Source organism: Oryzias latipes, chromosome 21, assembly GCF_053564925.1.
Source record: "Oryzias latipes strain Hd-rR chromosome 21, Olatipes_Hd-rR_3.1".
Classification (NCBI taxonomy): Eukaryota; Metazoa; Chordata; class Actinopteri; order Beloniformes; family Adrianichthyidae; genus Oryzias; species Oryzias latipes.
This window is the reverse complement of record NC_136257.1, coordinates 2312197-2383940: the sequence shown is the minus strand read 5'-3', so window position 1 is coordinate 2383940 and position 71744 is coordinate 2312197. Positions and strand designations below refer to the sequence as shown.

The 71744-nt window shown below is 42.4% G+C and overlaps 4 protein-coding genes across 18 annotated transcripts in view; 1 reads left to right on the top strand and 3 right to left on the bottom strand.

Annotated features, from left to right (window-relative positions):
- Positions 1 to 58, bottom strand: part of LOC101161763 (ras-associated and pleckstrin homology domains-containing protein 1) — a 48549-nt gene extending 48491 nt beyond the window's left edge. The window contains exon 1 of the mRNA XM_078939076.1: positions 1 to 58. This exon is cut by the window's left edge and continues 122 nt beyond it. The gene's annotated coding sequence lies outside the window, so the exon portion shown is untranslated.
- A 4786-nt stretch (positions 59 to 4844) lies between these two features.
- LOC101161519 (uncharacterized) lies at positions 4845 to 19446 on the bottom strand. Of its 4 annotated transcripts, none has more exons than XM_011489181.4 (10): positions 19137 to 19446; positions 14294 to 14380; positions 13048 to 13074; positions 12849 to 12962; positions 10455 to 10625; positions 8867 to 8959; positions 8691 to 8765; positions 8500 to 8562; positions 7992 to 8103; positions 4845 to 7539 (listed from the first exon to the last, which is right to left on the bottom strand). In XM_011489181.4, the coding sequence occupies exons 1-10, from the start codon at positions 19224 to 19226 to the stop codon at positions 5399 to 5401; spliced, it is 2973 nt and encodes a 990-aa protein (XP_011487483.1). In that variant the 5' UTR covers positions 19227 to 19446; the 3' UTR covers positions 4845 to 5398. The 4 variants fall into 4 exon arrangements, with proteins under 4 accessions (XP_011487483.1, XP_011487484.1, XP_011487485.1 ...); XM_011489182.4 differs by having other exon boundaries at positions 4845 to 7536; XM_011489183.4 differs by having other exon boundaries at positions 8697 to 8765.
- Positions 19447 to 23237: 3791 nt separating this feature from the next.
- On the bottom strand, positions 23238 to 57342 carry mlphb (melanophilin b). 5 transcript variants are annotated; one of them, XM_078939071.1, is made up of 16 exons: positions 56304 to 56547; positions 55982 to 56028; positions 52636 to 52796; positions 47401 to 47622; positions 45552 to 45691; positions 40716 to 40757; positions 38688 to 38740; positions 35069 to 35161; positions 34473 to 34581; positions 32424 to 32650; positions 31550 to 31633; positions 29213 to 29503; positions 28102 to 28251; positions 27949 to 28017; positions 27679 to 27733; positions 23238 to 24173 (listed from the first exon to the last, which is right to left on the bottom strand). In XM_078939071.1, the coding sequence occupies exons 3-16, from the start codon at positions 52758 to 52760 to the stop codon at positions 24124 to 24126; spliced, it is 1710 nt and encodes a 569-aa protein (XP_078795197.1). In that variant the 5' UTR covers positions 52761 to 52796; positions 55982 to 56028; positions 56304 to 56547; the 3' UTR covers positions 23238 to 24123. The 5 variants fall into 5 exon arrangements, with proteins under 5 accessions (XP_078795197.1, XP_078795198.1, XP_004081432.2 ...); XM_078939072.1 differs by having other exon boundaries at positions 27685 to 27733; XM_004081384.5 differs by lacking the exon at positions 55982 to 56028 and having other exon boundaries at positions 56304 to 57342.
- A 13434-nt stretch (positions 57343 to 70776) lies between these two features.
- col6a3 (collagen, type VI, alpha 3) overlaps positions 70777 to 71744 on the top strand; it is a 97877-nt gene continuing 96909 nt past the window's right edge. For 5 of the 8 annotated variants that reach the window (XM_078939066.1, XM_078939065.1, XM_078939060.1 and 2 more), the window contains exon 1: positions 70800 to 71062. The gene's annotated coding sequence lies outside the window, so the exon portion shown is untranslated. Of the gene's footprint in view, positions 71063 to 71744 lie in introns of all 8 variants that reach the window. The other 3 variants (XM_078939064.1, XM_078939061.1, XM_078939063.1) reach the window with 2 other exon arrangements.

Here is a 71744-nt window from a genome sequence, read left to right as displayed (position 1 = left end):
GGCGGCCGGTCTGAATCCCAACGCCGCTGCTGGAGTGGGACGAGAGGGGGGCCACATCCGGTCCAGACTGTCACAATAAGAGCAGGGCTGCTGCTGGAGGAGAAAGGTTTAGTAAAACAGAAAATGATTTTTAAAAATCTATGGACGGTTACCGGTGGGTGGTTTGAGACCCCCCCACCACCACCACCACCACCTCTGTCCGTCACTTTGACAAGTCTCCCTTCCTTTAGTGTGAAATCAGAATAGATCTTCAGGGTTTGTCTGTTGCTGTTGAAATCAACCCCTCCCACACTTTCGTAAAAAAATAATACTGTTCTCTCATTGTTGATAATTTGTTATATTTCAGGGCTGAGCCACAGCAGGTGCTTTCTCACAAAAAACAAAGGTTGTCTGCGACAACAATAGACAAATATTATTTGGTAGCATAGCTGTCCAGACTAAATACTCTCAACCTGAAATCCTGAGCTGATGCTTTTCTCAGAAACCCCCCACCCCCCACTTTAGACTGAAGCAAAAAGAAACACTGAAGACGTTTAGAAAAAGCCCAGCTGCGGTCAAAAGCGCGACGTGCTTCAACCTGCCTTCTTTTATTGTGAAGGTTGCAGCGCTGCGTTTCCGGTATTCCTGCCTCCCGCTTGACGCTCCGCGATGCTCCACCGGATCCCCAAAAAGCTCGGGAGCGCGAATCGATGCCGTGCGCGTTCCCGCGGCGTTTCTTGCTTCCTGTTCGGCCCAACCCAAAAGCGGAGGAAGCGAGCAGAGCATCGTCAGACATTTGGAAACATGAACTCATCCCGTGTCTGCATGTCAAGGAATTAAATTATATTTAACATTTCTAAAGATTGATATATTAGCATTTTCAGTTTATATAATAATGATAATCAGCGCGCCAGTATTTTTATTATTATTTCTTTTTATTTAGTTTTTAGTTTTTAACAAATTTTCTAAAAGACAACAATAACAGATTACAAGAAAAATTCGTGGAAGAAGGAAAGAGAACAAAAAAACGTTTAGCTGTTTTTTGCAGACGCATTAATAATGATTGACCAGACATTGAAAAATGTCTCCTTCAAAACAAGTTTGATGTTTTTCACATAATGCTCACAACGCAAACGAACACAAAACACCTAAAGTACAGTGAATACATGAGATATTTACAGAGGCTGGTCATTCAAAACATCCTATAATTGCTCCATATTTATTGAAATTATATATATATACATATATATATATATATATATATATATATATATATATATATATATATATATATATACATATATATACACATATATATATATATATATATATATATATATATATATATATATATATATATATATATATATATATATATATCTGATAACTGAACTGGCAGTGCGTATCTGTCCTACCAATGGCTAGAAAGGGCTGGCCTACAGGACAGTACTGAGGCACTCATCCTGGCAGCTCAGGAACAAGCCCTGAGCACCAGAGCGATAGAGGCTCAGATCTACCACACCAGACAAGACCCAAGGTGTAGGCTGTGCAAAGAGGCACCTGAAACAATCCAGCACATAACTGCAGGATGTAAGATGCTGGCAGGGAAAGCATACATGGAGCGCCACAATCAAGTGGCTGGAATAATATACAGGAACATGTGTGCAGAATATGGACTTGAAATCCCAAGGTCAAAATGGGAAACACCTCCGAAGGTGGTAGAGAATGAGAGGGCAAAGATCCTGTGGGACTTCCAGATCCAGACTGATAGGATGGTAATGGCAAACCAACCAGACATTGTAGTGGTGGATAAAGAACAGAGGAAAGCCGTTGTGGTGGATGTGGCAGTGCCAAGCGATGGGAACATCAGGAAGAAGGAACATGAGAAACTGGAGAAATACCAGGGACTCAGAGAAGAACTGGAGAAAGCCTGGAAAGTGAAGGTGACAGTGGTACCTGTGGTAATTGGAGCACTCGGGGCAGTAACCCCCAGGCTGGAGGAGTGGCTACAACAGATACCTGGAAAGACCTCAGACCTCTCAGTCCAGAAAAGAACAGGAACAGCTAAGATACTGTGCAGGACCCTCAAGCTCCCAGGCCTCTGGTAGAGGACCAGAGCTTGGAGGAGAAACCACCCGCGGAGGGTGAGAGGGGCGGTTTATATATATATATACATCTTCCATAGCAAATCACACATGTTTTACCTCAAGACAGAAAAAAGGAAGTTATTTTGTTTCTCGTAGGCTGGAATTAGTCGTTTTCACGGATGTCAAATTTTCATGATTTGTCATTTCTTATTGTGTCTCTGATCAGCGGGAAAAAGGTCATTTTCCAACAGAAAGCTTCATGCCAATGGATTTTCATGATGAGGGTTCTCCTCATCTTGGTGAGGGGTCTCCCCATCCTGGTGAGGGGTATCCCCATCCTGGTGAGGGGTCTCCCCATCCTGATGAGGGGTCTCCTCATCCTGATGAGGGTTCTCCCCATCCTGGACATCCATTGCTGCAGTTTTTCTTTGAACCTTGGACACTTCCTCTGGAGCCTGACATCACACAGACATTCAGTTAAAATACAGAGAGGCCAATGAGTGTTTGATCATCCTGTGCTTTTGCAAATCGTCCCAATAAAAAATGGGCTGTAACAATTAATCAATCAATGGATCAATTTTAGACATGTTGTTATTTGATTTGAATCGACCCCAACCTTCTAAAAATGGTTTCAAAATTAAACTTATCTGCGTGAAGATCATCTGCTGGACTATGTAAATATGTAGTTGTAGAGTTAGATAAGTTAATTCTCTCTAAGAGTTCTGGTACACCGCCTGTCCTTCCTGGGGGAGGAGCCGTCCTTCATGTGGACACCCCTGAGGTTTCTGCTTTTTTATTCTGGAATCTGTAAAAAAAATTTTTTAGGAGTTTTTCCTTATTGAGAAGGAGGGTTTAAGGCAGGGGTGTCAAACATACGGCCCCGCTCAGATGGTTTAATCCGGCCCACTCATGAAGAGTAAGAATTATAAGGATGTTTTTAAAAAAAAAAGGGAAATTAGAAGTACGTTTCTAGTCCATTCCTGTGGCAAGTTAGGATTTTTCAAAAGAAATAACCTATATGTTCAACTCCGCCACTAGGGGGAGTAAAGGAAAAGGAAAACAGGTGAAACAGCAAATATTTGGAGCTAAAGCTAAACCTAACAGCTCTGTGACTGGATAAGATGCATTTTGGTTCCCCGTGAGCCTCACCGCTGTTACATTGCCATGAGAATGATCAGTAGTGACACTTTAATTTTGCCTTAAAACAGCATAATCACAATTAAAAGAGCACTGGGAACACATTAAACGAGGATTGCAGTGAGACCTTATGAGGTTAAAGGCAGCTATATTCACATTCCTGTGCAGCAATGGACCTTTTCTGCTAAAGGGACACACAGACACTATGAACATGGATGCTCTAAATCAGGGACAGGCAACTGTACCACTAGAGGGCCACATCCGACTGCACACTTCCAGAAACCACGCCCCCTTATGCCCCAGGCTGTTCCTACAAATTCTGTCCATGAATATTTTGAACAGAACCGGTGATAAAGAGCAGTCCTGCTGGAGTTCAACATGCACCCGGAACGGGTCCGACTTACTGCTGGATAAACGAACCAAGCTCCTGCTCTGGTCATGCAGAGACCGGACAGCTTCCTGGACCCGTACACCCCAGAGCAGCCTCTACAGCACACCATGGAGGACGCAGATGAACGCCTTCTCCAAATTCACAAAACACATGGACTGGGTAAGCGAACGCCCACAAACCCTCCAGCACCCTAAAGACGGTGTAGAGCTGGTCCACCGTCCCACTACCAGGATGGAAACTAGACCGTTGCTCATGAAGCTGTGGTTCATCGGTCAAACTCACTGCTCCAGTACCCTGGCATAGACTTTCCTGGGAGGAACTTTATGTTAACCACCATCTTAACGTGGTGGTGGTGGTGGTGGTGGGGGGGTTTGAGAGCCTGAGTGATACCAGGAGCTAAGCTGTCTGGGGGCTTTTGCCCCTGCTAGGGTCCCCCGTGGCAGACGGGTCCTGAGTGAGGAGCCAGACAAAGAGCGGTTCAAAACCCCTTTAGAAGATGCAAAAACAAAGATTCTGTAACCTCTTAGTATCACTGGGGGGCCACTCTGGAGCCAGGCTTGGGGTTGGGGCTCCTCCCACTGGCCCTGCTTGGATCACTCTTCCATGTACCCACCACCTGTAGGCAGTCAAAGGCGGGAGCCTCGGCGGCCCAAACCCCAGTCATGGAACTGGGCTTTTGGGACATGGAAGGTCACCTCTCTGGGGGGAAGGGTCGTGCAAAAGGTGAGAGGTACCGGCTAAATATAGTTGGGCTCGCCTCCACACACAGAACGGGCTCTGAAACTCAGTCCCTCCAGGAGGGTCGGACATTTTACCATTCTGGAGTTGCACACGGCTCACAATTAGTCCGTAAACAAAGGTGGGTTTTCTTGCAAGATATTTTAGTTTTGTGTGTTTCTTTGTTTTTTTTTTTGTAAAGAAGAATAAAAAGTACAAAACAGAGTATTTCCAAAGTCTAAAGTAATTTTGGCTCGACTGAAAAAAAAGAACTAAATGAAACAAACAAGTGGGACTAAACTGAACACCAGACTCAGCCCCCCAAAAAATGATGCATGAACATTTTTGTTCTACAGAGTCTACAACCTGGATTGTTCATTTGGGCCATGTCTGTGTGGCGCTCAGGTTTGCCCAGTTTTTGCCTGCAGTTCAGCTGTGTGTGTGTGTGGGGGGGGGGGGGGGGGGGGGGCAGTTGTGACTCCCCTGCTGTCATTGTCATGTGAGAAATGAGACAAATCACACGTGACCACATCTTTGTGCTTTTCAGTGACATCTCTTTTATTGTAAACAGAAAATTGCGCAAGTTTTATTTCCTGTCCAGTTTTTATTCAGTGCAACAAAAACACATTCTAGGCATCCGGAGACCTTTTTAGCATAAAAGCATAGAAGCAGTTTTCCTGAAGGACAGCCATCAGATCTGAGAGCCACAACCACGAGTCCCAGCCAAAATATTGACCCATCACAAAAAAAGCTTCTTTCCTCAATATTTCCTGTTCATCTGTGCAGCGGGGGAAGGACTGCTGTGAATGCACGGATCCAGGAGAGAAGTCCACCTCAATGTTGAAGTGTTGCATCCAGCGGTCCAGCTGGTGTGCAGTTTTATGTCTGTGGTCCGTGTGGAGATGATCCATAAATATTGAAAGCCAAGGATGCAGGAAACCTCCACCCGACAGACTGAGGGCGAGCCGGACCGAAGCCTCTGACAGGCAGAACCTGCAGAACCTGCATGCTGTTGACGGGACTGGAAAGAAGAATGACAGTAGAAAAACTAACGTCCAATAACCTGAAGACGGCCTCCAGCAGCAGACTAGGACATCTTACATTCCTCTTTGCTCTTGCCTTTGCCTTTCCTGCTGCTTTTCTTGGCCTCTTTCCCTTCCAGCGACTCTTCACTGCCGCCCCCCGCCTGCCCGGAGAGCTTTGGGAAGTCTCCGTCCTTCATCCTGACGGGATCCACGTCCGTCTCGGTGGCTGATGAAGCCGTGTGACCATCGCCGTCGGCACTTCCTGTCAGCTCTTTGGTGCTCGCAGCATGAAACTGCTGCGTCTCTGCAGCCTCTATGACTTCATATGTCTGATGCTTTTGCTTCCTACTCGTGTCTTCAAACGGTTCTGGTGTTTTTTCACTAGCAGGTGAGGAGTTGGGCTCTTCCTGACCCACAGAGTCCGACCGAGTGTCCCTAAAACCGTCGCTTTCAGACGGCTCCTTCTGTCTCTTCTCTTGACTTTGGCTCAACTTGGATTCGTTGACGTCGTCCGCGGTTACCTGACTGGTCTCTCCCCATTCTGGATCCTGGGAAGGATTACGCACAGCAGCCAACTCCACTTCTGTGTAGTCAAAGTCAAAAGGCCGTCCTTCTTCGTCTTCTCCATCCTCCTCTTCAGGCCCCCCCCCACAGGCGTTGGCCCGCTCCTCGACTGAATGAGAGGCTGAGGACTCGGGTTGTAGATGGTGTTGATCGTTTTCCAGTTTGGGTTTGTCTTCCGCCTCCAGAGCGAGCGCCTCAGCACCTCCAGGCGTGGCGTCTGCTCCCACGTGATGACACGTTCTGCTCGGACGCCGCTCCGGCTCTGGGGACGCACACGCCTCTTCTGTCTGCGCGGGGGGGTCCAGCTCAGCAGAGCCTCCATCTCTCCCAGCTCCTTCAGTGTGCTTGGGCTCTTGGGACTGTTCTGGAAGTCCAGAATCCTCATCGTGAGGGTCGGATGTGACACGGCGTGAAATGCCTTCTCCTTCATTTTCGGCCTCACAGTCACCCCCACCCACGCCCTCCAAAGCCTCCTCAGAAGCCGTCACACCGGGGCTCTTGTCGGGGCGGGGCTCTGAGCTGGAGGAAGCTTCAGCGCCATCGTCCTTGGGCGGGAGGATTGAGCTCTGCGTGCTGCTCGTGGATTCAGATTCCTCAGCAGTGTGGCTCAAATCACTGCTGTTTTTACCGTCTGCTTCCGGGACCTCTATGGCTGGCTTCAGCTCAGAGGTCTCCTTTTGGTCAGAACAGCTGACTGCAGGCTCCTCCTCTCTAACCATCTCCGTTTCTAGAGTCGGGTTGTCTTCTGGGTCAGCAGACGTGGGATCTGTTGTGGAGTCTGTGAGAGTATCACCTTCAGCCAGCGATCCTGCATTTGCCGGTCCTTCAGTTTTGTCTTCATCCTGTGGAAATGTAGCAGTTGCTGCTTCTCCTCCCGCAGCCTCCTCATCTTCCCCATCTTCACCACGATCCACGCTGGCTTCAGGAAGAGTTTGGTTTGGAAATCTGGACGCGATCATCAGTGATGCATCGGTTTGCCCAGATTCCTTCTCGTCTTCAGACTGTGACTTCAGGGTGTTTGTGACATCTTTGGTGTCGGCTTCTTCTTTGTTTGCTCCCGCCTCTTTTCCTGTTCCTGCTTTTTGTTGGCTCTTGTTGTCATGGCTACCTCCTTTTTTTTTGCCTCTCTTCTTCTTCTTTTTCTTCCCAGAGCTGGTGGAAGACTTGGGGATGTTTGGTGCCTCTTCCACGCCTTCATCCTTTTCCAGCAGCTGTGAGTTCTGAGGATTCTGCTGCGGTCCAGAGTTTGGTTCGGTTGGGAAGGGCTGGAGGGCTTCTCCAACGTTGGGCTGTTTGGGTTTTTGTTCCTCTTGAAGGATTTGGCTCGTCTCTTCCTTTTCCGTGTCACCCGTGTTCCCAACGCTTGGAACGTCTGTTGGAGGAACATCTCCATCTTCACTTGTGACGGCCTCTTGAGGTCTGGAGCCAACCCTCCCCGCAGAAGAGCAGACGGCCACAGTCGAGTCCACAGCGAGACTGCCGTCTCCCTCGGTAGACAGGTTTGGCTCCTCTGGCGGCGCAGATTCCTGCTCCTGAAGCCTTCCAGAGCTCCACAGCGGCTCCTCTGCATTCTGGGGTTTGTCTTGCTGATGCTGCAGATCCACATCATCTTCTCTGCTGCTCCTCAGCTCAGTCTCTGCTGTGCAAACGACATTTAAACAAAGAATGCTTTTAATGCCAGAAGAGAAGGAGGCGGAGTGGACAGGAGGAGGACAAAGCAGAGAGGAGAACCTCCAGAAACAAACGTCCAACCAACCTGCAACAACTGCTACCAAAAACACTGACAGAGATAAACGTGGTCAAAGCAGCGACAATGATAGAAAGTCTTCCTGAAGAAGGCTGAAAAGGTGGGAGGTAATCTTTTAGCGTTATGCTTCTGAGAACCTGCTTGCTCATTTGAGTCCTGTTTGCCAGATATCTGTGGCTGATTTGAGCAGCAGAGAAACTCTTTCCTCATTTTCTATCCTTCTGGAAAAGCTTCTTTTGTGATGGGCGGGTGGACTGTGTTTATCCCCGTGTTCCCATAGGTTTGTTGCTTCCTCAAAGGATGAAACTAGAAAAGCAGAAGCTTTAGGTAACAGCACCCCTCACCGTCTGCAGGACGCCGCTCTGCTTCCTGCTCCACATCCACGGATCCGACCGCTGCAGGTGAACCGGCAGCTGCATTGATGTTCAAGCTGGGCTTCAACGTTTCTCCATGTTCCTGCAAAAACAGCCGCCTGCATTAGACTTTATCTTCACAGCCCCTTTAGAAATAGGACGTCATGTTCTTCATGATTCATCTTTATTATACATATGCTGGTATGAAGCCCATTGAGACGACTATTGTTGTAATATTGAGCTATAGAAATAAAATTCATTTGAATTGAATAAATACTTCTTTGCCCCTGACTGTAATAGATCTAAGTGTTTTTCTGTTCAGAGCTTCAGTCCTGATGCCGGACCAGAACTCCAACTGAGCTTAAAGAAATGATAGAAAACGCTTAAACTTTGCAGGCTTTGACCAACAAGGCACAAATATGAAAGAATAAATCTGGACCTAAAATAAAGAAAAATCTTTTGCTTCCCAGAACAAATCATCCATCACAGCATCTTTCACCTTTTGCAAGTCTTCTCTTCGCTCGTTGCACTCCAGCCTGTTTTCTTCTGCAAACTCCTGAGCCTAAAACAACAGCGCCACCATCAGGCAAAAGAGAATAAAAAGTCACCAAAGCAGATTTCTGCAAAGATGACCAAAATATGAAAGCACAGTTCCTGACAAAGTGCTACATCCAGGTGGAGAGGCGTCACCTGAACCTTCGTGTCGTGTCGGTCAGAGATGTCGAGGACAGAAGCGGCTTCTTTGCTACGCAGCTGTTGCAGCTCCTGAAGCACAAACAGGAAGTTTAGCACATGTCTGAGCTTTGAGGAGAGCGCTGGAGGCTAAACCCTGAAGAAGAAGGCGTGCCGTCTGAAGCAGGACTCACATTTAGCAGCTCTTGGTGTTGCTTTAGAGCCTCTTTCATTTCACAGAACTGGAGCTGCAGGAGGCGATGCGCCTGCTTCTCCTGCTCGTGTTCCTGCATGGCGGGAAGAACAGCTTAAAAACAGGTTTCTTTCCTTTTCACCATCACTCACAAACATTTAGCAACGATGTGGGAGATGGACAGCTACCTGTCACCCTCAGGCTACGTTCACCCCTCCCTCAGCAACGCGCATTCCAGCAACCACAAAAAAAGCCATGTCAATGTGCGTTCCGGGCTTCCGTGTTCAAAACTTGCTTTTACACATCGCTAAGCAAGTTTCTACAACAATTTTCAGTCTCTATCATTGACGCGATCCAAACAGGAAGTTTCAAACTCCCATAGACGTCTATAGAGAAACAAGCAGCTGTCACTCAGTCACTCTATCTAGTTAACATCTTCTGCCAATTCTTAGTATTGGTTCATGATCCTTTTTTTCTTTATTGCAAGTTATTTAAGTTATAAACTCATCAATCAAATGCTTCAGTAAAAGCATGTGGTGCCCGCTGCCCCTCCCTCCCCATCTCAAATGTTTGATTGACAGATTCAGTGGAAGGGGTGTGGACTTCAAACAAGCTTACTCCTGATTGTGACAGTAGTTGCCATAGCAACGTTGACTGAGAGAACTCAGACCAATCCCTGTCGTCTGGCTCCAACATGGCAACGTTCGTGTCATGGAAAAACTGCAGTAGAATTGGCTTCATTTCACTGGAGCCGGAAGCATTTTGTGTGGGTGACGTCACACACCCTCAGTCCAGGTCTCTGATACAGTCAATGGACTCTATGTTCAAAATGCAGGTTAACCCATTTGACCTTTGACCAATCAGGGACTCAGATGTGGTAGTGATGTATGAGTAGTTTCCTTTCTTAATCGTTGGAGTACCAACTGTTTGAAAATTGATCATGACGGAGAAATGACTAAACTGCAGTCTGCGCCCGGCCGAATTTCTTTCACACAAAGTCTTTTCTATATCGAAATAGAGCGGCGACAGAAAAAGCCTGGAGCAAGATTCACCACATTTCACACCAAGCCTCTTCCAACTGTAGGTGGCAGACATGCGCTAGCATCATGTAGCGACAGTGCAGTGAGAACACCGTATGCTAAATGCGAGTTCTTGAACGCGTCACGTGGTGTGGACACAGCATCAGGCCTTCCTTTAGCCTTATACAGGAAAGACAAGAAGGAGACCATCTGATTGATTTGTCCCTATTGCCTCCCATAACAATCGGATAACTGGGGGAATGCACTTGGAATACTTGATAGTCCTTTTTCTGATTTATTTAGGAGATTTCTATAGATAAACATCAAACATCAATGCAGACTTCCTGTTGGATTTAAAACCTTCACAGGTCTTTGTAAATATTGTGAAACAGACAGTTTTAGCTTTGCTAATGTGGGAAGTGACGTGCCTCTAAAATAGACGACACGTTCTCCATTTGAACTTGGAACCTCTGGTGCCGGTCGGAATCTTCCCCTTGGAAGTTCAAGCTGTCAGTTCTGAAACCCAGACGAGGCACATTCATGCTCCCTCCTGCTGATGCGACCCCTCACCTTGACCTTGTCCTCGTATTCCCGCCGAGACTCGGACAGCAGCTCCTCCAGCTCCAGAAGTGAGTCTTTGAGAACGTCAACCACATACAGCAGCTGGTTCTTCTCATTATACAGTTGGGCGTTGGAAACCATGGCCTGGCGGTATTTCTCCTCCACCCCGGCCAGAAAGCCCTGATTCAGACACATAAGGGTTCTTAGAGAACAGCAAACGTCCTTCAGTCAACCAGCACCAGTACCGGATACAAAAATCAACACTAACCACCAGTGGATGTTTGTAGGAAAGAAGGGACCAAGAAGAAGAGTTAACGCAGAGAAGACTTATGTGTGAAAGAACTGACCAGAGTCTGAACACATGCAATGACAAAAAAGACGTTTTTTCATTTACTGTCTTCGTGTAAAGAATTATGCTATGTAGCAGAACATTCCTGCTTTTGCTTTGGGTCCCAATAACCAGAACAAAGACAAAACCCTTTATTGCGTGACTTTTGAGAAGACCACCACCATGAAGCAAATCCTGGAGCCTTGTCACAGAGTCACAATTTAAAACTCTAGATTGATTTTATCCTTCTTATAGACTCTATTTTGAAAGCAGCTGAAGTAATTGGTTATTTGATAAATCAGTTTCATAAGGTACATTTAAAAATAAAAATCAGTCATTCATTAAAGGCAGGCCTATAAAAATTCATGCATTTTCTGTCAACTTTTGTGTGAATCTGGCCAAATCTAAACAGGGAACACGAAACGATGAGGTCTCCAAGGTGAAAACTAGTTTAGTCAACACCTTTGATGGGGAAGTTTATGCCCAAAAAACCAGCGAGATGGACAAGAAAAGATCAGAGCCATGTGAAGAAGAGGAGAAATGAGATGAAGAAAAGGGTTTGTCCTCATATGGATGGACGTTTTCTAGTGCTACCTGCCACACCGACGTCAACAACCTTTTTTTTTTTTAGGTGGATGACAAACTGAGCCTTCATGTTGCTAATTGATGTCATGGTTGATTTTTTATTCTTTTCTTTGCTTCAAAGACTTTGGCTCTACCTTTACTTACATTGACTGCTGCATGTAGCTTTAGCGTTAACCCTCAACACGTGACTCATTCTGCTGTAGGGCTCTGAAGAAACAACCAACCAAACGAGGGAAAACTTCAATGTGGCGGGGAGAAAAATAGTTGCACTTTGGCAGGTGAGACGGTGTTCAATATCTCTGACGGGGGCTCAAACTCACAACCATGACTTTTAGGTGTCTGCACCCCCCCCCCCCCCCCCCCCAACCTGGCTAACACAAAAACCCATCCCAATTTGGTTTGAAGATTTAATCTGACTTTATTATCCAGATTTCATAGTTAAATATGTCACGCCAGGTGGTGCATTCATGAGCTGCATGGAATTTCCACACTAAGATTTAAAAAAAAAAAAAAAAGATATGTATAGAGCCGGGTATCGAACCAGCGAGCTTCTGCACCAAGGATCCCCCATTTATTTCAATAGAGGCAGAAATCCTGGAATATCTGGGAAAGTCCAAAGATTTGAAGGACCAAAAGTCAGAGCTGGAAAAAGCTGAAAGAGCTGAACATTTGAATAGTTGAATGGTTGAAATAGATGAACAATTGTAGAAGTTAAGCAGTTAAACATGGAGGAAGATACTAAAATAAAGAAAGAGAAACAGGAAAACAATGGTTGAAGGATTTATAGCATTCAACTCATTCTCTTAGCGTTTATCACTGGCTTTAATCTTTATGGAAGTATATTGCATTTAATTAAAAAAAAACATTCACTTTTTCAATTGAATCCAATACACTTCATAAAAATGGTATTAAAATGATTTGAAAATATATTTTGAAAATCTGACTGCGAGTCACAAAGCAGACCACACCCACAACGCGAGCAGCAGGTCCCCCACAGACTTCACTGCTTTGTGTCTGATGTGTCCTCAGGATCGACTCAACAGATCAGTTCATACTAATCAATATTTATTACTTTCCTAAAGTTTTTCTGTAATATTTGTAGATAAAGTTGATGCTTTAGGTTGATTTAGTAGTGTTTTAGTCTGCTGTTACTGTTGTTAAAGCTGTCGATGCACATGTTCATGTGGGGGGGGGGGGGGGTGGATATAGAAGTACTTCTTGAGGTTGGATGTTTAGTGGATTTGGGTTTAGAATTGAAGGTGTTGTAGGAACGTGGCTGGAGAAAGTCTCAACCTGTTTGCTCTCCTTCGGGTTACTTTCATTCATCTTTTTCTTCCTACAGTAAATAGATAAATATAACTTTAAAGGGATGTGTAGAAGAAACGTTTTTTTTTTTTAAACATGCTCCTGTATTTCCAAACAGTTCTTTGGACTGCACCAAAAAAAACAACAAAATACTCCTTGGGTGTTGGGGTCAATAAGGACCCTACCGGGTTTTTTTGAGAGGAAGAGGAACTTCCATTGTCCACACACGTGTCTCCATCTCCAAGAGGGTGGGACGTCCCATCCAATGGCGATGCTGGGGTTAAAGGCGGTCCAGATCCCTGGTTAGAATAGCAGAGGACAGAGGTGGGCGGAGTCAACACGGCAAACGCATTATGCTGTTGTCAGATTGGGAGAATCACTCACCCCATCAGAATAATCCTCGTCGTCCACCTGTTGGGACAAACCAAAGGTCAGAGCAGCAGAGACAGAAGGAGCCCCTTATGTCACTGAGCGCCTCTTCTTCAGACGCCTGGGCCCCTGGGGGCCACTAAGGAGCATCTGCTGCCATCAGGGCTTCAACAGGAAAGGAAGTGGAAGTGACTCCTGCTTTCAGCTGCAGGCTTCCTCCTCAGACTTCAGGAACAGGAGCAGCTGGAAGTTCTGTGACCCAAACTACAGACCAGCCTGAACCAAAAAACCACCTGAGGAGGTCCAGAGGGCCGCACGGGCGCCAACCCACAAAGTCACACGTGTGCGTGTGTTAGGAAAAGCCGCTTCTGCCTGAGATCGTGGTGAGGACCCCCCCCCCCCCCCCCCCTTTCTGACAGGTCTGCTGCCAAAGCCCCATTCACTATAAAGGCCCGTACACACCGGGACGAATATTCCCCAGGCGTTATTCGCCAGCGTTTTTCAACACGTTTTTTGTGTTCACACCCAGGCGATTTTCGCTGACGATGAGCCGAGCGAACATGCAATTTCATTCCCTGACATTAGATGGCGCTTAATGTAAAACAGAAATACTCCTGTACACAAGGTGGCGCTGCGCAACTTTACGCTTCTTAAACTCGCTTTTCACTCAGAAGAAGAGAGCAAGTATTTACACGCTTGTCAGAATCAAACAAAGAAAACATGAATATTTCAAGCATCAGTAGCTCCAACTGGTGCTTGGTTCGGGGATGTTTTAGAATGTCCGTCATTATTTCTTCGCGGCTGTGTAGACGCTACTTGGCGTCTATCTTCTTCACTGGTATGTGTGCTCAGCAAGGCAGTTTTGTGTTTGAGCGCCCCCAAGTTGTGTTTTACTGTAACTTCAGAAGCTCCAGACACGTGTGCAAAAGCGCCATTCTCATTGGTCGAGTAGATTTCTTTTTTTGACGCTTTAACGCGTGGCGTTTTTTCGCGTCGGTGTGCACACTCTCGTTGGTGCCCTTTGTTTAGTCACGAGGCGTTAAACGTCGGCGAAAATCGCCGGCGAAATTCGGCCCAGTGTGAACAGGCCTTAAAGCTTCAAATTACTGTGAAAACCTTCTTTATTGACATCAATCACAAGAACATTCCCATTATTATGAATATTCTGGATTATAACAATCAACTTCCTGCTTTTCCTTCCTCTGGAATCCACTTCCTGCCCATAAGTGTTGAGCTTCCTGCGTGCACGTGAGCGGCGTACCTCTCTCTGCCGGCGCTCCAGCTCCTGCAGCCGGATCTCTCGGGCCTCAGCTCTGGCGGCTCTCTTTGCTGCCAGTTTGGCTTCAGCCTGAAAAAGACAGACAGGAGTCAGACAGGTCAAGGGTTCGATGCCGCCCGCTCATGCACAGCCATCAGCATGTTGCAGCACGATGATGCCACTGGAGGGCAGCTCAGGTCACTGAGAAACAGTGGGAGGCGTCTTCCACGGATGGTAGTGTTGTCAATCATTTTTCAGGGCTGTGGTCTGCACCACATACCCACAATCCTTCACTCTAAGAGCTCATCTCAATGTCTCTGTGCCCTAGCGGAAACGCTAAATCCTCTGCAGCTAACGGCCAGGAAACAAAGGTTAGTTTAAAGAGTGGAGGTCAGAGGAACATGTGAGCGTAGCGTGCACGTTAGCATGACTAAGATCTGCTGTTGCTCCACTGAGCAGAGCAGCCACTTCTCCTTAAAAGGACGTTTCTGAGAGGACGTGTGAGCGTTTCCTTCCCCTAACTGCAGGCGTGTGGTTACAGCTCCTCCCGTCGCGGCGACGTCTGGAGAACGCCGAGCAGACGAGAGCGAGCATTGCTATGACCACGTCTGCTCTGATGAAGCATCTGCAGGAAGCACACAACATGCAGACACACGGACACACAACACACGACACGCATACAAATGACATTCAGACACACGACGCGCAGACACACAGACACAGGGACACACGACACGCAGACACACGACACGCAGACGCACGACACGCAGACGCACGACATGCAGACACACGACAAGAAACACGATGCGCAGACACACGACGCGCAGATGCACGACACGCAGACGCACGATATGCAGACGCACGACACGCAGACGCACGACACGCAGACACACGACAAGAAACACGATATGCAGACGCACGACACGCAGACACACGACAAGGAACACGCGATGCGCAGACACACGACGCGCAGACAGACACAGGGACACACGACACGCATACACACGACACGCAGACGCACGACACGCAGACGCACGATATGCAGACGCACGACACGTAGACGCACGACACGCAGACACACGACAAGAAACACGCGATGCGCAGACACACGACGCGCAGACGCACGACACGCAGACGCACGACACGCAGACACACAACCATATGTACACACTAACACAACACACAGATTTACAAACATATATACACACTAACAACACGCAGACAAACAAAAACAGACACACAACACGCAGACGCACAGCACGCAGACACACAAACATATGTACACACTAACACAACATGCAGATATACAAACATGCCAAGCTGTATTTTTCTTTACCTTTGGACCATAGCAGAAAAAATACATAATGAGTCATTTAATGATCTTTTTTAGTCTCAATTGGATCTGCATAAAATGAAAACCGTGAAAGGACGGCTTCATCGCTAAATAAACAAGCCCATCCATGGAGAAAATAACTGTACTTGAAACTTATGGATTAAAATGGAACCAACACACTAAATAAAACATTTTTGGCCAAATGATAAAACTTCAAGACACCAAAAGAGCCTCCTGAATACTAATGACTTTGTCTTTTTGTGTAGGGCTGCCCGATATGAGGAAAACTTGCGATGATGATACCAAGTACAATCAATTCCACAGCACAGAATACGGCGTTGCAACAGCCTATAGCGGTCGAGCAGAAAACAGGAGCCCCCCCCCCCCTTCTACGTGGTTCCGATCAGATTTTGAAGGAGCCTTTTGCTGCATTGGCCCTGGTCATTAAACATTTCTTGGTGATCCCTTCAGTGTTCCATCTGTGGAAGGATGTTCTCAGGTTCAACACACGCACTGGTGTTCTCATTAAACATAGCTGTTTAAGAAAAAAGCTGCAGGTGGAGGTGGCCCACCTCCACCTGCAGCTTCACCTTCCCCCTTCACAGCTCTAAAAAGGTTTGAAGGTGTGCACTAGGGCTGGGCATCTACAATCATTTCCAGAATCCTTTCAACATTCTTTTGATCCACTTGATTCAATTCGATTTATTAACACATTTAGACATATTTGTAAAGAAATATATTTATAATCTATATATATATATATATATGTGTGTGTTTTGAAGATATTCATATTAATCTTAACAGTTCACATACTGTAAAAGTGAAATAATAAACAAATGTTGGCGCCATACAGTGTTACTGATTTCTCAAACAGAAATGTTCCAACAGAAATCTGCAGATCATTCACATTGTAAAGGCTCTAAACTGACTCATGTTAGAGGGCTGCATTGGGATTGGGTCCCGCGGGACCCAACGCCCCGCCCCGCCTCTCACTAAGAGCGCGCTTCAGGCCGTCTGTCTGCGCGCGCACACACGCACACTTTCAACCGAACAGGATTTGGGAAAATATATTTAATAATTACGTTGCACATTACACAAAAGAGGAAAGCATGAAAGGATGAGGCTGGAGGAGGACATGAATCTCTTTAATAATATCAATAAAAATACGTGTTTTTTTCCTGCGGGACGGGAGACGATACAAAATCAATGCATCTCTATTACTGTGCGGGAATAAATTCTCTGAGTTTTGCGGGTGCGGGCGGGAGTGTAACGCATACGTTGCGGTAGCGGGTGGGATCGGTCAGAAATTCAGCGGGTGCGGGCGGGATGAAGAAAATAGTCCCGCGCGGGGCTCTAACTAATGTTACTAAAATAAATGTTCTGCCTCTCCTGAAGGGGGTTTCAGTTTGGCCACTAGGTAGAGCTCTGTAGCATTACTCTCTATTCTAAAAGATTTGAGCAAAAAATGGTGCTTTAAACCACAAATGGTTACGGTTTAAAAAATGTTTCCTTTAAATAATTATGGAAAATTCCTGCCTGTGAGTACATTAAACTGTTCATTTAGTCAGCAATGTATGCTTAGGTCGAACGAGTGTTAGCATTGGCCGTCCTATGGGAAATTCAATTATACGTTAGCATTAAGCTAGCTGAGATTTGCTTTCCTGCTGCTTTGCGTTTGGTCAACGGAAAAGGAAAGGCTTGAAAGATTAATCTGTACTTTTATGGATCAATTATTGATTTATTAAAATTGGATTGATTCAGATCGATTAATCGATTTTTTCAACCCAGCCCTAATGTGTACTGAATATAATAATGTTAATGCAGATTTCCTACATGGAACAATGGGACAGCTGGGTTTTTATTAGCATGAAAAAAAGACCGTTACTAAAAACTTTGCCCTACAGAGCTTTGGTGAGAGTTGTCTGGTCTATAGGATTGATGGCCACTCTTATGGTCTCCATTCAGTGCCGAATGTATCAAAACCGTAAAACCATGCATCGAAACCCCCAATCTGCTAATCAAAATGCTTAAATCGAGACCCAAAACCCATAATTTGCAACCAACAGATATAACCCAAAGCACAATCATATTTATCAGCTGCCGATTTGTTTTCTCACCATTCTGAAAGCGTATTTTTTTGAGTTGCGCTTTATTTTCGTGGTTGCGATTCTAAAACCAGGTCAAATCAGTGACACATCAATCAAGGGGAGGGGAGGCAGGACATCCGACATCCAATAGCTCATTGGCTACTGAATAACTCAGTCTTACGTCACTACCAGTTACAGACTGTAAGTTTTTCAAATCTTTTCTATATTAAAAAACCATCAAAGGTGGTACTTTATGTAACCGGAGGACGCCAGCACGGTCAGATGAGCTCCACCAGTAGCTGCTACTGAAAAAAGATTTTAGAAAGTAAGACGTTGGTTGACAAGCCATTCATGGTAAACAGTGTTCTCCTGTGTTAGCTCAGCATTAAGCTAGCATTAATGCTAGCTTAATGCTAGCCGGTTTCCAGCTCATGTCATGACCTGTACGGATTAAATAGTCGATTTTTACAACAGTGCCAGGATCGATCAGGTCAAACCTGGGAGTAATTGTCCGAGAGTTGCCACTATGATTAAACAAATATATTTTTCAAGAAGTACATTATTGTAGAACCTATAAGGTTTCTCAACATCTCGTTTAGGGATTACAGGGTTTTGGTTCTCAATTTCTGCATTTTTACTGGCTGATTTGAGGTTTTGATTCCCGGTTTTGATGTGGAATACATTAGCGCTGGATTGACAGCATCCACCATTAAGACACTTTCATACCAGAAGCCCCAAACACTGACTCAATAGTTTTCTGGTTCAATGAGAGGTTTAGTTTGTTCTGTGTTGTTATTGTCAGTAATCTGCCTGATCGTTTCATTTGTCTGTTTTTGTCACGATGACTCTTTCAAACCGACGCCCCTTCCTTCTTTATTGGTGGCAGTCACTGGGACAGCATCAGTGTGAAGGCAGCAAAAGTTCTGCAGAACTTTTCTGCTTTTTCTGCTGTGGATGGATGAAAACCTGGACCCATCCAAAGACCAGAGGAGATATAGAAACAGAATTCAACGCCTTGGTGCCAGAATTAGACCTTGATCCCACCTGAAACCCTGATCTCACTCAGTCACTGCAGAACTGAGGACTGGAAAGGAGGTTGGAACTGGTTCCGTTAAAGCGGGTTAGAAAAGGACACATTTGGCCCACGGCCACATGGAAACGCGGGCTATCAGGAAGCTTATCTATCTGCTGATCATCAGGCAGGAACCAGTCGATCCTGTCCGACTCTGAGACGCTTTTGTCCTGACTAGAATCCTGAACCAGATGGACCAAAACCCTGAAGGACCCCAGAGGCTCCGAGCATCCCTGACCCAAAAGACTGGATCTGTGGAAAGGTTCCACGGACCCGAACGGAAGTTCTACTGTCTGTCATCTCTTCAAACAACTTTTACCGCAAAAGTGAAAAGTCTGCCCCCCCTCGCCGAACCTGCGCCGACACGAGCGTCAGAGCTTCCTCCTCCCCGGTGGTCTTCTCCTTCTTCATGGATCTCCTCCGGCCGGTCCCTCGGGTCCCCATGTCTCACGGTCTCACGGCCGGTGCTCCTTCCACGCACGGCGGTGGCTCTCGCGTGTCCGTAAAGTCCTGTACAATGAAACACCGTGGCCGTGGCTACGCGCGCGCAGCGTGGGTCATCGCACATCCGTGTTTAGCTCTCTTCCTGTTTCTGTGACGGCGCGTGAGTTGCGCGCGCGCGCGCACACGGTTCCGGCACACTGCGTGTGCACAGGTAGAGTACAGCAAGCGAAAGATATCATTAATCACCTGGGAAAAACCCCGCCAAAACGGATTTGTATGGTAAGCAAAGCTTTCGTAAATCAACAGGAAAAGTGCAAAAAGACCGGTAATTATATTAAAAAAAAACATTAACACTGTTTTTTTTTTACGCACGTTTTAAAAATGGTGTGCAGAAAACGCACTTCCAAACAGGGTTCTAGCACGTTCAATACTGTGCCTCTAAAATAATGTTTTATTGCATTAAATATGGGCGTTGAGCCCAAAGCGGGGGCCACTGAAGGCGGGGTCTAGCTGAAGGAGGGCCACAACTTCAACGCACACACACACGCGCAACTTGTGAGTGTCTGAGAGCCAATACATCTGTATGGAACGTATACTATGCTATTAACAATACTATATATCTATATATATATACTATATTAACTGATTTCTGTAGAAAACTGATAATTTACTGATAAAACTCTAAATCAATAAAATAAAATACGTAAACAAATAAATCAATAAGTAAATAAATCAGTAATACATTTCTGTTTATTTAGTCTTCTATATCTACTGTTTTCTAATTTAAATGTTCTTATTAACACAGTTCAGTTAACACTATTGAATTATAACTGTTAAACACTAAAGAAGACTCCAATTCTACAGTTCTGTAACCTCCATCAATGGTTCTTCTGAACACGGTTTCTCTTGTCTTCTTCTTACTTATGGACACTTGGCAGCACTTCCTCTCAAACTGAGACCCTCAGTGTGATTAAAGATGATTGTCAGAAAATCTGGACTGGACTTATCCTTATTGAAATTTAAGGTTGAAAAGTCAGAGAGTATGTGCTCCCAATTTTGAGTCTGTGTTGAATTTTTTTTTTTTTTAAGTTTACTCTTTAAACCACAAATCAGTAAAGGAGAAACAAAATTCAGAAACCATTTTTGGATTTTCTTTATGACTTTTTGCACATTTAAACCCTGGTATTGTAGAGCAGCCGGTCAGCCACTCCTATATTTTAATAGTTGAATTCAAACTGTGGTTTGTAAAATAACTGGGGCTGTTCACTGGATATCAGAACAATCGATACAGATACCTGAGATCAGAGAAAGGCTCAAAAACGGATGGAAATTCACGTTGGCGACACCAAAAATGTGCAGCCAAGATGCACAATAAGCGTGTTTGAGATCACCCAGGTGGACGAAATGTGCACAGATCACCAGGTGTGAGACGTATTTTTGTTTTTGCTCCAACATCACCTGTCAATCATCACAAAAATATCACGAGAAAGGGGCGGAGCAAGGCGCCAACCTACGCGAACACAGCTGGAAATTTAGCACTGCACTGACTGAAAGCTGCCCGATTGACTACAAAACAATGCATTATGGGACATGTGTCCTGATGGGTTTTTGTAGTTGAGTGATCAATTAAAATAATTTAAAATAACAATTGATTAAAAAATCATTACAAAACATTAAAGTCAATATAAAATATATAATAACATAGATCATACTAAGGGGGAGAGGCAGATTAAAACGAATTTAAATGTTAAGGACAATTCCAAGTTCCTGTTCTACTTCAGTCTCGCTGCAGATACAGAACATTACTTATTCCTTAGCGTGTGTGTAGCTGTCTGTGTGCAGAAGTCTTCTGAGATGAAGGTACTTAAAACCCGTAAATAGTTTGTGGGTGTGTGTATGTGAGGACTAAGCTGTGCATTTTATTTATGACACTCTTATGTTATGACTCTGTTTTATCGATTTCCCCCTCACCCCCTCTGTCTCCCCCGTCTTAACCCCTAACCCCCATCTCTAGCATCCTAATATCTCTCTCTCTCTCTCTCTTTTTTTGTCCGGTCCAACAAGGAATGCATATAAATATAGTAACTATAAATAAAGCTTAGCCTGAAATACAAAAGTGGTTTATGCAAATATACTCTGTTTGTCTGAAGATTTATAAACCCTGTTGAAAATGTAAATTATATCCAACACATATACATCCAACACAAGAGGCCTTGAGCTCTGATCTTCTCACTCAGCTGTTGGACAGGACAAGTAAAAAAAAAAGGAATATGGAAAGTTTTCCTGATGTTTTGATTGAATAATGTCTAAAAGAAATGTGTTTTGTGTAATTCAGCAAATATTAAAAAAACAATCAATGACATTTCAAAGTTGTGAGTCAGGATTTTTGCCGTGGAATTTGCTTGCCATACTTCTCTATGGCGAGGGATATCATCAGGGTCAGGGTTAGGGCACAGGCGGCTGCCTAGGGCGCCATCTGCTGGAGGGGGCGCCGAATCCTAATTATATATTTCTTTTATTTTTAATTTTAGATTTTTTAACAGTTTGACACACCACTCTTTTCATGTAAAAATAAATGAGTAAAATTTGTCCCAGGAAAGAGAAGAATTGATCCTTTTATCCAACCAAGTGGAGCCAGTATCTTCTGCTCACAGAACTACTGGACTATCACCATTTCATTAACTATTAGCCACACTAGGGGATGCTTTATCTGTTGATACTGCAGGATTTTGAAGTATGTTCTGCACCTCAGCTGTTGATTCCAAGTCCCCTAGTAGAGGAATAACAGGAAGCCATTACAGCTGTTGTGGCTACAGTTGCAGCAACCTTTGTTATCTGAGCAATCATCTACTGAACCTGAACAACTCAGTGGCACGGCTTACCACTTCAGTGGCCTGGTCCACCTCCACATTTGTGCTGCTGTGATCAAGTGCGACTGATGACACATTATCCTTGATTATTCTTCATTGGCAGTCTTTATTGGCAGACTCACAGGAGACGTCTCTGCCCTTCAATGCTGGCATCTGAGTGACCAAACTGTTGTTGCTGCCCCCCTGTGGGGCTGAAAGGCAACAGCTTCTGTGGCTATGCAACATCTTTCCCCCCCCTTAAACTGAAAACACCCACTCCCACAATGGAAGCCTGTTAATAAAGCCACCTTAACAACTTAGAATTTGAATTAAAAAAAAGACTAACTTTACAGGATACAATGCAGCAATGTCGCAACTGCGTCCAAGTTTGTGTGCGTTTCATTTCATTTGAATAAAATGACAAAACAAAATAAAAAAGTATATCACAATATGAAGTCTTTCACATACTATGGGGGTCTCCTTGTTCTCTGTGAGCGCCTTACTTCCAGGTTCTGTTCTGACTCTCCTCATCGTCCCGTCACTTCTCCTTGACTCCTTTTCCCATTCAAACATTCATCATCACTTGATGGCACGTCAGCTTCTGCTGCAACATCTCAGGACTGTCTGGTTCCATGAGACAGAATAGTTTTTTCTACGGCCCATAACAGATCTGCAGAACGCAGGTCCCGTCATCTCACCGCTACCTTTAGAAAAAAACCTTTATGTCCCCTTAGGGAAAGGAAGATATGAATTTATACATTTCTCAGATCAAAATTTTCTTACAGGTTGCTAAGTGACTGTAAGGAATTGCTAACATTACGTTCCAAAGATGAATGGATGGATGGATGGATGGTTGGATGGATGGATGGATGGATGGATGGATGAATGGATGGATGGATGGACGTCAGTACTAATTTATGAAGAAAGTTTTAGATTGTCAATCATCGTATTTTCCGCACTATAAGGTGCACTTAAAAGCTGTAATGTTTTTTTTAAAAAACCACAGTGGGCATTATAATCCAAAACACTTATATAGATTAATGCTGGTTGTGCTTCCTAATATCAAAGTGATTTTGAGAGGTTCTTTGCTATAAGTTGCAAACAGTAGAGTGTTATTGTGAACACGCCAACACAGTGAACGTTTTTACTGATGAACAACAAAACAGAGCAATATTGGTTTATTACAGATATACCACACACATAGATTTTCTTGTTTCTTTCTTTAACAAAGGTTTAACATAAAGTCTCTATTGTTTTCCAGTTACTGCTGCATAAGTGTAATATAAAGGTTTACTTGGCTGTGCATTAGTGCTGCTTCACAAGTCTCACAAACTGCACGTGTATTTTTACGATTTCAAAAAAAGGCACAATGAACTATTTTATTCTAAAAAGGAGCAGAAATCTTTAGCCAGTGTGGATAATAACGTTTTCATACCAAAGCAGTGTTACATTTGAATTGAGCTCATTTTGTGAAAAAAGGGTTAATTGTCTCCAATTAAAAATCAGTGATGTCATCTGTGTTCTTTGTAAGATTAGATATTGTTTCAGTTGATTTGCTTTTCATCGTATGTCAAGTTAAAACCATCTCAGCTGGTCCTGCATTTTGGTAGTAACCCTTTTTAAAGACCTTTTTTGAAGAACCTGGACTGTGACAGTGAGGAGCAGCAGGAAGCGTCTGCAGTTCCTGCAGGACGTCTGGCCGCTTTGATAAAGAACATAAATGAAGCCAGGTCAGTTCACCATCTAAGCACTATCTTCTTTTTACACAAATAAGTCGCCTTCCATTCATTTCAACATAAAATGACCACAGCAGAAAAAACCCCAACCCCATTTGTTAAGCAGTGCTTGTACACTGGAATGAGAAGTTTCAAGACTAAAGAGAATGTAATGTATCACGCTTAGGATATATAGTATGGATATTATGTGGAATATTTTTATGCAAAGTTCACTAAAAGTAGTGGAAAGGTGTCCTCCTGTAAAGAAAAGGTTGAACTCCACAGCTCAGACTGCAGGGAGGATCCAGCAGCGATGCGAGCGGCGGTCCAGAATCACATGACGCTCAGCCTCCTCCTCATCAGCCCGGCATCATTACCGCTTTCTGCAGACACACAGAAAGGCCAGAGACTATTGGCTGGAGGAGGAGCAGTCATCTCTAACATTTCCTTGCTTAGATTGGGTTTATGACCAACTTGAAAAGGTACAGTTTGAAAAAACCCAAAACACGTTCTGTCAATCAAGTCCCGACATCAACAGTAGCTATTCCCCCCAGCAGGAATGTTGTTCTGGGTTTTTGGAATTAGCATCCTGACCAGGACACTAAACAAAGTTTAGCCTTCTTCATTCAAAAAGGAAGAGCTGAGGAATCAATAAACATCTCATCAGGATGAGACGTTCAAGAGAGATTTTAAACATTCTCAGATTTTCTGGATGGTCTAAAATCCTGAAGAAAAATCTGTTGTGATATCAGGTTCTTTGGTATATGGAAGCAATTCTGTAGCATAATTAAAAATAAAAGTCAAAACCAGAAATGCTTTTCATTTTCAAAATCAAGCTGCATCAAATGACTCAAAATTAAAGAGGAAAGTATTCCTTCAAAATGCTTTTTCCTTTTCTACGTCAACACCGCTTATTCTGTCACTTAATTAAAATGATAATGAAAATGCTGCAATGAAGCATCTTGGATGTAAATATGTGGGGATAACATCAGCCTTTATTTTGAATGGACACCACTGGAAACACAAATTCATGTGATGGTTTAGTTTCTCAGGTCTGCGTAGCAGCACTTCCGCCTTGGGCGATCCGGCTGCCGGTCCGAAGACAAAGCTATTCTGGGGAAAGTTTCGACGAACCGCGGTGCAGTGCGGTTCACTACTCCTAGCATGTCTGTTAGCAGCCGGACACACGGAGAGCAGTGATGTCATCGCCCCGCCTCCCCTCTGGAAATGCTTATTCGAATTGAATAATGCAACAATGTTCGCAGGGTGGATGTTATAATGAAAATGCAATCCCCTCTTTGCATTTTCATTATAACTATGACACAGAATAAGCGGTTTTTAAGTAGAAATGAAAAAGCATTTTGAAGTATTGATTTTTCCTTTTAATTTTGAGTCATTTGATGCAGTTACATTTTGAAAATGAAAAAGTATTTCTGTTAATCCATTTTAATTGTCAAATTAGACATTTCTAAATGAATTTTGCTACACAATGTCAAATACCATTTTCATTATCATTTAATTAAGTGACAGAATAATCGGTGTTAAAGTAGAAAATGAAAAAGCATTTCTGGTTTTGACTTTTATTTTTAATTATGCTACAGAATCGCTTCTTTACTGGCAAGAAGCCCGAAGCAGACGGCTTAAACTCTTCAGATCAACGTGTTCCTGTCCTCAATTTCCTTCATAGGTTCACTGAAGACCGGATCGACAGACTGCTGAAATCTGAGATGTTCACTCTGAGGGGGGGTTGAAATGTTTGAGCTCGCAGCCAAAAGTTTTATTTATTACTTTTTAGCTCAAGTCAGAGTGGAGGCATTTACTGGGATTGGCTTTAGTTGGGAAGAGTTTTAAACCACTACATGCTCACTGAAAGCAGAAATGATTGATCTCAGAGATGAAACAGAAAAATAATGTGACGGAGGGACCAAGGGGAGAAAACCCAGGAGCAGGAAGAAACGACACAAGTCCAGTACTCACTCGAAAGGCTTTAATGCCAGCAGCTCAAACCACAACTGAACTGAAGCACAAAAAGCAGATGCTCCGACACAGAACACAAAACAGCCACAGTCTAAATAGAGAACACATGATTACAAACGCTGAACACCTGTGACAAGAGACCTTAGGAAGGGGAGGACCTACAGGGAAGATAAGAGGTGAAACCCAAGGCGGGCCTTTCCATGACAAATAATTAACAATCAGGGAGACTTCATGAAATCATTTCTAAGTTTAGTGACTGGGACTGTGGGACAAACTCTGCTCTCATTTTGGTTTTGTCATGGTAAATCCATGCCGGTCTGCACTTCCTCTGCCTCCAATCTACACCCCCCCCATCCCCCCACACCTCTTCTGTTTTACCCCCCCTCCCTTACAGTGCAGTTATGAAAAGACAAGTTTGTTTTTTATCATCCCCTTCACATGTGCCTTTTCACACATGGGAGGGCACGTGGTGCAGTGGCAGGCCCGTTGATCTCTGACTGGAAGATTGCAGGTTTGGTTCCCGTCTTGCCCGCCCATGTGTTGAAGTGTCCTTGGGCATGACACTGAACCCCCCAGTGCCTCTGGTAGTTACAGGTAGGCACCAGTGTTCGGCAGCAGAGCAGCCATCAGTGTGTGAATGTGTGGCCATCTACCAACCAGCCACTGCACACACACCACACACCACACACTACACACAATGCCCCACATCTGAACCATCCAGGTTCATCAGTGAACAGGACTGTTTGAAAGCGAGTCTCCATGTATGTCTGGGCCCACTGCAGCCACGGCTTTTGTTTAGGGGTGGTCGAATACAAGGTTAATGTATACTGCAGTCCTCTGGAGGATCCTACACCTTGGTGGGACTCCAGAGACACCGGCACCTTCAAATATGTGCTGAGTATTTAGTAATGATATTTCAGGACCTGCTCTCTTAATCTGATGTATTCGTCTGGCAGAAACATTCATCATTCTGCTTTTTTCTGCACCAACCATGTCTGCTTACTGAGGTGGAGTCCTGGATTAAACGGTATGTTGCGTAATAGCCACATATGGCGTGAACGGGTTAATTGTCAGTTCAACATCGTCTCATCTCATCACTGAAGGACTGAACTCCCTCAATGATGGAATCAAATAGTTAAACATTTAAAAAATAAATATTAACGTGTTATAGTTTAAGACTAAAACTTAAATCAAATTAATTTGATCTCTATAGCACCTTAAATGTTAAGAAAAGGTGCTGTACATAAAAACAAAGAAGGATGCAAAAAACAAATAAATAAGCCCCTCATAATAAAACACACAAAGACAAGAAGAAGTAAAAGAGAAATGACTTAAGAAGAAAAAACCCTAAGAAGAGAGAACCCAGAAGGACTACTTGCATCTAACTTAACATTTCATCCAGGATATTTATGAATGAAAGACATGTGGGTTGCTTGTGCAGTAGAGAGGCTTTCTGAGGACCAGAACCCTGCAGCACGGTGGAGGAAGCAGCATGGTGAGGGAAGGCTGGGTTGTGGGCTCCCAGGATTAGAGAGGGCCTGGTTGAACCTTTTGTCCTTTTGCACTAAAAATGAGAGGATCTGGGGGTGGGTGTAGGTGTGTGTTGGGGGGATAAGATAAGATAGGACTTTACTGATCCCTGGAGGAAAATTGATTGAGCAGCCAAACAAGAAATATAGCAGTCCAAAAACCAAATGGCTAGAGTAAGAATTCAAATGTGATGACACGTGATGCTGTGTTGAAAGCTGAACAAGCTTCTGTTATTTAGGTGGTTCACAACTCTGATACACATAACTGTAAATGTATGATAAAATAAATCTATGCTCAAACCTTCAAGAGAAAAGTCTAACAAGGTTACGATTGTGAGTCGCTTGTGACACGCTGAACAATCAGGTTTAGAAAAAAACGCACCCTTACTTGTGGGGAGGTTGTGGGAGAGCCTTCTGGCCTGGATCGGGGTTCCTGACTGCATGGAACATTTCAGGCGACGCAGACAGACAGAGGCAGCAAAGACATCAGCACAAGGAACTATGACATCAAACTCAGATCTCATAGACAGAAACACCAGAGAACCATGCAGACATGCAGAGATGACTCCAGCCTCCCTGAATAACCAGCTTTTTCATACAAAGTGTTTCAGGTAAACTCAAGCTGCCCTGACTCTGAAACGGAGGTGCTCACCCTTTTACGTTTATCCACAGGTACGCCTGTGGCATTCAGGGCAGCAATCCGGTTCTCAATGGAAGAAACCTTGGGACAGAAGGAGAACCGGGTTTGGACCCAAGTGAAAAAGAACAAGCGTCTTGCTTTACTGAAGGCCGGCGGTCTACTGACCTCAGTCTTGGCGCTCTGGACGCTTGCGGCAGCCTGAGCCACCTTGTCCTCCAGCTCCACCAGCAAAGCTGTGGAGCCCGTGAAGCTGGACACTAACATATCCTGCAGGGGGGGCTCCCTCTTCTCATCACTGTCTGTAGAATAGCAGAGCTGCAAAACCAAAAAAAAAAACTAAAAACATTGGGACACAGTTTCACACATTTTGGATCTTACAATAGGTTTATTCTCTTTTTTTTAAATGTAACCGTCTTCTGGAAGCTGCTGATCATTCAGAACTCTGCTGCCATAGTTTGGACCAGAACCAGAAGAACTGACCACATCACTAAAGCTGCAGCCGCTTTATAAATCACTTGATTGTGTGGGATCCAAACACCTTTGGGTTTTGGAACCACAGGTCTAGATCTGTGACAAACAAACCGGGTCAGAACCCAAACCAGATGAAGCTGCTTTCAGCTGCTTTGCTGCTCACAGATGGAAACAGCTTCCTGATCAGCTCAGATGTTTCCTGGCTGTTTAAAACACTACAATCTTACAGTTTCATCAAAGGTTCTTTGTTTAATTTAATCGTCAGCTGCTGGTTCTTTTGTGCTCTTTCAGGTCAGAACCGTGCAGATGTGTTTGCAGGTGAGGAAGAAAGACAGCCGACATGAGCTCCTTCAAGCAGTTCTGCAGGCTTTGGTGTGGAAAACCTTTTTAAAACACTAAAGGAAAAACCTATGAAAGGAAAAAACACGCCATCCAAACACCAAGTACTTCTACTCCTAACCTAAATTTGGGTTCATAAATGAGGTCACCATGTGCTGCAGGCCCTCCTGCTCTTCCTTTAAAACAGCTCCCAACAGTCAGGAGGAACTGGAACTGCATCCATAAGAACTATTTAACACTGGCACATGAAAAAAGGACTTTGTCCCATCAGGGTCTGTAGAATATGGGATCAAGCTGGTTGTAAACGATAAGCAGTTGGATCCTTCATGGTCTGAAGGAGCAGGAGAAGCGCAGACTAAGTAGCAGACCAGATGCTTACAGCGGATGTGTCGTCTGTTCTGCAAAGCACGCCTGTGTAGTTCCTGCTAATCGCAGGGGAGTGTTGTTCCGCTGCAGAGGCCTCTACCTTGTGGGCAGCTGTCTGCTCCTCCTCTGGCTTGGAGTTGACAGTGCTGGTTCTGGATGAGGATCTGGTTGGCGTTCTGGACGGCTTGCCATCTCCTTGTGGGCTTCTCCATGCTGGCACCTCTGGTGAAGAGAGCGGCCGAAAAGACTCTTCGTCATCGGATGTGAGGCTATGATCGCTGATGTTGTCTGTCATCTGGTGAAGCTTCTGCCTGAGCTGCTGCTCCTCGGAGTCCACATCCTCCCACTGGAGAGGAGGAGACACGCGGGGTGGAGTTGGATGCTGGTTGTCCTGCAGGAACAGAGACGAAAAAATGTCACACATCTTCAGAGACAAGTGTCTCAGACTTGACTGTAAAACTCCATGAAGGAAATCCTCAAGGAGCTTTACAGGTTGAGGTTTGGCATTTCCAAACTTTGGATCAAAGGGATCCAGACTCTAAAACCCCCTGATCCACCTCCAGGGATCAAAGATTTCTACATAGGATTAGAGACGAGAAGCTGGAAATGTCAGGGTTTCACAAGGAAGACTGCAAAGCCTTTGTGACCAATTGTCAGTGATATTTGCTCTAGGATGATCATTTTAAAATTTGACATTGATTCATCATATTTTGTTAGTATTTTATGTGCGAATTCAGCTTCTGTGAAAGCAGGACAAGAACGACCTTTGCTGAGCTTTCGCTCAACCAAACTGGCTTGGATTAACAGGAACTCACAATTCCCAGTAAACATCAAACGTCATAACGACGAGCAGATTCAGTCTAAAGTCTGTCTGTCTGTCGAAAACCAATTCTGAAAGTCTACATGACCTACAAACTATGTCCACTATTTTGGCGTCTAATAATGACCTCACTTCAACGTCATTTCAGTTTAACGTTTGAACTTCAGATTGATATTTTTATTAGTATGGGTAGGCAGTACTGGGAACTTGGATATCTATCTGAAACCAAGTAATTACAGGGCTAATATTGATACCGATATGTTTTCCTTGAAATGTTACGATTATCTACAATCTATAGAGTCATTTTGGAAATGCAGTCTTCTTCCGCTTATTCGCGTTTCAATATTCGCAGTTTCACGTATTCGCAGATTTTTATTTTAGTCACAAGAGCTCAGACAGCTCCAGATGCTTGTATGAGACTTTTGCATCTGAGGGGGGAAACGGAGATGAAGAGCAGGCCAGCCCATCGGCTTCCTCGTCGCCTGCTAAAGAAGATTCAACAGCAAGAAAGTGCTGGTTCCACCGGTTCCTGAATCGCCAAAGTTTCTGTCCCTGCATGGAGAAATGGCGTCAGCTGACTCAGAGCGGCGGGAAAAAGATTGACATGGAAAATAATTATCATCTGGATGAATGAATGATGGATGAAACCGGCCTCTTCTGGAAGAAGATGGGAAATGGGATGGGAAAAGGCTATAGGCTATTTTGGTTTCTTTGGGAGGGAAAGTATGATGGTGGTAATGAGCACCAACTTGTTTTTTTTTACACAAACATTATAAATGCGCATATAGAAAAATACAATTTAAAAAATAGGCAAAGGCAAGGCAACAAACCATTCAAAATAACAATACTATTGATATATTTTGATAAATTACTGTAGTTTTTTGTTTTTGTTTGGAATGCATTTAATAAATAATTAAAAAATACTAAACAAAGGGCATGTATTTTCCCATTAACATAAATGAATGAAATGTTTGCATAAAATAATGACAACATTGATGACATCAGTCTTGAACACTGACTGTATATGGGAACTGGACAGAGTGACCCCTCCCTCTTTGCATTCCCAACAGGAAGTACCCGCTGGCTCCAAGAAGCCAATAAACAGCTGTTAGTCGTTCTATTGGTCAGAAGAACCATTCTTGCTCTGATTCCTCTGATAATAATGTTCTTGAAAATCCTTTTTTTTCCATCATCTTTTTCCGTACATTGCAAGTTATTCAAGTTATAAACTGGCCAATCAGATGGCTCAGGAAAAGCAGGCGGAGCCTGCTAGCCTCCATGTTGAACATTCAAAACGTTTGTTAGACAGATTTCAGACCATCTCTGCTTGCTGACGTCATTTGGCTCCAACATGGTGGCGTCTGAACATTTCTGAGACCGGATTGTCAGTTTTCCCTAACGTATGTCAACATTACGGGAAAAACTTCAATCAATGTGAGTGTTTAACGTAGAAAAAGAGTTCAGGTTTTAAGTCAATTTTTTTGCTAACCGTTGGATCATAGTATAAATTAAGATAAACCTGCACATTGGAATATAGAATATTTATTAAATAAAACATTTCCTATTACACGGACGTTTAGCGAACACATTTCCACTGTGTTTAAGGAACTTTCTCACCTCGTTTCTTACGGAGGTGACCTTTAGCTCCAGGCGGGTCAGGAGTGTCTCAATGGTGGATAATCGTTGGTTGAGGTCCATAATCTGCAGGTTTACAGGAACGAACACGGCATTCAACACTTTTGCAATAAATGAGCCAATACTCTTAATTTTCCTCTGCATTCATGATGTACTGCTAAAGCCATGCAGGCTCAGAACACGGTCCATAGTCAGAAATTCTTCCTTCTGACTTTTTATGAATTGTCTTTGAGACTCAAAACTTTTAAATTCTTTTAAAACACAGAGAAAATTTCAAATCCCTAAAAAAACATTTAGATTCTAACTTTTTAACATTAATCAAATGATTACGTATCATTTGTAATCGCCTACAGTTCAGCTTTAAAATACCTCTTATCCTTTTAACTGTGCGAATTCCTTAAAGCAGGGCTGTAAACCCGATTGCTCAGGGGGCCATTAACTGAAGGCATCGACTACTTCTGTTTGGCTTCCTCCTTATCTAAGGCATTTAAAAATGTTCTTTTATTGGTAATTGATAATTAAATGTTGTGAATACCGGTAGACGATCACTTACATCATTTATTACAACACCACTAGTTATATTCTTGCCCAGCTCATTTGTAGAAATATTATCAGATTGCATTGCAGTAGTTTTATGAAGAGTTCCCCCGGGGTCTTAAAGAGTCTTAAATGGATTGAGGTATTAATACCTTAAAAAACTTTGAAAAAAGTCTTGAATTTTTAAATCTGTGTATGTTTTTACAGTTTTACAAACTGAAAAAACTAAAATTTCAAAAGCTTTAAATAAAAAGACAGTTGGACAGATTTTCTTCAACAATGCTGTAATATTATGCAGTGTGATGACCGAATCCCAGACCTGCGGCGCTGCGCTCAAGCTCTCCTCTGATGTGTGGCTGGAGGCTCCTCCATGGCACTGGTACATGAGGAACTGCTGGCAGAGGTTCTCCTCCGGTTCTGATCCATCAAGGTCCGGCAGGAAGCTGCTGCCCATCCGGGGGCCTGTGGCACCGCTGCTGCCACAAGAAGAGTAACTGAGCCGGGAGGCAGAACGGGACGGAACTGACCGGTTCTCCATAAGGTCATCTGGAAGGAGACGATGGATGAGCCTGAATCCTTATTGATATCCCACCCAAATGTTTGAGGCGTGTGAGCTGCCTCATTCAGCTGGAGAAGCAGAAGACAACATACGTGACGACAAAAGAAACTTCTCTTTTTGCTTCTAAATAACTTAAAAAGTGTTCCAAATAATTATTCCTGATGAAGAAATCTGCCAGCATGAATAAAAAAAGTTACAAGAAATGCAAAGCTGGCTGGATATTTAGCACAGATAACTCTTTCTAATTGCAGTTCAGTTGGAATGCAAAAAGAAATTTTGGCCAGGATCTTGTGTAAAAAGTTTAGTTCATCTAAATTATATTAATTTGGTATTTTAGTGAAGAAGAATAAACACATTTTCTTTTTGTATTGGGGGGGGGGGGGGGGGGCACCTTAGTCCAAAATGAACTCTGACCAGTATAGGGAATAAAACAAATGAAGAATAAAAGTGGCTAGTCCCACTCGTTGTCTCTTAGCCACTGGTCCACCGCTGGTCAGATTGGGTAGAAGGGAAAACGTGAGGGAGTCGGTTAGGGAAATAACTAACCTGCACTTTATTTTCACAGCTATGCTGATGACACACAACTCTACATCGATGTGCCTCCTGATGACAAAAAGTGAGTCTTCTCTTTGTAGTTTTACTTTTAAACTGCATTTTAGACATTAAGTTCTGGATCAGCTCAATCAGGAGCTGGTTCTGAAGGCAAGAGTTTGGACACACTTAACCATTCATTTGAATGAGAAGGTGTGTCCAAACTTTAGGTCTGTACTGTATAAACAAAAGAATTATAAGACTTGTCAGTGTGTGAGAAATCTGAGCTTTATTTTTGACTCTGACATGAATTTTATTCCACAAATAAAAAATATAACAAAAACAGGTTTTTATCATCCTAAAAACATTGCCAGCGTTGGCTCATTTCTTTCTCTTGCTAGCACAGCAGTGCTAATGCATGCTTTTATTTCCACCATATAAGATTATTTGAATGCCCTCCTCTGGTCTTCCCAGAAGAAGGGTATCAAACCTTCAACTGCTGCAAAATTCAGCCACGCGGATGCTGACGAGGACCAGGGGGCGGGAACACAGTACACCGATTTTAAAATCGCTGCATTGGCCACCTGTGCAATTCAGAATTCTAGAGTTCTTTTATGGTTTATTTATGTTTTTATGGGCCGTTAAATCTAGATAATTTCAAAGTAAGAGCTCTCATGGAGCCTGAGGTCCATTGCTGCAGTAGTCAGAACTACATCATACGAGTTTTTAGTCCATACGACGAGGCCTCATTCAGCTTTTATGAACCTCGCCGATGGAACAGCCTCCCAGAGAACCTTAGCATCGCAGAAGACTGTTCATGTTATTTAAGGAAGCAAAATGCATGTTTTCTGAATCACGGAACAAATAAATGCTTTAAAAATCCTACCGTGGAATTTACTGGATTGTTTTTTTGACATTCTGTCTTTTCCTGCTCAGGTGTATCTACGATTAATTTTACTGACCTTCAGAATCTGTGACCAAAAAAAACGTCTTTGACCTCTTGTAAGAATGTCTTCCATGGGGATGAAATAAAACCGGGAACAGAAAAAAGTCGCTTCTCAGACACTCTCAAAATGCCAAATAGAAAGATCAAGTCAGTGAGAACGACATTTGTTAGAATTCAGTAACAGATGCGCCCTTCAGTTTCACTTGTAATGACAGCAGCACCTCTCTAAGGTTTTCTCTACAACCCTTCCTGCTAGAAGAAGTCTTGAGCAGACTGTAGGTTCCACATCACTGACAGATTTCAGAAACAGACAAAACATCTAATGGAGCTACCGTGCTGTGGAGGCATTTCCACATCTGGACTCTTCCTCCGATTCTGGACGATCTGGTGAAAAATAACTGCCATGTCAGGCACGTCCATATGCACCACTTCATGGAGGGCCTGTTGGTGAGAAGAGAGCATTGAGCATCAACAGACGCCTGAGTTTGGTTTAGTTCAAGACAGTAGGAGGACAACACTGATAAATAGAGTGCTCCAAAATGAGCCATGCTGCTGCTGCTGCAGCTTTTTGTGTGTTTGTTCCTTTGTTGTTGCTCAGGCTTCCTCAGATGGTGGTGCTGGCCATACTCGGGTATGATCTCAATCTGTCCATAAACTGTGGATCATGTGGATGTATTTCTGCATTCAGGTTCGCCTCTGTGGCATCATTGGTATGTTTTTTCCCCCCTTATGTTTCTAATATTAATAACGATTTTTGAGCAATTACATGTAACGGTTAAAAACCCCTTGAAAGCATGAAAAAAACCCATGAACAATCTTCCATTGTTTTTTTCACACAGACTAAACGATGGCCTTCTGACTGGCAGACGGTTTTCAGTGTGTGATCTGTTTGGAAAAGGGTTGCTGTGATTGGCTCGCCGGACTTTACCTGGCCTTCTGGTCCTCGTGAGCTGTTGAAGTGGTCATGACCTGGCACAAAGTCTAAGGGGTCAACGGTCAACCGCCTTTTGGTCTTTTTCATCTTTGAGATGAGGAAAGAAAACATCAGTATCAATAGACATGATGATTATAATATAAAGGAGAAAAACTTAGGAACTGTAATCTTATTACACTATGGTAACTGCTGAAGAAGCGGAATTTCACCCCTAACACAATCTTTTGACCACAGGTAACAGTTGTCTGACTGTGAATAAGCAATGTCTGTCTATTAAACAGTGAGACTGGACAACAGTCTGCATTTAAAGATGGTGCCTTAAAAACATTATCAATACTAACGAGATTATGCTCCATGAAAACCTTGCTGTGAATTTACACCTCAGTGTTTCACAATACAGTTTTGTTACTATTGTAGAGGAAAATGTGAACTGATGCTGTGAACGTTCCCATGGCAATTGGGGAAACATCTTTTGTGGTTTTAAAAGAAGCTGCTACAAACACAAAGATGTTCGGACAGGGAGGTCCTGAACGTTTTCTGAACTGGCCAAAGGGCGCTGGAGCGACTGCAGCAGGCCGTCCAGACCGCAGAAGTCCCACTTGTCTGGCAAAAGGGGGCACTCCAGCTCCAGTTACCTCTTAGTGAAGAGTCAGAAAAACCCTGGTTCAGCTTCCAATACATCAGGTTTAGTCAGTGCCAGAATAAAAGGGTGAGCCAGAAAAACAGCTGTGGATTCCTACCATGTCTCTGCAGGATTCATGCAATGTGTAGAAAAAACCATCAGACGCAGGGCTTTAGTGGGAGCCTCCATGAAGTCAGATGACCCATTTTGACAACCTCAGGACCTGGACCCAATGCTGTTTTCCCTGCACTTTTTGGTGCAGCAACCCTTTCTACTTTGACTGTGTCGGACCTTTGACTTCTGAAGCTTTTATCACATTCCAGCTGTTGTACAGCTAGAATCTTTGTCCAGTGAAAAACAGCAAACACTTGATCTCAACAAACTCTCAGCTGTTCGTCACAGGACAGCGGATAATGTGCAAAGATTAGGTAACATTATACTTTTACAAAATCCTTTCCTTTGTACATGTCTACAGAATCTGCACATGCAGAAACCGGTACAACACGTACAACTGAGTCAAAATCCAGACTGAAACGAGGACATGAACCTTTGATCTGCTGTGATTTGGATTCAAGATCTCTCTAAAATAGAAAGACTGAATCATGTGCAGTGTGTATGTGTGTGTGTGGGGGGGCACATTCCACAACCATGAGCTCACAATGGAGCAGCTGCATATTGGTGTGTGTGTGCATGAGGGAGGGGGGGTCAGTCAGGTCCAAAGGATCCATGAAATGGTTCCAAAGGTAGTAAAGCATTTCAAACGATTGTGAAGAGAACAAAATGGGAAGTGAAGCTAAAGGTGACCTAAAGGTGACCTAAAGGTGAAGCTAAAGGTGAAGCTAAAGGTGAAGCTAAAGGTGACCTAAAGGTGACCTTCTCATGTTCATAGGTGCTGGTCATGTAAACTCAGCTGTGGATAGGCAACAGAACATTTCCTCACCCCTCATTTTCTGTAAGGCTTCATTTGCAAAATACTTGAACTAAGAGGAAAAAGTCTTTATGTAGAAAGTGTCATATTTAATACTAAATGAACCCTTTATGTCAGGGGTGGGCGATTCCAGGCCTCGGGTGCCGGTGTGTCTGCATGATTTCCAGATATTCTTGCCCTACTCACGGCTGATTACCTGGTTCAGGTGTGTCCAGCCAATCAGAACATGCCAGAGCAGGGTATGTTGGGAAACATGCAGGAATGCGGCCCTCAGTGCCCACCTCTGCTTTATGTGCATCACTGTCACATTTGGGCACTGGCTTCTTTCCTTTTTATCTTGCATTATACCAAGGTCTGGGTGAATTCTCGACTCTGATTGGCTGCTGGGTGTCCAATGAAATGTGATAATGCACGCCTAAAAACGTAGTTCCGGTCACATGGCCTAAATGTTCTGTATCACTGCGCTGGCTTCTTTAAAACAAACGTTATCTTCATCATCTGGACAAAAACAACCAGTGAGAGGTGAACGTTTTCTCTGAACTGATGCTTTATTTAACACATCGTGGTCATCAGCATAGATATCGCTTTCGTTTGCCGCTGCAGTCGAGGTCTGTTCACCACATAACAAATAGTTCTCTATTTACGGAAAAAATGATCTAAACCGAAAAAACAACCAGAATTAAGGACTAAAAACTGATTAAATATTTATTTCTGTTGCAAGTGACCATGGTATAAGCGGGTTAACGGCTTCGCGTTGGACGGTTCAGGGATCCATGGCGTGCATTAATTTCTGATCATGCCCACCCTGACATATAGTGAGTTGCTTTTAAATGAGCTTTTACTTCTTTTTATTACAATGGATGTAAGAAATGTGGAGCTGCTCCAAAATAAGAGTTTCTATGTTCAAATGGAAGTTGACCTATGAAGATGGAATAGCTTTGAATTTCAGTTCATATGACCTCCTAATGCAGCAAATTCAACTAATGACCACTTTCAGTTCTTTAGGATCTATCAAATGTTGTGTTGTTGTGTGTAATAATGTGGAACAGTGATTATGAATGTTTTTAATTAAAAAAAAAAGTTTTCTTTAGGTTTGTTTGAAAACATTTAATATTTACTATACTCATGGTTTTTGACTTGAAAACTATGCTGACCATCATTTGCATTGAGTTTTAAGACAAATCATAGAAAAATTATTAAAAAGTAGGAGGGGATGGAGTTACAAAAATACGTATGGACTTGCTGGAGGTTTATCATTGTTATTGTCAAATGTAGAAGTTAGTTAAACGGGGGCAGGGCCTGTCCACAGACACACCCATCTGCATATCTCTAATGTCACCAACATAGCTGTTGGCTCCAAAAACGTTCACACATACATGTCAGCACGCATACCATAAAACTACAGATCCGCTTACATGCACATGCATACAAATGCCTAATAATAATCTATTTCTGCAAAGGTGAGTGTCTGTGTTTTACTGTGGAATTGATCAAATGTAGAAAGTAAGACAAAAAGGGGGAGAGCCTGGTCATCCCAACACCAATCCCTCCGCCCAAACAGACATGGCAGCCAGGGCCTCCCACACACGGGCACAGCACAGCAGAGCGAGGGAATCTGCCCCCTGGGCAACCCAAGGTTAGCCACCCAGACCAGGGCCAGAGGGACCACCACAAGGGCCCCACAGCCAGAGCCTGGCTCTCTCTTTCTAAGTGATCCTCTTTGAGGCTGACATTTTCTCCAAGCTGAAGGGATCGAGAAGTAAATTTTTGTTTTCAGCATTGGTGATGTTGGTTTAATTTTTCCATCCATCCATGCATCTTCCTCCGCTTATCCGGTTTTATTTTTCCATTACACTAAATGTTTTGGTTTTTTTTCATCATACAGAGGTAAATAAAATGTTATGTCCTCTTCTGTTATGTCTCCAAGCTCAAAGAGCCAAGCAAAATATGTGAACGACTGAGACAGTTTGATAGATCTGGACACACAGCCTCTGTTAAAAACTAAAGAATTGGAATTCAAGTTAAAGACAGAATATAAGTTTTCATATAAAACAATGTCATACCAGCCTGAAGTGTTGAAGGTCTGCAGCATCCGTTCCGGGCTCATCGTACAAACCTGCACCCACAGAATGGACAGAAGAGGGTGCAGTCAGGAAAATGGGTTTACTTTTTTATTGGAATAGAAAAAAAAACTAATAATTTCAGGAAACAACAATGACAGATTGTTTTTGGGAGGTGGAGGACTTTAAAAGCCACTCTTCAGCATCCGTGACCCCTCTCCATCAGTTTAGGGGTCGACCACATGGAGGCTGAGCTGCTGTTGTTCCCAAACTCTTCCATGTTGTTCTGATGGAGCTGACAGCTGACTGTGGAGGATTTAGGACAGTTCACCTCTGGATTTGATGCACAGGGGGGGTCCTGACAGTTCCACGCTGGAATTCACTGAGAGCGGAACATTCTGTCATAAATATTTGTAAAAACAGTCTGCATGACTGACTGATGATTTTATTCACCTGTGACCAATCTAAGTGGTTAGGACACCAGATTGTGATCATCTGGATGGGGGAGCCAATACTTGTTAATATAATGTATCTTTGTTTGAAACCAAAAGTACTGCATTTCTAGTTTGTCATATAGCTACAGCAATATGATTGGATACATCAGAACAAAATACCATCAGTATTTCTGAGAACTTAGAGAAAAAAAACATATGCTTTTGGCTTCTTCATTATGAGAAAGGCCTGAGTAACTTAATGTAAGCAACATTTTCCACAATTTTAAAACCTGTCCACATTTCATGATGACATTTGGCAGAACAGAAAGAAAGTCTGGGTTTAAGCTAAACCTTCTTTGGCTATTTTTCAATAAACTAAACTTTTAACTTCAATGTCAGCTGCTGCAACGCCAAAAAAATGACCAAAAAAGCAGCTTTGCAGTTCTAAACGTGTGCAACAGTGTGTCACGCCGCCTGTCATCTACATGTCATCTACAATTTCAAAATACAGAGTAAATATTACAACATTTTCCTTTCCCCGCCGTAAATTTAGTTTATTTCCTCATGGTGCGCATTTATTTAAATCACTCGTTCTTGAAAGCAGACATGGAAAAGTGGCAGTATTTATAAAGGTGGGCGGGGTCACAGTAACAGCGGTGTGTGAATGGACCCTTTCTTTAAGATCCCATAGAGGGAAAAAAAAGCTCATTTTTAGAAGAGATTGTCATTTAAACCAGATTTTTCTTTCAAATCCAAAAACTACAAACAGACCATACATCAAATGCTTATTATTGTCACACATGTGCGTGGCATTGTCTTTCCCTCTGCGTGCCCCATGTTGCCGACCCCTAAATCTTTGTATTTATTTCTCTTTAGTGATCCACCACCTAACTGTGGATGTGTATGTGTCTATTTGTTACATCGTTTCAGCATGAAACAAGAATATGGGCACTAGTTTCAAAGGGCCTGTGTAATGCAAAATCAGTATTATAATGTTTATTCCTCATTATAAAAAAAAACCGAAGCGGTATTTTGATCCATTCACGCATTTCTGAGTATTCCTCTAAAAACCTGCTCTCTAAACAGCAGCCTCTTCCAATCTACGAAAACAAGCGGCTTCTCAGATTGTGACGTGGATAAGTGAGGAACCGCCCCTTCCAGGAAGAGTCTGCGCCATCTGCCCCGCCCCCAGGCTAACAGACACGCCTACTTTCTCCGTGGAGCTAGCAGTGATCGGCCAAATGCTTTTATTTTTTTATATGCACAATCTGCATATGCATCTTTGAAAAGTTTGGATGTTGTTCGTTTCGTGGGCAAAATGCAGACACGCTGCCGAGGCCGACTCTAGGATGATGTCACAAAATGGGCGACACCCACAAGGAGCGAAAGGTGGAGCCTCAGAGATCTAGTCGTATTACTTCCAGATAGGAAAATGGGCTGCAAAAATAACTAATATTTCATAGAAAATGTGTTCTTCGGTGTGTCAAAGGTAATATATTACCATATATATTGATATAGTTTACTCTGAAAGGCTTAAGAAAAACATGATATAGGCCCTTTAAAATGTACAGCATAGTTACTTCTGTCCACCGCTTACCGTAGACGTCAGGCATGCTTTGTGTCTCATAATCCGGTAGCTCTGAAAAGGAGAGAACAAGGAGAAGGTTCATTTAAATCCCCCATACAGCACAATTACTATTAATACTATTAGTACATCATTCCCCGTTGTTTAGATTGCTTTGTTGGTTTTCTGTCCTGAACAATTTCATGACATTTCCTTTGCAGTTTAACATCTTACTTTTCTGACTTAAAAACTCAAGAAACAGCAGCTGTGTAACTTTTTGGGGCATAGATCTGTTAAAAGTAGTTTTGCTTTTAGTTTAAAGTCATTTTCAGTTTTCAGGATAGAATTTTAATATGACTTATTGACCATAAAATGGCTTTTAAAAATCCATTCATAGATGGATGTATAGGTGGTTGTTAGCAGACTTCCTTTAAGGGTTTTTATTGCTGAAGGTTGGCAGGATAATAATATATTTTAAATTTTTTGGATACTTGACATTGCTTGATCCAAATGAGTTTTGGCATCTTGGAAGATATAGTCTACATCTTTATTTTATCAATATTTAAACTAAGTTATGTTTGGTTATATTATAAATTTATTACCAATTTTTAACTTAGAATCCTTTTTTAGAGGCAGTCAAAAGCAGACACAGAGATGATTACATTCCTGTGTTACCAACTTGGAAAGTGAGACACAATTAGGAAAACCACACACAAGATCCTTGCGCTTCTGTACGGCGATTGGCCAGGAATTTTAAGAGGATCGTTTGACAAGATCGCAGCATTAATGTGTAGCTAAGAAACCATGGTGACATAATGGAAGCACTTTGGGCATTATTTACTGTTTGCCACCTACAGAACTGCATCATGACTCTACAGCCCGTTTTAAGAACATCAGCAACCACTAAAAGATTCATTAAAATCCACAGATGTGCTGATAATTCAGAAATCTATAGAAGATGTGTGTTGGGAGGATGACACCATCCCAGCTGTGGGGGCCCAGTAGACCCTGGCAGAATGCCTCTAGTAAAAAAAACAATAAAAAAAAAAGCTGAGGAATGAAAGAGTAAGCTTGACTGCAGTCTAGTAAACTGAATTTAATCCGGGTCACATGAAGCTTCACTTGTGATTTCCACGCATGATCTATCTGTTAATGCCCTTAATAGCATCTGACTTTTGGTTACAAATGCTGCATTCCACATTAAAATGGCAGAGAAGACTGTCTGCTTTGCTCTTTTTACTCTTGCTGCCTCTGGATGCTTGAACTCCAGGCAGTAAACGAGAGACATGTGACTAAATGATCGCAAGGTTTGCTGGATTGAGTCAACCAATGAAGTCAAACTGCACTTATTCTTAAAAGCCTTGAGGATGATTCAGCGTAAGTAGTACCAGAAGTCCTGGATACGTTCTTATATTTTATCATATTTACTGATCTCGTGATGCTATTATCGCATGCTAAAAGCTGGGACAGCGTGGGCAGGTTAGATCATGCCTCAGCTGTGACCAATCTCTGAACACATTTGTTTTTACCACTGGTATCAGTTTAAATGGTTTCCAGAGGCCTAGTAGATAGTTTGTATCCCCCAAATCCTGCTGCACTGTGATAAAACTTGGACAGCAGTGAGAAAGCGGAGAGGGAAAAACAGCAACAAAAGGCAGAGATGAATCCCTGTGGAAAGTCTTTACACGGCTTTGAACTGTGTGAAAAAAAGGGAATCATTTAATTCCCACCAACACATAGGTAATAAATTGAGATAACATTAATGTGCAACTGAAGTAAAAAACATACAGACAATAGAAATGACTGCGATGAACTCAACATGCCAAATGTTATCATTCTAAATAGTTTAATAATTTATAAGTTTATATCTGAGCATAATTCTCATTTGCAAATAATTCTGCATCATAATTAAAGGTCACTGGTGCACATTTTGCATGCAGCTGCTGGACAGCTTGCAGCTGCTAAAGCTCTAAGAAGTGTATTATTCATTGAGGATGTCCCCCAGTAAATCTGGGCTTCCTTCCATGCCTCACGGTATCGTCCTCTGACAGCGGCACGCTGGACTTTGGACCAAAACCTTCCTCTCAGCATTTCAGTGGAAAAAGTTCTTACAGACTGAATTTTTCTCTTTTTCTAACAAAACTAAAATAACTTCTCTTGGCATGTGTGCAGGTTTTTCAAATTCGGCTGCTAGTTTCAGCACAGTTTCACATTTAATTCTTTATTTACACAGGGATTAAACGAGATACACAACGAGCCAAACCTATAAAAGAAACAGACTTAAAAACATTAAACAGAGCAAATTAAAAAAACCTGAACCATTAAAACAGAATAAAGTCATTAGACAGAGGACTTTGTGTGCTCTAATCCGGATTCATGCCTCACAGGACATCAATGAACACACATATGTGCTTCCAGAGGACAAAGCAGGTAGGCTTTTTTGTTAGAACATTTCGAACTTTCAGAGACACAAAGCAAATAAAATCTTCAGGCAAGGCAAGCATTACTAGGCGTTGCATTTTTAACAAAAATGGCAGCAAAAAAAAAAAACCCTCTGTGAACGGCCACCGTCCCGCACAGCCTGGGCTCTGAAACTCTGTCCCTCGGAGGTTGGTTACACCATTAAGGGGTTGCTCATGGTGAGAGGCGGCGGGCCAATGTGGGCTTTTTCATGATCCCCCAGCTCAGCTGCCAAGTGTTGTAGTTCACCCCGGTGGATGAGAGGGTCATGTCCCTTTGCTTTTAGAAGGGGGACAGGTCTCTGACAGTGGTTTTGGTCTCCCGGCCGAACAGCAGTTTGGAGTACCGCCCCCCCTTCTTGGGTTCTCTTGAAGGGGTACTGGAAAGTGCCCCAAGGGGGAACTCAATAATCCTTATGGCGGACTTCAATGCCCACATGGACAATGACAGCGGCACATGGAGGGGGGTGATTTGTTTGCACGGCCTCCCTGATCCTAACCCAAGCGGTGTTTGTTGTTGGACTTCTATGCTCATCATAGCTTGTCCAAACAGACACCATGTTTCAGCACAAGGGTGTCCATTAATACACGTGGCACCAGGACACCCCAGGACTTTGTAGTCATTTCAGGTGACCTACGGCCATTTGTCTTGGACATTCGGGTAAAGAGAGGTGTTTTTTTTCCCCCCTATAATATATTTAATAATTTTGGTGGGCTACATTTTCTGCTGAAGTGTAACTATGACATAGAAAAAGATTCCTATTAAACTTTCCACATTTTTTCAACAGGACTGTTCCTCTGCAGTATCTTACGGGTTGCTAAGTGACTGTAAGGAATTGCTAAAATTACATTGCAAAGAAGGACAGTAATATGAACGTAATATTCATGCACTAAATAGTGCTCTATACCAGAAAACCCAGGCCAGCTGGAAAGACTACGTCTCTCAGCTGGCCTGGGAATGCCTCGGCGTCCCCCCAGGAGCTGTAGGAAGTGGGCGGGGGCAAGGGAGATCTGGGCATCTTTGCTTAAACTGCTGCCCCCCCGACCCGGTCCTGGAAAAGCAGAGGAAGATGGATGGATGGATGGATGGTTGGATGGATGGTTGAATGGATGGATGGACGGATGGATGGATGGTTGGTTGGATGGATGGTTGGCTGGATGGATGGATGGATGGATGGTTGAATGGATGGATGGACGGATGGATGGATGGATGGTTGGTTGGATGGATGGTTGGATGGATGGATGGTTGGTTGAATGGATGGATGGTTGAATGGATGGATGGACGGATGGATGGATGGTTGGTTGGATGGATGGTTGGATGGATGGATGGTTGGTTGAATGGATGGATGGACGGATGGATGGATGGATGGTTGGTTGGATGGTTGGATGGATGGATGGTTGGATGGATGGATGGATGGATGGTTGGATGGATGGATGGATGGATGGATGGATGGTTGGATGGATGGATGGATGGATGGATGGATGGAGGGATGGATGGATGAATGGATGGGTGGTTGGGTGAATGGATGGATGGGTGGATGGATGTTGGTTGGATGGTTGGATGGATGGATGGATGGATTATTAAAGTTGATTTTTAGCTTCATACCTCAGGAAGATTTTAGAGAAAAAGGGACGTCAGTACTAATTTATGAAGAAAGTTTTAGATTGTCAATCATCGTATTTTCCGCACTATAAGGTGCACTTAAAAGCTGTAACGTTTTTTTAAAAAACCCAGTGGGCGTTAAAATCCAAAACACTTAATATATAGATGAATGCTGGTTGTGCTTCCTAATATCAAAGTGATTTTGAGAGGTTCTTTGCCATAAGTTGCAAACAGTAGAGTGTTATTGTGAACACGCCAACACAGTGAACGTTTTTACTGATGACAACAACAAAACAGAGCAATATTGGGTTATTACAGATATACCACACACACAGATTTTCTTGTTTCTTTCTTTAACAAAGGTCTAACATAAAGACTATGTCTCTCGGCTGGCCTGAATACCTCAGGTCCCCTTAGAGGAGCTGGAGGAAGTGGGCAGGGAGAGAGAGAATGCAAGCCCTAACCTAGGCAGGAAGCTGTCTGACCACTGTGCCCAGAGTGCTGTACAGGACCCTTCTCATTGCGACAAAGTCCTAAGGTCCCCCCCCCCCGCCACACACAAACCCAAGAGACAAAATGATGCCAATCAGACAGTGTCCGTCAATATTTCAGGGGGGTCGCCACCAGAAGCACGGACTGTCACTCCCTCTTCCACACACCTCCGTACAGGGAAGACGATCCCAATTAGAGCGGAGGTCCCCAACAGGGAAGTAAAAAATGTAAGTCTAATCTGACTTGGCTCCATTTGCCAGACAGTGATCAAAAGAGCTCAGGTTATAAAAAATACTAGTGGAAAGCATCACTCACCGTCAAAGTCATCCTGAGAGCAGCTGTGTTTTCCACTCAGCCTCTTAAAGAGTGAGTGCATCACCTTGGCACTGCCAAAGCGCCTGAAACGGGCCCGCACAATCTTGTGGTACCACTCCAAAGTTCCAATTTTAAGTACTCTGAGGAAAAAAAACAAAGTAGCTAATGTGTTACAAACGTTTAAACGACCTATAAATAACATCACAACTTTATTTTATTTATTATTTTGATTTTATGTGGTAATGGCAGCAAACTCATCTGTTTGATCTGTAAAGATGGCTTGTTTAGAAATGTATCTTATCTGGTTTTATTTTAAGATAAGAGTCTAAGTTCCTCACATCAATTTACTTAAAAGTGTTTCATTATTTTTTCCTAACAATCTGTAAGGATGTTTTCAGACTGAACCCATTTAGAGTTAGTTTCCCCCGATATTCCGGGACTAGATTTCAGTCTGAATCCACCCAAGTGGACCCTGGTCTGGGACCAGGAACTGCTCTTGGACCCCTCTTTTTAGGTGGTCTCGGTTTGTTTTTAATCCAACTGAGTTGCGGTTCACTCTGAGATTCCTCAGTTTGAATATAATCCGTCCTCAGAGCGGAACAACTGAACCAAAACGTAGCCGACGTAAACAGAGTAGGAATGAAGCAACAAATGAGTTGCAGACTAATGCAAAGCAACGATGTATCAAACAGTAAAAAGGGTCCAAATGTTTATATGTTAGAATGTTTATTCTTACACCACTGAAAATGCTTGATAAATGCTTTTCTATGTCTTGTAATGCAGCACACGGATGGCCTTGCTGTGACGTCCTCCTAAAGACTACCTTGTAGTTTCCTTAACCGAATCCTCTTAAAAACTATTCCATGACACCACAATGATCAAACACAGCAACTCATTGAAGTCTGTCGGGATGAATGCAGGTTCATTAAAACAACATTTAATGGGACACACATTGCTTCTCACTGTTTCCCGGACAATCCATATGTCATAAACTTTTTTCAGCGTACCTTCATCCCCGACGTCTCCTCATCACTGCAGGTTCTGACCAAGTTAAAGCACACACAAAACGTCTCTTTGCCAATAACCGCCTTCCAGCACGCCTCAGCCATACCAAAGTAACAAGTAAAAACGGTTGTTCCCAACGTTCAAAACTGGTAATCGAAATATAAAGTTTTAAGAAGTAACTGTCGTGATAAGAATTGTATTGTTAAGCGCAGCACATCCGTCTTTCTCTTGTTGTTTTGATCCGCTCTTGTAGTTCCTGGCCAATGACTGAAGAGCTCTTGGTTTTATTTACCAGCTTTGGTCCGTAACAGAATTGGGTGCATGATGGCTGTCTGAATACAGACCACACGCAAGGTTCAAGACTCGATCCGGAACAAAGGATTTTTTCAGTCTGAATCCACCTTCTGTCTCAATCACACTATTAGGGGACATTTATATTGATCGACGGGGACTGCAGGAGCCTCAAACGAAGCACCAGATGAGCTTAAAAAATGAATTAACTTTAAGTGGTAATATAAGTACTCTGGGGATTCAGTGGCTTGCTTCGTTGTCTTCTCAAAATTGCAGCCATAAGAAGAAACAGATTAAAAAACCTTTGATTGCCTGCTCAAACAAACGGTAGAGCACATTTAGAAAACATGTCATATTCCCCCAAAGCAATAAGCAGCAGAAGAAATATTGTTTTTTAAATTATTTTTGACTTGGTTGGGTATTGACATGATCAGATCAATGTGATGAGAAAGGAGGAGATTACTGGGGAGACATAGCTGCCTTAAGCCGCTAATGTGTTAAAAATCTGAGCTTTAACAAAAGGGGGCCCCACTCCGTGGTAGTCATTTCTTACCTGGTCATGTGGCATGGATCACACAGCCATCCCTGCTCGTTCTTGTTGAAGTGGCTGCAGGACCTGCACACATAAAGCTGGCAGTCCAGACATTGGCGCTTGATGTTGACCAGGAACTTAAAGGCCTGAAGACAGCGAATGCAGTGGGATTCAGTCAGGCTGGTTCGGTTTCCAAGCAACTCTCTCTTGATGTCTTCCCTCTCGATCCTGGTTTTTAATTCTCTGTGGGTGGGGTGGGATGGGGGGGTGTATTAGCTGTATTGTATCTCCAACAACAGTCAAGCATGAACTGAAGTTCAGGATCACATCGGTAACCAACTACAGTGGGGCAAAAAAGTATTTAGTCAGCCACCATTTGTGATTGCAATTTTGATCATAGGTAAACCTCAACTATGAGAGACAAAATGAGAAAATAATTCATAAAATCCTATTGTCTGATTTTTAAAGAATTTGTTTGTAAATTTTGGTGGAAAATAAGTATTTGATCACCAAAACACAAACGAGCAGGATTTCTGTCTCTCACAGACCTGTAACTTCTTCTGTAGAGGATCCTCTGTCCTCCACTGGTTACCTGTATTAATGACTCCTGTTTGAACTGGTTATCTATAGAAGGACTCCTGTCCACAACCTCAAACAGTCACACTCCAAACTCCACTATGACCAAGACCTAAAATCTGTCTAAGGACACCAGAAACCAGATTGTTGACCTGCACCAGACTGGAAGACTGAATCTGCAACAGGTGAGCAGCTTGGAGTGAAGAAATCCTCATGTGGGGGCAATTATTAGGAAATGGAAGACAAGACCACTGAGAATCTCCCTCCGACTGGGGCTCCCCCCAAGATCTCACCCCGTGGGGTCAGAATGATCACAAGAACGGTGATCAAAAATCCCAGAATCCCACGGGGGACCTAGTGAATGACCTGCAGAGAGCTGGGACCAAAGTAACAAAGGCTACCATCAGGAACACACGACACCACCAGGAACTCAAACCCTGCAGGGCCAGACGTGTCCCCCTGCTAAAGCCAGTCCATGTGCAGAACCGTCTACAGTCTGCTAGAGAGCATTTGGAGGATCCAGAAGAGGATTGGGAGAATGTCCTATGGTCAGATGAAACCACAATAGAACTTTTTGGTAAGAACTCTACTGTTTGGAGGAGAAAGAATGCTGAGCTGCATCCAAAGAACACCAGACCTACTGTAAAGCATGGGGGTGGAAGCATCATGCTTTGGGGCTGTTTTTCAGCAAAGGGACCAGGACGACTGATCTGTGTAAAGGAAAGAATGAATGGGGCCGTGTATGGTCAGATTTGGAGTGACTTCCATCAGCATTAAAGATGAAACAGCTGGGTCTTTCAGCATGACAACCATCCCAAACACACGTTGCCCGGGTAACGAAGGAGTGGCTTCATAAGAAGCATTTCAAGGTCCTGGAGTGGCCTAGCCAGTCTCCAGATCTCAACCCCATAGAAAAGAAATGAAACATTCAGATTTCAACTGCAAGTTTAAAAGGACTCAGATTCTCAAGAAGACCAGAGTTTTTTATTTGGTCCAAGGCAGACTTTATCTCCCACCTCAACAAGACCAAGGAGGCATTCTATGTTTCAAAATGTTGAAAAACCCTGCAGAGATCTTTTTATTCCATTCTTTATGAACACTTAGCAGTTTAGTGCAGCTCAAGGGTGTTTTCATCCTGGAAAAGCCATTTGGTCCAGACCGAGTCCTGAACTTTGCATTTGGTCTGTGTTCAGACTGCCTTCAAGCAAACTATTACGGTATGTTACGAACCACAGTTTGTAAACATTCACTCATTGGCCAAAAATTAGGAGTGCGGGGCAAAACAACGATAGAAAGGACATTAGAAGTCCTGCGCTTTGCAATCCTTGTTGGCATAGCTTACTTATTCAAACTTTATGTTTTGCTGACCAATTTTAAACGTCTGTATCTACGTCAGGTACAACCCTTTCTACCTCGGCACGGCAGCTGCAAGGTGCTTACTGAGGAGGGGATGGCGCTAAGAAGGTACTCTGATAAGTGACATATAGATAGTGGGGAAAACAGTCTGAGAAGCAATGTGTATAATGTTAAAAGTTGTTTAAATGAGCCTGCATTCATCCAGCCACATTTCAATCAGTTGCATTGCTGCTCCATGTCTGTCTGCAGTTCCGTGTTTACATCACGTAAAGCCCGCCTATGGCTCGGGTTTTTCCCGCTTTGGGCACGGAGGCTTTACAGACTGAGGAAAGTCAGAGCAAACCAGAGCTCAGTCCGATTGGAAATGAACCGAGACCACCTTAAAAGATGGGTCCAAGAGCAGTTCCTGGTCCCAGACCAGGGTCCGCTTGGGTGTATTCAGACTGAAATATCTTTCCAGATTATCAGGGGAAATGATCTCTAGTTCACTTAAAGCAGACCAAATGTGTCCAGTCTCAATCTTTAATCTTTGTTTCGTGAATCCTTTAATTTAGACCAAAATTAGTATCACTATTTACAATATTGTATTTTGTGAGGACAAACCAGCAATATTTTCTACTTTTTACATTTGTCCAGGAGACACAGACATTGAAAAATTGGAATCCAGTGTGAGCTTTGAGGACTCCTGCAGTCACAGTGTTATTTGATTGTGTTGTCCCGGTTAAATGCTGAGTACAGCCTTCATTTGGATGTCTGAGCTTGACCACTTGACTTGCTTCACTGCATAAAAACTACAAACCTATTCAATTCTACGGTGGCCCAGAAAGGTCACAACACAACACATTAACTTTATACACAACACACTAACTTTACACACAACACATTAACTTTACACACAACACACTAACTTTACACACAACACACTAACTTTACACACAACACACTAACTTTACACACAACAGATTAACTTTACACACAACACATTAACTTTACACACAACACATTAACTTTACACACAACACATTAACTTAACACACAACACACTAACTTTACACACAACACATTAACTTTACACACAACACATTAACTTTACACACAACACATTAACTTAACACACAACACATTAACTTAACACACAACACATTAACTCACAACACAACACAATAACTCACAACACAACACAATAACTCACAACACAACACATTAACTCACAACACAACACATTAACTCACAACACAACACAATAACTCACAACACAACACATTAACTCACAACACAACACAATAACTCACAACACAACACATTAACTCACAACACAACACATTAACTCATGGCCCAGAAGGGTCACAACACAACACATTAACTTACCTCACAACACATTAACTCACAACGGAAGTAAAGCAGCAATTGAAGTGCTTTTATTCTGAAATTTCTACTGGGCTGGGCAGCTAACTACCTAACAGAAAGTAATGTCACAGTGAGCTGTGGAGGGAGCTGCACGCGTGCTCCTCTCCTCTCCTTTTTTCCGCTCCGTCCTCTCATACAGGCACGTGCAGTCCCCAACACACACGCACACACAGGACAGAGCGGAAAAAAGGAGAGGAGAGGAGCGCGCGCGTTCAGCGACAGAGGGGGGTGTCAGAGCAGAGGGAGGAGTGTGTGTTCATATTGTTTGTGTTTAGAGGAAGGAGAACCGTAGTCAAGACAAAGTTTCTGGCAACACTGCTGCTAGCTTCTCTTGTAGCAATAACATGCTCCCTCCACAGCTCACTGTGACATTACTTTCTGTTAGGTAGTTAGCTGCTCAGCCCAGTAGAAATTTCAGAATAAAAGCACTTCAATTGCTGCTTTACTTCCGTTGTGAGTTAATGTGTTGTGAGGTAAGTTAATGTGTTGTGTTGTGACCCTTCTGGGCCATGAGTTAATGTGTTGTGTTGTGAGTTAATGTGTTGTGTTGTGAGTTATTGTGTTGTGTTGTGAGTTAATGTGTTGTGTTGTGAGTTATTGTGTTGTGTTGTGAGTTAATGTGTTGTGTTGTGAGTTAATGTGTTGTGTGTTAAGTTAATGTGTTGTGTGTTAAGTTAATGTGTTGTGTGTAAAGTTAATGTGTTGTGTATAAAGTTAATGTGTTGTGTGTAAAGTTAATGTGTTGTGTGTAAAGTTAGTGTGTTGTGTATAAAGTTAATGTGTTGTGTTGTGACCCTTCTGGGCCACCGTACAATTCAATTCAATTCAATTTTATTTGTATAGCCCAAAATCACAACAACAGTCGTCTCGATGGGCTTCGAAGTAAAACATGAACTTAAAAGGATCACGAATACAAAGAGTTCAATAGGAAAATACTAAAATGAACTAACAAACTGACTATGCTATACTGGCATCCGTGCCCTTAGACCCCCCTTCGCGGTGAGGAAAAACTCCCAAAAAAAACGGATTCCGGAAAAAACGAAGAAACCTCAGGGGTGGGGGGGTGGGGGGGGGCATAACGACCAAAACAATATTCAACACAACCCCTTCCAGCTTCAGACTCATCATCCCCTCTGACCCTCTCTTCACCTCCAGAACATTCCTCCATCAGGATTTCTCCTTTCCTTTCTCTGTTCACACCATGATCAAACAGCTGGAAGCTGCTCCCTCCATAGCTTTGCTTTCTTTCTATCTGGTTCCCATGAACTAACAGGGTCTCCACCCTTCTTTCCATTACACCAACCAATTCTCTAGTTTTCTCTGTCAAAGTCCTTACATTCAAAGTTTCTATTCTCCTCCGTAACTCTTTTTCTCTCTCTCTCTCTCTGCCTGCAAACATGCACTCCTTCTCTCCTTCCACCATCAGTAGTCTACTTTCCACCAGCCCTCTGTGGGTCAACAGCACTCATTCTTATCCTTGATCGATTCAGTATAAGAGGTATTTTTGTGATTCATGTAATTGACTGGGCTTTGGTTTTATAACGGATGTCCGTCTTGCCACAATCCTCAGCAATGACCTGAATTTAGGAGCAGCACGTGAATGTACTAGATTAGATTACATCATCCTCAGTTGTACCCTGCTAAATTGGTTTGTAAAATCATAGAACAAATATTCACTTGTCATGACTTTTATGTTGGTTATTGGCCTTTTATCATGTGCTGATAAACTGAAAAAGGCACAAAGCTAGGGGATTAAAAGATTTCATTCCAGAGGGATTAACTCCCGAAGTTAATGAAAACAAAAGTGAGAGCGTGAAACTTCCCTTTAGTGGACTATGCACGAAAAGGAAAATCTGTCTTTTGTGCTAAAAGTGGGAATAAAAGGTAATGAAGAGACTTTTGATCTTTCTAACTTACCCAAGCCTGTCTTCCTCCTTCTTCCTCAGGTCAAAATCCCTTTGGATAACTTCCAACACATGCTTAGCCTCCTCATCTGTGAGCTTGGAGAGGTCCAACTTTTTGCCTGTAGCGCTGCCAGACATTGTGAAGCTGACGCCTGGAAGCTGTCTGATTTCCTGCTGCAGGGTCAAAAAGGGATAATGAGAAATAAAAATAGATAAAAATGTTTATCTGGGCACTAAGTTAAACTCAAGAAATACAATCCTAGTTTCAAAAGTCAAATTTCCACAGTTTTTCCAGGTAAGTTCACCTCACACAAACAGGAACATACCCAACATAACAAAACTGAGAAAGAAAGAAAATAGATTTAAAAACACATGTTTCCATTTTTTTTGGATGGATGGATGGATGGATGGATGGATGGAAAGATGGATGGATGCATGGATGGATGGAATGATGGATGGATGGATGGATGGATGGATGGATAGAATGATGGATGGATGGATGGATGGATGGATGGATAGAATGATGGATGGATGGATGGATGGATAGAATGATGGATGGATGGATGGAATGATGGATGGATGGATGGATGGATGCATGGATGGATGGAATGATGGATGGATGGATGGAATGATGGATGGATGGATGGATAGAATGATGGATGGATGGATGGAATGATGGATGGATGGATGGATGGATGGAAAGATGGATGGATGGATGGAATGATGGATGGATGGATAGATGGATGCATGGATGGATGGAATGATGGATGGATGGATGGAATGATGGATGGAATGATGGATGGATGGATGGATGGATGGATGGATGGATGGATGGATAGAATGATGGATGGATGGATGGATGGAATGATGGATGGATGGATGGATGGAATGATGGATGGAATGATGGATGGATGGATGGATGGATGGATGGATGGATGGATGGATAGAATGATGGATGGATGGATGGAATGATGGATGGATGGATGGAAAGATGGATGGATGGATGGATGGAATGATGGATGGAATGATAGAATGATGAATGGATGGATGGAATGATGGATGGATGGATGGAAAGATGGATGGATGGATGGAATGATGGATGGATGGATGGATAGAATGATGGATGGATGGATGGATGGATGGAATGATGGATGGATGGATAGAATGATGGATGGATGGATGGAATGATGGATGGATGGATGGATGGATGGAAAGATGGATGGATGGATGCATGGATGGATGGAATGATGGATGGATGGATGGAATGATGGATGGATGGATGGAATGATGGATGGATGGATAGAATGATGGATGGATGGATGGAATGATGGATGGATGGATGGATGGAAAGATGGATGGATGGAATGATGGATGGATGGATGGAATGATGGATGGATGGATGGATGGATGGAAAGATGGATGGATGGATGCATGGATGGATGGAATGATGGATGGATGGATGGAATGATGGATGGATGGATGGAATGATGGATGGATGGATGGATAGAAAGATGGATGGATGGATGCATGGATGGATGGAATGATGGATGGATGGATGGAATGATGGATGGATGGATGGAATGATGGATGGATGGATGGATGGAAAGATGGATGGATGGATGCATGGATGGATGGAATGATGGATGGATGGATGGAATGATGGATGGATGGATGGAATGATGGATGGATGTATGGATAATTGCTCTATCTTTGCTAGGTCCACTGCGTTTAGGCTTCTCACTCTTAAACTAACTTAAGACTTTTGTAATCATGAGCTATAATTTTCCTGTCGTACCTTTGACTGAAAAAATTAACAAAACCATTAGAGAAATGTTTTTCTCAAAAGTTTTGATTCAAATACAGAAGGATTTTGTTCAAAGATTCACCTTGTTTGGCTTAGAAGGATTAAAACAGAATCTCAACGGTAAAACCTGAAACATGAGGATCTCGGCTTCTGTGTTTGTTGAACTTTTGGGTTGGACAAAACTGAAAAATTGGAGACAAATACATAAAATTACATGTTTTTTTAAACGGTTGAGGAGATGTTGGAGAGGCTTGTCATTATTTTTCCATAACAAGCTCATTGCTTAAGGCTTGTAGCCTATTTGTGGAAGAAGCCTAACTTTCAGCCAAAGGTTTCAGGTTCCTTGGTGCGGTGACATCGCCTCAAACAAAGGTGTTCTCAGTCCCGCCTGCGACTGCAGAACACCTAAAGTGAGAAGGCCTCTTCACATTTCAGGACATAAACTCCATCATACATAGTGGCTAAACACTAAGCTAACACTGAGCAGCTGACATAACTGATCTTCATCTTTGATGGTCTGTGAGAAAAGCATCTTCAATCTCTAAAAGACAGACTATTGTAGTTTTTGAAGGAGGTTTTTTGGGGGTGTGGGGGTGGGGTAGGGTGTGTGACAGCAGTCATTACAGGAGGTGATAAGTCTTTGGATGGACAGAGAAAAGAAGCAACCGATGTTACATCGAGAGAAATATGTAGATAGAGAGATGCGATTCATAAGGGACTCAATGATGAAGATCTGTCAAGGATAACACCTAGACATTTACCTTGGAAAGGTTGACAACATATTAAATATAGATTTTTTTAATTTAACCTTTATTTTACCAGGAGTTGAGAGCAAGTTCTCATTTCCAGTGATGAGCTGGCAAGAAGGCCAAACGCAAAAGTAAAACCAGGACAACAGAAATACACAAAAAGAACAAAAGACAATAATCCATGACAAACACACAGAATCCAACAATAGTGACATTAAAGCAGACTAGTCTTTGGACTTTTTACTCTGATCCTTGTCAATTCAATTTTTTATGAGTCTGTTTATAAAAGGCTTTCAGTCGAAAGGTCAGTCGATCAAAATGAAACATTTCTGCTCAAAATGGATCCATTTCTCTGATTTTTGTTTGAACATTACAGCAGATTGAGATCTGTGCTGCGCAGAAGTATCTGGGAAATTCCTGTGATCTGAGAATATCTGACACTAAACGTCACCATAAAGCAGAACTTATACTATGATTCTGTCAGACCACCTGAACACGGTTAGACAATGATATTCTAAAGAGAGTCATGGATGATCTTTGCCTAATTGTTTTGTTTTTCACTGGGCCTAAAAAAAGTAATCTGACCTCAAGGGGCTGCTTAATCTAATTTCTGCCTCCAAGTGACCACTGATGAGGAAAAGCATGACACGAGGAAATCAACTTAAAAACAAAACATATCAGAATTCTTTAGCTAAAGAAAACACAACTTTTCTCACAGTTAATTTCAGCACACAACCCTCTTAACACTAACACTACGTGAAGAAGAAAACACAAACTGTTGATTAATATCTTGCTCAGGGTTCTACCTTCTTTGCTGCTTTTGCCAGGAGATCCTGATAGGATGGTAAACAGTCTGTAAACATACAGTTGAAAGTCAAGGCAGAATCCGTTCAGAATAAATCTAAAACTGACATGGAAAAATCACAAACGCACCATCTGGACGGCCCATATAAAGGCAGTAGCAGCTCAACAAAGTTTAAATGAATCGGGCAAATTTGTTACAACCAATGAAGCGTTTAATGAAACCCGGATCAATAACTGTAATATGGATTTTAAAATAGGTAAAGCATAGAAAACACTAATATGTGGTCCCAAACACCACCAGATCATGACAACACCCTGACTTACCTCTGGAGTGGTCCTGCAGCCTGGAGGCAGTTTCCCCTAAAGCTGGTCCTGAATGACTGCAGGGCAGACAGTAAGACCAATCACATGATCAGCAAAAAAGGCGGGGGGAGGGCCCACGGTCTGCTCAACCTAAATACCTAAGCAGACAGCCACTGCTGGAAGCCCTTGAACACATTTTACCACAAAGAAACACCCAGTGACCCAGAGGATGGCTCGAGTTTATCCTTGGTCACATGACCTTGGTAGATATCGAAGGAGGGGGTTGCTGATGCATAAATTATGAATAGGGCCCCTTTATTTTCTCTGTTCATGCTGAATTTGGGCAATGACAATAAGTAAGGACAGATCTGCTGCTGTCCATCACTACTTGTTTCACATTATTCTAGAAGTCCCATGGAGAATCTGAAGTTTTAGTGTGAAGGGGGAGACCAACATCCTAGGCAGCCGTGTCTAACCCCAAACCTTAACCCTTAGAGGTCAGCTGGGGGACAGATTTTTGATGGACACATGCAGCAGTTACTGTTAGTAGCCATGGAAGACATTTACCCTCTGACAAAACATCTCACTGCTGCAACGGCCTCTTGTTGTTGACTGAGCTTTATCCTTTCCATAGCAAACACATCTAGTTATCTTTCAGACTCTGGGCTCGACTTTACAGAATTGAATGTGTGGCAGGATGAGCTAATTAGTTTACTGCACAGGTGTAGCCCCTCCCACCATGGTGCTGCTAAGGAGCACCTGACTCGCGTACATGCACACACACGCACACACACATACTGGTTTCCATCTTCTGTGGGTACCAATTTTGTGGTCATCAGTTGCGGGGACCACCTTTTCCTTAGGTACTAGAACACTGAAAAAAATTAGGTGGCCTCAGAAAAAAAATCGTCATTATTTTCATGTTTGTCCTAGGTTTATGGATCGGCACATACATATACGTACATACATACATACATACATACATACATACATACATACATACATACATACATACATACATACATACATACATACATACATACATACATACATACATACATACATATACGTACATACATACATACATACATACATACATACATACATACATACATACATACATACATACATACATACATACATACATACATACATACATATGGGATTTAGTCCTTCACGCTGTGCGGTGCTGGCGGGGGACATCCTCATGCCTGGGTTCCTGACTGCCCCTGGTGGGTTGCCTATCCGTGTCTGGGGATGTCTCCTGGTCCTGAGATGGGTTGAAACTGTACTCTTGGGGCCTGCGTGTAGTCTGGCCAACGCCTGTCACGCCTAGGGTGGTTGGCCAGTCTTATTTGGTGGGGATGGTCTTTTGGATGGGGGATCCACTGGCAGGACAGTGCCTGGAGTGTTTGACTATTTGGGATACTCACTTGAACACTCAGGGGTGGCTCTGACTGGTCAAGTGCCTCTAGCCAATCTGTCTATGACTGGGGCTCCCCCTGGGTGAAGTGCCTGTGTCCGGGGACTTGTGTTAGAACCTGAGGGGCAGTTCTTGCTTGGCTCCTTTCTGTTTGTGTGGGGTCAGACTTAGGGAGAGCATTTTTCTTCTGATACATCATCTTGGTGTGGGGATGACCTGGCACCCCCTCCTCTTATATTTGTCTACATTTTGTAATATTGCCCACAGTGGAACCCAGACACTCACCCGAGCACCAGCACCCGCTGACTTTTGCACAGATAGAAGATTTGCAATTGTGATATTTGTCAGCGGAATGATAGGCAGTGTTCGTTAATCGCAGGAGATTTGTTCCATAAGTACTGTTCCCCACGATAAGTAAAATGTGAAAAGTAGAATTATAGATGTTCTAAGGTTGTAAAACTCCTCACCACAAATTATCCATTTTTTTCAGACACAGACATGAACATTTTCACACCTTTTTTTTTCTTGTTTAAAATCTCAAAGTTCAAACCTTCATAGACACAGAAGTCCAGTTTCATAGAATGAAAATAAAGATCTGATTGCGATCAAAGATTTATGTCAATCTGGCAAACTGCATGTGAAGATTGTCAACCTCAACAGCCAATGCACTCTAATGTAAATGCACTTGTGCCTTTATCTGACACAAGATCCTTTTCCACATCATCTACCATTGGACATGCAGATTTTCCTTGGAGCATTTTCAGATATTTTCACCAGAGGGTTAAGAAAGACAAAACAGTTCTCATTTTCTGTCTGACTCATAATTATTCACGAGGTAATGGATTTTATAAAATTTTTGACCTTTAAACTTTTATCTGAACATTAGATGCCCACAAACTTCATAGAGGAGCTTGAAGAATCACCCAAAATGTTTGTTTTGACCTTAAATCTTGGTGGAAAATAGGTTTGTTAAAAACCATGAACTACTGTGATAATGCTCATTTTCCTGTAATGAGAGTTGTTGATGGAAATCAGAGGGCTGAATCCTTATGACATGTTGTCATCAGTGCCAAATGGTGTCCTATTGAAAATATTTGTCTCTGGAACAAAAACATGTTTTCCATGTGAACAGAATCTGTTGGTAAAATAACATGCATGTCAATGTGGTCAGTTCCTGCTTTAAGAACTCACATCAGGGCTCATTCAAAGGCAAACTGAGGACACTGATGACTTATCCAAACAACTGCTGCTTGTCAGATCTTAACCAAGAAGCTGCCAAGTTCTGGGTCGATCTGCTGATTGACTCTCATCTGGACAGGAGTGTTTCATTCATTACTCTGCTTAAAAACATCCATTCACTCTGTTTTCCTAAAAGATGGAGTGAACCATGTGACAGAAAATTCAATTTTCTCATTGGCTCAAACACCAGTGCTTTGAATTTAAATTGAATAAATATGAAAACGTCCACTGGAGGGTTGCTTCCTCATTACTGTTCTTATTTCTGTCTTGTTTTTGTGTTTACTGTGTGCATGTTGTACTTTTTTGTTCCCGTGACTTAGGAGAAATTGCTCTGCAATAGGGAAGGTGAATCAAGAAAGGTCTGAACAGACCCAAAGAAAACATTTTTGACTAAAAGTTTTTGTTTTTATAACAGCTTTTCATTTAGATTTTATTTGTTGACAGCTTTTTAACAGTGTTTAATTACTGCTTTAGTGCTGAATTACTTGCTTTTTAACACCTTGAAACAGAGAGTTCTCACTTCAAACCGGTTCCGTTCAAAATGCACCCAAAATTCAGTTCATTTTCCTCCACTGCTGGTCGATGTACTTTGAGTATATAACTTTATATATATATATATATATATATATATATATATATATATATATATATATATATATATATATATATATATATATATATATATATATATATATATATAAATTTCATTGTATGCATGACAATGACAAATAAAGATCTATCTACCTAGGAGCCTTTTTCAAGCATCAGTTTCTCACAGAAAGGGTTTATAGATGACAGTGCTGGAAGTAACATCATTTAAGTATAATGGTGTTCCTTAAGGTGTTATAAGTTAAGTTATAGAGAAGAGAAGACAAATGTCTTCTGTGTGATGCAGTAGGGGGAGGGTGTTCCATTTAAGATCATGGTTGGTTAAAGAGTCAAGTGCATCCTGACGGGCCCCACGGCACATTGCAGCAGCCATCTAAATCAAGTGTGAAGTATTGTTTGTGTCACTCTGCCTTCCTTACAGAGAGTTGTATCTGGACCTGATCTCCTGTCTCCTGACCGGGTTTCTGACTCTGTTTGCCTGCCGCCTGCCCCGACTCTCCCCTGGATCTTGACCACCCCGTCTTTCCTCGGATGATCTCATGCCTGTTATTGACCCCCGCCTGCCTGACCCTGATTTAGCTTTGTGGAATTTTAGCTCAGCTAATAAACCTGCTGCACTTGGATCCAACCATCTGCCTGTTCTTGTGACAGTGGCACAGAATTTCGGTTCAGTATCCATCCCAAGCAAAAACTAAATTGTACATGTGTCATAACATCAAAAACTGCAATGTTGCCTAAACATTTAGCATTTAACACTTCTTGTAGTTTTGGTGCAGTGCTCAAAGAGGCTCAGTGTTCTCTGCTGCCAATTAGCGGTCAGGGGTTTATGTGGAAAACAAGAGTCAGACGCTAAAGAGGCTCATAAATAATTAAATAAACACAGTCTTGACTGCATTTTAAATTGATAAAAGTATCACCACATGATATATCACCATATCCATTTTCCCTACACTCCTAGAACCAACTTGAAAAGTATAACTTTATAAAACTGCGTGTGGTGTATCACTTATTAACCACACCCTTTAGCCAATCAGAATCAAGTATTCACCTGGACCATAGTATAAACAAATATACACCTTGTATGTCAGAGGATTCCTAACCCCCTACTGTAACAGTAACATCTGTCCAACACAAGAGGCCTCTAGCTCTAATCTGTTTGCTCAGTTGCTGGACAGGACAAGTTAAAAAACTAAAGGTGTCCTGGAGCCCCCGTTGGATGGCGAGTATTATTGGTGATGCATGACCATCAGAAGCACGGCATGGCAGCATCTTCCTGTCATAACAATAGGATCTGCACAGCAATGTCAGCTTTAGGCCCAGACTCTGTTTGTAATAAGCTCTGCAGCACCAGCACTTTACGGGAATCCCCTATTCTGGAAGCTTTCCATGGAAAAGTTTTTTATCACACGTGTAGCTTGGCGTCTGTGGCGCTCATGGTTTCAATGGTTGTTTTAAAAACCCGCCTAAACAAATACGTATAAAGTAGTTATCTTAAGAGGAGTTTGTCTGCCAGTGTGAACACGTTAGGCTCAGATATGCTGATGACAAAAATAGAATGTGAAGCTATACAGAGAAGAGCCAAATTGTCAGGGATGCCTTTTGTTGACTCTGAGCTCCTCTTCTACAGTTAGTGTTTTTATTTTTTAAGGTTTAAAGTTGGAAAACCTTTTTTATCTTATCAAGCTGGTGAGTGGGTCCTGGAAACATCTTTTCTTTACACAATTCAAATGAGCAATATGGCAGTGTCTTTTTTCTTTCTTAACCAAAGGAAATGGCGATGAAAGGACTATCACAGCAGCTCCTTGGATTTACCAAAATGATCATGAAGTGAGTTTGTTACACATTTGCATTGTCTTTCTTTCCCTAAGGATGCTCACATCAGTGAACAGTTTAATATTTTCACAAACAAGCTGGGTTTCAACAAAGCTGCCTAATAACTCAGAGACGGACTGTCAAAATGGTTTCCTGTTTGTGAAAACACAAATGTGTGTGCTATAAAGATGCTTTCAGAACAAAGATTTCTTGACCAAAAAACATTGTGTGCCAAAGAAACTGCAGTTTATAGGTCACGAACTGTGAGAAACTGTTACAAAAATGCTTTATGGAAACATTCAGCTTCAGAACAGAAGTCTTTACTGTTCACACAGCTGGAAACTGAAGAGGAACAAATCTTCTATATGTTTACAAATCTCCCCCCGCATATTGTTCCTGTATATCCAGAGATGGGTCTCACTTTAAAAGGCTCCTCTGTATGTGAGACTAAAACAAGTCAACATTTGTGGTCTTTTGAGCAAACTTGCCCTGAAACTTTGCCTGACGCATTGCTAGGTTTTTAACAGGTGAAACAGGAGGATCTTATCTAAAACCCCGCAGGAAATTAGATATAATTTTTTCCTATACAATTATCTATCAATGGTTGTTACCGTCAGTTTTTGCCATAAGACTGACAGACTATTCAATCATTCATTCATTCATTCATTCATTCATTCATTCATTCATTCATTCATTCATTCATTCATTCATTCATTCATTCATTCATTCATTCATCTTCTAATCCGTTTGTTCTCTTTTGAGGTAACGGGGCTGCTGGAGCCTATCTATAACTAACTGTTTACGATAATCTCTTTACTTCAGACGCCTAACAGAGTCTGTTATAGGCCATATGTTCTCTGCCTTTTAAACTATCTAAATCAGGGGTGTCAAACTCATTTCCACCGAGGGCCACATCAGCATAGTGGTTGTCCTCAAAGGGCCGGATATAACTTGTACATGTAACTAAATGTAATGAAACATACATGTAACTACTCCTTAATGTTAAACAACTAATTTATTTATTTATTATAACTTTTGAAAGTGACAATTACAGTTGCATAGAAAACATGTTTGCTAGTATTCTAGCATAAATCCTTTTAAATTTGATTCTGTCAGGTTAGGTTATATGGACAGTGTTTAAGTCCTGATGTATAGATGACCAATCCGATATTTCAAGGCAGATTCCCCCTAGATATGAATAAATACACACCAATTTTTATTTTTTATTTTAAGAAATCAAAAACTTTTATGCTCTCGGGGGCCACATAAAATGACATGGAGGGCCGCATTTGGCCCCCGGGCCTTGAGTTTGACATATGTGATCTAAATAAATGAAGATTTAATGTTTAGCTTTGACTCTGCTCCCCCTCCCCTTCCGTATATCATGGATTGCAGGCAAGACCCTTGTCTCTACTGCGTACCTATGAATCCACAAGGGGGCCTGAATCTGGGTCTCCCTGGATACAGTACAGGTTTGTGTCAGAAAGGACATCCGGCATAAAAATCTCTGCCAAACCACCTGTGTGGTTCAGTGAATGCTGATTCGCTGTGGCGACCCCTGAAGAGATGCTGACTTGCAGGTCTATCATGAGTCATTTTTAGAAAATTACTCCCGCAATAAATGAGGGAACACAAACAGAGCTCTACCCTGTCAGTCTGAAGAATGCTCGGCTTTTAACTAAACGTTCTAACTTCAGAAAAAGGCTTGGGCTCCCTGTTCCAGGTCACCATCTTTCTCCCTGAGCCACGGTTCTTTGCCTTGTCTGTTCGTTTGCTGCAGTCATAAACATGAAACAGTTTTTCCCCCTAAACAGAAAGGGCTCCCATCTCCACGTTGTGGTGATTTTGTATCTGCATGTAGGAGTTCTTGTCCATTTGTCAAACTTGCCGCCTCTGTTCTGTGTAACCCTGTCAGAACTGTACTCAGAATGGGGAACGAGGCTGTAAGCTTGGACAAAAATCATTCCCAGATGTGAAGCGGTGTGCCTCATAATCCAGCTCATTGAAATTATAACTTCTTAAGTAAATAGCACTGTAGGCCTGGACTGGAAAAGGTGAGAGCATCATGAGTCAGCTGCTAAACGTGCACCTCAAACACAGTCCCAGCGGGTTAGCAGCTCCACGATTCTGCATGCAAATGCATCGATGCTCATGCGAAGTGTTGTAGGGTTACCATGGCTGCTGGACTCTGCACTAATAAATCCCAGTTGTTAAATGAAGGCGCCCATTGAAAGTTCAATGGTGGGCATTGTTCAGTGGTGAGTCAGAGAAGCAGCAGAGGAATGAGAACTTTGAGGCTGAGCTTGGCAGAGTCAAAGGGAGATATGATGCACCAGAGACAAGTTTAGCTCTGGAAAAACAGAGGTTTGCCACTTTTGTGGGAACAGGCTATACTGTGTGTTCAGGAAGAGTCCTCAGCCTCAGCTACATTTTACTTGAATGTGCAGATTCACAATGTTTGATCTCAGGAACAAACTAAAGTTGTTGGCATTTCAAAGCCAGTTTCTTTGAAGAGCTGGTCTCAGGTCACAGTGAGTGCATGCTGTGGGTTTTCACCACTTTTTTTGTGCAGCTCAGGACCGCACATGAGAACATTTAGGAAGAACATTTCAAAACCATAATGGGTATGGGAATATGCAATGACAAGGCAACTGGGCATGTTACTTAGCATTTTTTGGAGGTTTGTTAAAGTAAACACTTTGTGGAGACAAGAAAAGAAAAAGGGCTCATAGGATGACTACTTCCAAATGTTGAGATGTGAAAAATGACAGACAGACTTTATGTTTGCAGCTAAAGAACTGGGATTGGAGAATTGAAAACATTTAACTAAAGTGAAGAACTTAGACCCTGTTTGGTCTCAAGTAAACTAATAAAACCTTTTTGCAGCTTCTTTGAAAACATTTATTCTAAGAGAACAAATGAGAATAAAACTGATCAGAAAAGGATCATAATGTAATTTCCTCTCCTGGTACCTCTGCTGTTAATATTCTGTTTCCTTTTTTATTGCAGAAGTTTCCAAAAATGACTCACAAAGGTGGGTATCTCTCTTTTTGCAGTTATTCTAGATGTCTTACAGAGGTAAAACGTCTTACCACACACTTTAAATACCCTTTTCTCAGACAGATATGATCCTTTTCCCGCTTGTTAAAACTCTTAGGGTCCAAACCTTCACAGAAGAAAAAATCCAGTTTTATAGAACAAAAAACAAAGATCTGCTCTCGATGCAAGGCGGGTTGTTGCTCAGAGCTTTCACCAAACTCACGGTGCGTCAGGGAAAGAAGATGACCTCAGCTGCTCTCAGCTAGTTATTATTTAAACCATGTTTGAAAGCTCTTTTTTGGGCTTTGGTGGCTTCTTTAAGTGATTATCTTCTTTGATGATCATATGATAAAAGAATGCATCAAAAGACAGAAGACCAGAAAGCTGTAATGCTAAATATTATTATTGCTGCGTCGGAACAGACTTGACAAAAATCAAAGGTTACATCAGTGACATGTTCAGCAGTGGACCTTCTGCACACCTTGTTTTCATTTCAAAATGGCATTGATTCATCCTAAAAGGGCTGAGGGAAATGAAAGGAAATGGGATCACTGACAGATGGTTTGCAGCTGGGCTCCTCATGTGTTCAACATATTTCTATTTTATAACTCATGGCCTTTTAGAGTTCCTTCTCTTGCTTTTTTTCCCTTCTGCTTAGTTTGTGTTATGTTAACTGTTTGTTTGTTAAAGTTTTACTAATTCCACCCAATTTTATTTTGAATGCAGAATCTTCACAAAAGGTTAAACCTTTAAACCAACAAACATTTTTTTTATTTGTCATAAATGGTGTTTAAATATTTTATTTCTCTCCAAAAAGTATAATTTCACTTGTGTTTGGTTTTACTAAAAATGTTATGCTCCAAATGTGGTCAGTATTATTTATCTCTTACTGTGGGAAATCTAACTGTCCCTCAGCAGGTCAGCCTGATAGTCAGTCGGCAGATTTATGTTCACTAATAGATGAGTTGTAATTTGAATAAAATGATCCAATGGCTAAATCATATTTGAGATACCTGGTGGTTTTCTTGGGAGTCTGGAAGCTGAAGATGTGTGGCTGCCAGTTCTTGCTGACCAACATGGACCTGGAATTCCAAGTTCTTTATGTTTATCATCAATTGACCTGATCTGAGTTATTTTTCTTTAAATCTCATGCTCCATATTCATATCAAAGGTCCAATTTTTCTTATGCAAGCTGGGTAACATGTCATGGAATGGTGTTGGGGATAAGATTTCTATCCGGATACAAAACTTTAAACAGGTTGTGATGTTCAATTATTAAATGACGATTTATCGTATTTCGGGCAGATACTCGAAGCAGTGTTTTCAGGTAAATACCCTAGGGCGGTTCAGTTAATTAACTCACCTGCTCAGCGTCCTATTTAAGCCAGGTGCGCAGTTGTTCATTCTTTCTTACCTTCAGCGCTCATTCTTCGCCCCACCCTCCTCCCCGGCTTCCACCTGTGGGCTCCGTAAAGGGGGGTTTTGTTACCCGAAAGTTTTATGGAAATTTTATGGAATTTTATGGAAGTTTTATGGAATTGAACGGAGCCTTATGCCAAACGAAAAAATGTGAATGCCAACTTAAAGAATGTGGAAAAAATGTCAAATAAATATTTCTTACTGCAAGAGTTGTCTGACTGAAATGCTTCAAAAGCACAGTAGTCATATCAAATGAAACAGAAGTGGAAAACTGTTCATCATCTGGGGAAACAGAAGTAGCAATGTCCAGTTTTGGTTTTGTTCTGGCCCAATACCCCCAAAAACCAGGGGAATGTTTCTTACAAGACTCAGAGTCTGAATGGCTTTCAGTCCACCAGTGTTGCCACAACTGTCCAAAGTAAGCCTGGTAGGGCGATTTTAGCACTCCAGGTACCCGGAGTCAGAACCATAAATTCTGGACAGAAGATCAAATTTTGACAACAAATTTTCTGACCATTTTTCCAACAATTACTTGATGTGAAGCCACCCATTCAAGGATGTCATCCATTATGTCAAATGAGAAATAGTTGGAAATGTGAAAGTAATGCAGACGATTCAGGGGTCAATTCTTCTTTAAGCCAAAAGCAAATGGCTTTTGTGGCGCTGACTGTTATGGAAGCGAATCTGTAGCATAATTAAAATTAAAAGTCAAAACCAGAAATGCGTTTTCATTTTTAAAATGAAAAAGCATTTGTTGACTCAAAATTAAAATGAAAAAGCAATCCACCAAAATTATTTTTCATTTTCTACTTCAACACTGCTTATTCTGTCACTTAATTAAAATGATAAAGAAAATTGTATTTGACATTTCATTTTCAGAAAGTTTCTAAATTCATTTAGAAATGTTTAATTTGACAATTAAAATGGATTAATAGAAATGCTTTTTAATTTTTAAAATGTAACTGCATCAAATGACTCAAAATTAAAATTAAAAATCAATCAACCTTCAAAAAGCTTGTTCATTTTCTACTTAAAAACTGCTTATTCTGTGTCATAATTAAAACAAAAATACAAAGAGGGGATTGCATTTTCATTTTCACATCCACCGTGCGAGTACTGTCGCATATTTCAATAGGTGGAAATGCTGCTACGATCTGAAAAACCATAATATGAATTTGTGTTTCCAGTGGTGTCCAGACAAAAGCGAGGATGATGTAATTCCCACATATTTACATCCAAGATGCTCATTGGGGCATTTCCCGCACAGAGATTTAAGTACCTCCATGGCTAATGTTTTTAGCACATATTAGCCTAATGCTAACCCGTCTTTCGGGTCCTTGCAGCGAAGAAAAAAGCACTGATCGCACGGATTTAAAAAAAAATATGAGCGAGCAGGCCTTTAATAATAATGATAACAGTAATAAAAGCACATTTAGAAGAGTCTCCTGCAGCTTTGCGCTGGTTTTGCTGTTCGATGACAGCTGGAGCCCCATCAACAGCTATATCAGATTTCACCATGCTAAACGATTGCTGGTTGGACCAACACGCACTCAGCGGGAAGCTTTTTCATTTTAACTTTGAGTCAACAAATGCTGCTTCATTCTGAAAATGAAAAAGCATTTCTGGTATTGACTTTTAATTTTAATTATGTTACAGAATCGCTTCCATAGACTGTAACTCTTTACACTGCGTTTCAAAAATATTTCTGTCACTCAAAGTTACCTGGAAATCGTCCTCATCGTAAATCCTCTGGAAATCATCTTCTTCAATCAAACAACAAAAATGATGCCCATTTAAAGACTCTGTAAAACCCCTGAAGGTTAAAGCCGAGATGAAAAGAAGAGCTGCACTTCTTCAAAGGACAAGCAAACGATGACGCTCCTCTAACTACTTTATTGCCTCGCTGATAACATGTATTAATTAATTAAAAAGAAATTCATGATCCAGAACAGGGTCTGTATACTTTTCTACGTTTTACCGCGTGATGGATTGTGCATGACCTACCTGGGATTTTTCTCTCTCTCCCAGTTTGTATGAAAGTGCACCATTTTAGCCACACCATCAGAAGGATTTATTTTAATTCTTTTCCGTCTAGCTGTGGGTGGCAACAGATGAACAAGGAGCAGCAGTGAAGTCATGTCACTGTCCCAGTCTATCAAAATACAAACAAATATATGGAGAATATGGGAAAAAAACAAGATTATTTACTTTGAACACAGAGATAATACAGTGTAAAATATCATATTTATAGACATCAAAAGACTTACTGGTCTCATTATTTTCTGCTTATTTTTCGGCAGCTTGTTGAAACAGATTGTTTGTCCAATTCAGGTGTTAGACATTAATCTTTTGTTTAAATGTTGAGTCCCAGTTTTCAAGCATCCTCAAGGCAGTTTTAGCTCCAAACAACAGCACAAAGTTGTGGTTAGTGCCAAGGATAGCACAAGGGTTAATGGATTTTACAAACTAGAACAACAAAAAGACGACCACCAGCTGACAACAGTGTGAATAACAGAAGAAAACACCAACCCATGTAACTCAGTCATATGGCTAACCAACATGTGGACAAGCTTCCTTCGGGCGCCGTGCTTCAGTGAACTTTCTGACTTATACTCACCTGGAACATCCTCACCTCCTTTGCATTTTCACCCCTCTACCCACATACACAAAAGAATGGATTAAAAAATGAAATAACAAGCTTTGAGACTTTTAAACCATTTCATGAGACTTGGCTTTATACACTATAACCAAATGCTATATAGCACAACAAAGCCTAACGTTTAACATTTGTTATGCTGTTTTTTTTATATATTTTATTAGAGATCCAAATATTGTTAAAACAAATGATTAAAAAAAAAAAACTCTGAGACCTCTTTTGCAGCATTTGACTCAGAAATCTCAGTGGTTGATTTACTGAAGACCTCACAGCTTGTTCCATCTGTGACAGTGGAAGTCCCTAGCTCTCTGAGGAAGTCAGCCACACTTAAAGTAACGACTGTTCCTCAGTGAGATTGGATGGACTTAAATGTTCTAAAGGAAGAGGGTGGTGGAGGACTTCACTCCACCTTCTCTACTCCCTGCAGCTCACTCTCATCATCCCAGTGATACTCTGTGTCGCTGCTCCGAGCCAAATCTTAATTTTGCTTTTTATATTCATTTTTATGGCACAACTCTAAAGTCCCCTCTTCCAACACTGTTCGTATTAATAGAGGTAACACAAATACATCTTTATGTATCTTTTAACCTGATATCAAACCTTCTTCACGGTCTGTTGGTCTTCATTTTTGCCTCAGAGATTTTCTTTAGCTGCATCATAACAGAGCTACACAGAAAGTGCAACAGTGTGAGTGATGAGCTGCAGAGGAAGGAACATGGATAAACTGGGACCTGGTGAATACTTCCATATGGTGCACTGGGAGTGCCACTTCTGGAATAGATTTATAAGTCTAAAAGATTATGAAGAGGAACTACAAACATAATTTACCTTTGTGACAGAGACTACCTGGGATTACCAGATGCTAGGGGTAACTGTAACTAGATGGTGGCACTTTCCATGTGCTGGTCCCCGGTGTGGGTAAATGCAGAGGTTCAGGTCAGAAAGAGCATAAAGGACATAAAACTAGCGACCACCTAAAGAGACGTCATGAAAATGGGACGTACCATTGTCATGCGTGTAGTAGGTGTATTGTAAAGTGTTTGTAAGGATAAAGTACGTGTGGCAATGCAATGCAATGAAATTGAGACTCGTTAGACCAGGCAATGGTTGTACAGAGTGTGCCCGTAGGACGCCCTTAAGAGGCGCTCTGAATGTCTAACTTCCTAATATCTAACAGCCAAACTGTGTGCAGAAGTGCTCACTCGTTAGTTGAACAACACCGACAGGCCAAGGTTCTCAGGGCAGTCTGTGTGAATTGTAGCCTCAGGTTCCTGTTCTTAGCTGACAGCAGTGGTACCCGGTGTGGTCTTCTGCTGCTGTAGTCCATCTGCCTCCAGGTTGGACGTGTTGTTCTTTCAGAGATGCTCTTCTGCAGACCTGTTGGAACCAGTGGTTCTTTGAGTTCCTGTTGTCTTTCTATCAGCTGGAACCAGTCTGACTGTTCTCCTCTGACCTCTGGCATCAACAAGACATTTCCGTCCAAAGGAACTGCTGCTCACTAAATATTTTCTACTTTTTACACCATTTTCTGTAATCCCTAGTAGATCAACAGTTTCTGAAATCCTTAGACCAGCCCGTCTGGTAACAACAACCATGCTACGTTCAGAGTCACTTCAATCCCTTTTCTTCCTCATTCCGATGCTCAGTTTGATCACCTGGACCAAGTCCACTTGCATAAATGCATTAAGTTGCTGCCGTGTGATTGGCAGATTAGAAATGTGCGTTAACAAACAGTTGGACAGGTGTGTTTAATAAAGTGGCCAGTGAGTGGGTGCATCCTGAGCTAATAGGTTTTATCGCCGGCTGTCTTTTGGGTTCTAGTCTTACTAAAACAGGGCCAGGGGGGCTGTGGTACAGCGGTAGAGCAGTCAACCTTTGATCATGGGTTTGGTTCCTGTCTTGCTCGCTCACGCTTAAAATGTTCTCGACAATGAACTTCCATTATTTCATAGGTACATGCCATGTTTATACATTCTCATCCATGTGTGACTGTAACAGTACATTCAGCATTTCTAAAGCATTTTAAGGCTTGCTGAAAGCACAGCATTTCAAAATGCTTAAATCCAAGCTTTGGCAATGTAAAAAGAAAACGGGGTCCACAACAGACATGGCAAAAACTCTGGAAAAAAAAAGACTGCTGCAGATTTGTGACTTCATCCTCTCCACTATGAACATCCAGCCCAAACAGGGCCATGTGTCTGGATTTCATTTGGCCGCCCCCCTTCCCTCCACTCCCCCACTGCTGCTCTCCCTCCTCTTTTTACTGCTGAAGTGGGAGGAGGTGGAAAAGCTCCAACGTTTTGGAAGTTTGTCCTGTCCCAGTCAGGAGCTGAGCACCACAGCTCCTCTGGTGTAAGACAGAGAGGAGGTGTCGGTCTCAAACTCTTGACTTTTTCTTCTCACAGAACCTCTCACTTCTCATCCAAGTCCTCATCACTGCTTTGATCCTCCACCTTCCTGAGGGAGGTGCAGGAAGAGCTAGAGATTGGATTTAACCAGTGAAGAATGACTGAAAGCTTTTTTTTTTATCACTAAAAACCTTCATTCTTCAGAAATAGTGGAGCTTAGCCATTTCTTCTGAAGGTAAGTTTGTCTGCTTGCAACATCTCCTAACCTGAGTTCTGACCTGGTTTTGACCTCTGCTCTGAATTCAGTGCACTGACCACAGCATACTTTGAAGTCACAGTGTGAGAACCCTTGATGTCTGTGATAATTACAACTTAGTGCACGGTTTTTGGCTTATACCCCCCAAATGTCAGGAATCATGTGTTTAGCAATAAAACTGAAACCGGTACTTTAGCTGCACTTTAAGAGCAAGACGAAAGCCGCAGGAGGAAGGGACATCTGCAGTGTTTGGTGTCAGCGTAGAGGTGTGCTGCTTTCTGGAAATTAACATTGAACTTCTGCTCAGCTGGATCTGACTTTGGTTGCACTTTCAGTCACAGAATAGCTTCTCTGTCTCAAGCCTGCTCATCGTTGTATATGTTGGGACCCGTGTCAGTGTGTCCAGTGTCCTTTGGATAGAAACAAGGAGTTTTCAGATAAGAGTGCTTAGATGATGAGCGGGCAGATGTTTCCGATGTAGCAGAGGGCAAATACCACACCCTTCCTGTAAGCAGTGGAGCGCGGAAACCATTTCCTCACAGAGGCACCAGAACTACCAGCTGCTGCTGAACTGAGGAGATGTTTGAGTTTTGTCCTGCAGGGGTTTGGTTTGGTCAGGTGTCAATCATAAATCTTCCAACTTCCTGTCCAGATTGTCCAG

Excerpts from the sequence above, each read along its gene's own strand:
- mlphb (XM_004081384.5), bottom strand. The coding sequence starts at position 52,760 with ATGTCTGGCAGCGCTACAGGCAAAAAGTTGGACCTCTCCAAGCTCACA. Across the intron at positions 47,623-52,635 it reads AAGGAGGAAGACAGGCTTGG|AGAATTAAAAACCAGGATCG; the intron begins GTAAGTTAGAAA and ends CCCCACCCACAG. Across the intron at positions 38,741-40,715 it reads AAGCATGCCTGACGTCTACG|GTTTGTACGATGAGCCCGGA; the intron begins GTAAGCGGTGGA and ends CTGTGGGTGCAG.
- LOC101161519 (XM_011489181.4), bottom strand. The coding sequence starts at position 19,226 with ATGGGGACCCGAGGGACCGGCCGGAGGAGATCCATGAAGAAGGAGAAG. Across the intron at positions 8,960-10,454 it reads AATACGAGGACAAGGTCAAG|GAACACGAGCAGGAGAAGCA; the intron begins GTGAGGGGTCGC and ends CCCGCCATGCAG. Across the intron at positions 8,104-8,499 it reads GAAGAGAAGACTTGCAAAAG|GAACATGGAGAAACGTTGAA; the intron begins GTGAAAGATGCT and ends CTGTTTTTGCAG.